Genomic DNA, 50,850 nt, shown 5'->3' with positions numbered 1-50,850 from the left:
GTGTGTGAGGTTCTGTGCCCTAAAAGAGGGGGGTGACACCTTGAACAAGGAGAGCAAACAGCAAAGGGACCAGTGCACTGACCGGACACTAGAGCAAAGAGCCATTTGGATATGTCAGAGCTACCCTTTCTAATATTTTATTCCTGTATTTATTGATGATTAAGCACCATGGAAGGAAAAGGCAATTAGATACTTAGAGTGAAGTGTGGCCTCTTGATTTTTGCCTGAGTTGTGGCACTGAAAGGCAGTCCTTAACTGGCTCTGTGATCATCAGGGGAGCAGCACAGGTCTGTTCCCTGCTCTTACCCTGGGAGACACAGGAGAGAGACACCCCTGTCCTGCAAAAAGCGATAGCTGAGAGCAGCCATGGGTAGAGAGATGCTTAGTGGTTGGATTATGGTGCTTGTGTTGCAGTTTGACCAGGGAGGCTGGGATGGAGACATTTTCCTCTTGGTGTAAGCTTTAATAGTGTTGAGATAGGAGAGCAACTCATCCTTCAACACAAACTTCTGGTTTGCTTCCCTGTTGCGTGCCCTGCCCTGCAATGCTACGCCCTGCATAGCCTCCTCCCAAACCCTAGTGCTGGTGCTGCAGAGAGGGGCTGCTCCCACCACCGCCTCCCACCCACCTTGTCCTTTTGTCCCACACAGCACAGCGGATGTCCTGTTGACCCGCAGTGCCTTTCCACAGCAGCCTTATGCCTGTGGTCGACTTAGTTGTCTGTATAAATCAGATACCTCAGCTGCTCAACTTGATCTTCACACTATGTCCTGACACAGATGGTGAACCCTGTGGCAGACAGAAAGGTCTTCTTCATTAAATACTTCACTCTTCAAGTCCTTTACTGCGGACATCTCTATCCACAAACCAGGTAAGTAGATATTGTTGGCTCATTTTATGGCTGGGAAAATTAAGTCCATGAGGTGATCAGCGGAGTTTAAATAGAAAGAGACAGATGTTAAATGACTTTCCAAGAACATTAAGGTGTTCACTGTCCCCAGAGTCCTTGGCTTAGATTCAGTAGCAGAGAACATTATTATAATAGAGTGGCAGTGGGTGGCTTTTAAAAGATTTTCATGTCTGAATTGAAAGATCCACCTTACAGAAAGCACCTGGATATGTGTGTGTCACGACAAATACAAGAACCCAGGTAGCAGAGCATCACAGCACTGAGCTGGAAAACACTTGTTCCTGTTGTTTAGCAGAGGTTCTGGGACTGGTACTAAAATACGGGCTAGACCACTTGCAATCCCTTTTTTCATCTACACAAGTTTTACTGTACATGTTAATTATCACCAACCAAAGTTACTATTTTCCCAGAAAGCTGGAAATAACATTAAGCTTTGAGCCATGAGTAGCCAATGGAAATTTGCTAGGGCAAAACAATACCACTAGATAGATAATCTTGCCAAGAGCTCAGGTACAGCTGGAATCCCTCTCTGCTGCTTGCACAGTCCCAGCTAAGCTCTGTTGAATTAGCCTCTTCCCCTGGATTGCTCATGTGATATATTTCTAACTCACCTTTGGACTCTTAAATATTTTTACACCAAATACTCCACTGTACTCTGCAAGCATTTACACAGCGCTCGTATGATTGATACTCCAGTGTACACAGAGGCGTAGGGGGACGCGTTTTTGGAAAGTGTGTGTTGAGTATACGTTTAAAGATAGAAGCAGGGCCATAAAATTAGGAGCAATTTCAGGCATGAGGGGGGCAGCAAGCCCATGGCAGTGCTTAGACTGGAGGAGGAGGGATTTGGGAGAGCGGGTTACAGACCCCAGCACCTGCACGGTCTGGCTGAGAGGTTTTGTCAAGGCAAGTCCTGCGGTGCCTCCTTCCCCCGGCTTGTAAAACAGTGCTAGCACCTGGCACCTGACTTGCTGTCCTCGAGGGCTCTGCGGTCTTTCTCAAGAAGCTACAAGTGCTATCTGAGATACCACACACAGCTAGCGAGACTTGTGTAAAACACTGCATACCTCAGTCGAAAATCCTCCAGTGGCCCATGTTGGTTGTCGTGGTTTTTTTCAAAGAGCTATGGGAGGTTTTGTGCTCTTTGCCATGCTCTGAATCAACAATCCCCAATGCCCATTAACATACGTGTTTCCACCAAATTATGCTTGCATTTGAACTAGATAAGCTGCAGCTAACATTTTCTTTCCTCTTATTCCTAGCAAATTTTGTAGCAAAGAGAAGCCCTATCAATAAACAGAAGCTTTTTCCAAATGAAAATTGAAGGTTCTTTTCCTTTCCCCTTTCTCTTGATTTCTAATGGCTATTTTAGGAATACTCAATCTTCATAAAGACACCAAAAGCAAACTCTGTCCCTGAGTAAATATAAATTCGTATTTTAACTGTGTGTGTATGTACATGCGTATGTACATATATATCTCTAAAGACATAAAAAACCCAAACACATGGTATTGCTTGGAGTTATGTAGATGGTTTGGGCTGCCTATTTTATTTATTGTACTTCTATTTTGAGAGGAAAATTGGATTTGGGGCTGTGTCTGTCTCTGAGAGTGCCTTATTTGACTTTTAATCTACATCAGACTGTAACAAAGCACATCCCATATCACAGCTTCTGTTGCTTCTGATACAAATTCTGTATTTCAAGAATATTTATGCATACAGGATTATTTAGTTGGGTGGCAGAGGTGTTGCATTCTGCATTTTTTCTTCTGAAGGGTATTACTGATTGTTGTTACTGATTAAATAGACTGTTCGCATAATTCAATCTATGGAATGGGTTGGAGTACATATGGGCTGGTGAATACTGAATGTCCCCAGTAAACTAAGGGTTAACTTTGCATCCCTTTTCCTCTGCTGGGGGAAGGCTGCCAGCGATGGAGAGAAGAAGAACTGGAGGCTCCCCCTCCAATTTTTGAGGAGGGGATGGGCCCCAGCAGGGAGGGGATCCCCAGTGGTTTGCTTGCTGCAGTGGTGGTGGCTCGCGTGGATTTTCCCTGGCTAACAAAACATTGGTTGCTCCTGGCAGACCTGGTAGTCTCTGCTACGCCATCCTGCCAGTGTTTTAACAGAGACCTGACTGGGAGGAAAAACAATAAGATCTCTTTTGCATAAGTTATTACGTCTTTATTTACCTGCATAGGACCAGCCAAATTTCAACAAGGACTTGTCTAAAAGTTCTCTATACATCTACGGTGCTGTACCTAAATTTTCCATTTGTCTCGTCTCCCTAAGCCCAGCTCCTGCAAATACATAAGCCCATCCCAGGCTTAAAAAAGAGGAGCAGCAGTGCTGAGCTCTGTCAAATTCCCTCGATGGCAGCGTTTTTTCCCTTATGCCCTAGACAGTCCTGTCAACTGCTGTGCTCCCGTGACAAGGTGGCTGTGTTTCACAGCAAATGAGATGCTTTCTCAGTGCGCAGTTGTAAAATACTTTGAAACCTTAGTGGATGAATAATGTTGTATCATAAATATAAAATGAATATTGTTTTACGGCTCCTGAAATATTAATTTGTGCATGGAGCCACTCTTGGAATGTTTTTTTTTACTAAATGTAAAGATCCTTTTGAGTCTTGGATGTCCTTGCTTTGGTTTTTATTATTAATATTCCCTCCAGGAGACACTGACTTTCCCTTCCCCTAGACATGCTGACTCCTGCCTGCCAGAGTGATTCAGCAGCTTGCCACTCACTTTTACAGAAGGAAAGTTTCCTCCTGGCTTCTTCTACCGGTGTGGTGTGACCGTGGCTGCGATCGAGGGACACATTCATGTGGCCGGTTGATTTTTCAAACCGAGTGTCGCTGTCGGGCAGCCGGGCAGCTCTGAGCTCTCTGTTGAGCTGGTGGCTCTGTCCTTTATGCGGGGAAGGAGATCCCCGTGGAGAGCACCGGGGCTGTCTGCTTTCACAGCCTTCTCTTTTCCAGGCAGAGTCACGTTAAGTAACTAAAAGTTATTTGTAATTGAGGCTGGCTGCTGACTGTCTGTCACAGTCATCCGGGTCTGTAGAGGAAAGTCTACAGAAAAATGCTGCTTGTTTGTTTAACTGCAACGAATGTCCATAAAAATTGCAAGGGATGAGGAATGATTAACACTTTCTTCTCTTTCTTTCCCATGCGAAAAATGGGGGCCAGCCATTATTTTTACTTTAAGCTGAGGAGACTCACATTACAATATTTTAATTATGTTTTGGTTTTCCTGATAAAGTGCTAAATAGCTGTCAGAGTTTAAAAGCACAAAGCAAAACATAAACCAAACCAGAGACATAGATGTATATACCTGCGTGCAAACCGACCAACTGGTATGTCTTATTTTATTAAAGCATGGTGTATGAAGCTAAATTATGTGGGTTTTATGGATCCCTAAATTACATGGTTTTATCGATCTCTTGTCACTCTTAAAAGTATATTACGAAGAAAAAGAATGCAGTCTTTGATATTGAGAAAGAAATTCAACTGCAACATATAAAAGATCTGGGAAGCTGTAATTCAATGTGTGGGGCTGGCACAAGTGTAAAACACTTAATCGTAGCTAATTAGTTTTAAAAATTCCTGGTCACATATCTTTAGGGAACGGACCGGAAAGCAGTGCTGTGGTCATTCATGGGCCAACTTTCCTGTTTGCCCTGAGGTAGACATTTTGAAGCAGACATCTTTGCACAAAACTTTCACATCCTGCAAAGCCACCTAACGAGCCTCTCTGTCCCTCACCTTCCCCCCTGAATCTGGGAAACAGGGACGTGGGGTTTGAGACACAGGTTTCCACAACAGCATAATTTCTGAAAACCTGGGTTTTTTTCCCCAACCTGGAGGCATAAGATTGCATGAGCCTCCAGCTCTGCGTGTGGCCTGCCATGCTCGGACACCGAACAATTTGGGAAGTGGAGACCTGCACCGGTGCTGTGGGAAGAGCTCGGCCGCAGGGGGCTGGGGTCTGGCTTGTCACCTTGCAGCACCCACCGTCAGAGTGGGAATAAACCTCAGCAGCGCTCGTGGCACGTGTCAAAGTGCTGCTGGTGGGGCTGGGGATGCTGTGCTTTGTCTTATCTGTGGGGAAGGAGAGGCGATGGAGGAGCAGGGTGTTTTCAGTGCTACTCCTCCGCACCGGGTGGGTGTGATTTGGCTGATGGCTGTGGTGTGCCTGTACCCTGCCACAGCTCGTTGCCTCGGTCGAGGTGTTGAGTGATTCAGAGCGATCATTTTTGTATCTTTTCAGAAACGAGACTGTTTCTCTAGGGTCCTCTTGCCATTGCTGGAATTCAGCTGCTAGCCCCAAAATGGGCATCTCCTTCAATATTGTTTGATCTTGTAACGCGAAACAAACCAGATGCTCGCATCCGATGGACCCAAACATAACCTCAGTACCGTCTTTTCTTACAATAGAGAAATCCCTTCATTTAACCTGTCTCTGAACCCGGATTTTTGTGCTTGAATAAAACAAATATGACATATGTACTCATATCCCAGGACTTGTTTCTGGTACTCAGCTACTAAAAATTCAGCCGTGGCCTTCATAAGTTGTTACTAATGTTTGAAGTTGCTTTTTTACCTTATCTGCAAGGAGCACCTGCACTGCTGTATTTACCAAGAGCAAGAGTATTTCTTTTGTTTCTACAGAGAGATTTAAAAGAAGGGACACGGGCCGGTTCATATGCTAATGGTGGTACCAGCAGAATGTTAATAGCTGAGCTAAACTGTAATGAAAAGAAAAAGAAAAGTTCTTTTGTGGGTAGTTTTGAGGCTGAGAGCTGGGTTACTGGTTTTGAGTGCTTTTTCACCCCAACAACTGGCCTGTCTGATTCCTGGATTTCATTCTAATACAACTTTCAGTAGAGGAAAGGTGTGAGTTTGGCTTGAACTGCTTTGAAAGTCCATTGAAATTCAAAAATCCTATTTTCCAACAACCTTCCCCCAGCACTTTACAGTTCATGCCTCCAAATGGGATTGTTTGCAAGAAACTGAACCGTGAAAGCATAACATTTGAAGACTTAAAAATGTTGTCATGAATGTTTCATGGGGGTCTTGCTATCATTTTGACCCTGCTCTCAGAGAGCGCTCTGACCCGCTGTGAGTGAGGACAGTGTCCTCAAGACATCTGGTTCCCTCTTCCACCTTCCACCACAGTCCTCTCCAAGGAGGCTCCCACTCAATTTATGCTCTGACACCCATTTCATTTCTCCTCCGTGCTTCAGTGTGCAGACTGTGGTGGTCTAGGACCCATCTCAGGGCCACCTGAGATATTTCTGGAGTGGGGACAGGGTCCCCCCAGAGAGGAGCAAAGCAACCTCCTGAGCACAAACCCCACTGCCCCATCCTGCTCGTGAGTCAGAGCTGCCGGGCTCAGTCCTGCCATCTGCGGAGCCACTGAAGGGCCTTTGAGTGTCCCACTTTGAATCCACACACTGAGCTATTTGTTCCCAAAGAGAGGAAGTGGTGTCACAGGCTGAGGGTTGTTATGAACCCGGGAATGTTCTGTGCTAACAAGAGCCTGAGCTGTGGCTGGCTGGCAGGGTGGAAATGTGCCTGCAAAGGGCCTGGAGACTCATCCTGGACGTGAGTGATGTGAAACCAGGTAGGGCATTGCTGGCACAGCCTGGCAGGAGGCTGCTTCTGCGGACTTGGCACACTGGCCAAGAGGAATCTGGATGGGTAATTCCCTTTATTGCATGTCTTCCCTCCCCTGGCCCCAGTGGAGAAAAGGGGCAGCGCTCCAGGGTACAGGCCATGCACGCTACCTCTGAGTTTGTTCTGCACAGAGGCTGTTGGTTTATGCTTCAAGGAGAGTGAGCAAACTGCTGCATTTGCAAAGCCGAGCACATGATAACCCATGGTGATGGTCGTGCTGCTATGTATGTCCAGGTTACCACTATGCAGTTACAAGAGGGCTGCAAATGATCCTCTGAGGCATTAATTCAATATATGTAATATTTCATGTTTTCTTCTGGCATAAGGAGCATAAGATATTTCTTCCATGAGCATTATGGGGAGGGCAAGGCCTCTTCGCAGTCAAGGAGCTGAAACAACAGCGGTCATTCATTGCCCAAAATGTAGGGGCACAGTGTGAGCAAGGGGAGTTTGCATGCCTGGGAGAGGAGAGCAGGAAGCCCACAGAAGCTGGGAACAAAGGCAGCAGAGAAAGTCTTTAGCATCACTTGAAAAGGTGCTGGGAGCCTGGCACCAAAAGAAATGCCAGAGGTGGGGATCTTTCTCAGTCAAGGCTGTGGGCAGAGGACAATCTGCTATTGTTTGAGTCTTACGGTGTCCAGGAAAATCAGATATTTTTGTGGCCCCCTAGAGCAGGGATCCATGAAATTCACAGAAGACTGCCACAGCTTCCCCTAAGAACAGAAACAACCTGCAGGGCCCTGAACTTTGGCTGGTTGCTCATGCCAGGGGTAATATCAATCTCGGAGGACAAGCACCACCAAATTCTGTTTTCTTCTTGCTCCTGCAGTGGCAATGGAGAGGGCTTTCCTTCCTTACTCCTTTGGCCAATGGCTCTTCAGAGATTGATGCATGAGTGAGGGATGCCTCGCTTGCCCGCTGTGGAAATTGGCACCTCTGCCATACCCCTTGCCATATTGTGCATGCCAGGAGAAGGGCTTCCACCCATGGGGACAAGATTGGCTAATGCTGACAGGCCCAAACCTCGTGTAGGTGCAGGAGTGCTGCATTAAAATGACGAGGGATGACAGGGCGATGAGCAGATGTTTTCTCAAGCACATACCAGTCCCCCTGTGCTGGCTTCCCCTCCATTCCCAAGGCAGAAGGCATGGGATGGCACCACAGGCTGATGGTGTGGGACAGGATCACGAGATCAAGTCCCCCCAAAGCAAATGCTAGAAACAGAGTTCTGCCACGCATCTCCCTCCATCTTCTTCAGGTGACGATGATAAAACCGCCAGGACCTTTGTTCTTCACTGCAGATACCTAGCAGCCACCCTCCTGGGGCAAAGCCAGGGTGTCTGTGAGCCAGCCCACTCCACAGATACACTGGGGTGGGAGGCAGTATCTCCCACAGCAGCAGCCACAGAACTCCTGCCGGGGGTGACGCTGTCGTGGAGGTCTCAGGAGCAGATGGTGAGCCTGGGTCCCATTCCCCAGGGGCCGAATGTCACCCACTGCCAGGGGTAGTGGTCACAGTGTATTCAAGTGGATGTTTCACTGGGGCTGACACTGTCTGAGAGTGTCAGTCTGAAACACTTGTTCTTCTGAACATGAGGTTGGCTGGGAAAAGCACAAGTGTTTTTCTGATACCTGCAGGGTGGCAGGAGGTTGGGAGAGTGGTGCAGATAGGATAAAAAGGGGAGTACTGAAGGGGAGTTGAAGAAGCAGGGAGCATTCAAGCAGCACTGCTCAAAGCATATACATACTTCTAGGAACGCTCTGCAAGTTACATCATTATTATTGTAAACTCCACCAACTGAAACCAGCTACAAGCAAATGCTGTTCACGATGTTACGCCAGAATCTGGCGTCAGCACGAGTTGGCAGGGGACATTAAAATCAAAGTGGAGTTGTATTTATATTCTGCGCATGAACTAAGCCTGTATCACTGGAGAGAATATACTTCCGCCCCACCACCTACCTTCGGGGATCTTAAGCCTCTCTCTGTCAGCTTGACTCCCACTTGGGCAGCGGTTACTTACAAAGCCGTGGCATGAGCCGTAGGTTCCTTTTGAAATACAGCCTTTCCTAGTCAGAGGCCTTTGGAGCAGAGCACTGTCTCTTTATTCTGGAATTACGGCATTTATATTAGCAAGGCTGCTAAGGAATTCATTTCAGAAAATAAGCACTCTGCAGAAATGTTTCATGGAAATTAGATTTCAAGAGGCAAAAATAGCACAGTACTCTCAGATTGCAGAAGGTGGAGATCCTTTTCTTCCCCCATTCCCCCAGTAATTAATTTCTCCTCTGGCATAATTTGAGGAAAATACTTTCTTTCATTAATGCACTGTCTACCTGTTAGGGAACATTCTTTCAATGGATTTTTTTAAGCATGCACATCTTGGATCGAGTGCTCATCGTAGATCTGACAGAACAATTTAATGCTACTGAACATTTTCTTTGTAGGACACTCACCAATGTTTCGTGCACTTAGTCCCCAAGTATGGGGTAGGGAGGTTTCATCTCAGTGAAGCCATTGGAATTGCACCCACTTCTACAAGAGCTCTACTTGGCCATTTGGTTGCACAATGGAAGCAGTGGTGACTCATAAAGTCGGATTATATCTGACTAAACAATAATGTCTGTTGAAAGACAATTCAGTGTGTTCCGGTCCTGTTTGTTTACAGTCATTTTCTTAGCAGACCTTTATCTCGGAGGCTAGTCAGTCTCTGCTGATTTAGGCCATGAGTGTTTCTCCCAACCTTTTATCTTTTATCTGACCTGTCCAGATAGTTTCTTCATGTCAAAAGTCAACTGAAGCCTTACCCGGACACAGCCTACACTGTCAGACATACATGGTCAGGCTCAGCAGAGGGGAACTGGGCAGAATCCATAGCCCATGATGTGCAGGAGGTTTAGCTGGAAGAGTGCCTTCCAAACTTAAACCTTAGGAGGTGATGGAAAACCCCTTTCTTCCTTTCCATAAGTAAGACTATGTAAGACATCCCCTCAGATCAAGATCCTCTACTGTCTGGGGTTCAGATCCATCAAGAATGAGAATGTATTTGGACCTTTCTATTCAAAATTTTTTCCCTATTCCTGGAGAAAACCACAGAGTCTGTTCCCTAGTGACAGTCACTTGCACAGGTGTCCTTTATTGTTAAAGATTGGTGCAGGGTCTCGTGGGCCTTTCTCCTCCTCAACTTGACATAATTACAGTTGAACTGAAATAGATGGCTCACCTTAACTAGAGGGTTATGTGGTGAAGCCACACTCATACATGTCCCACAACTTTGTCTTAACCTAAAATGGGAGGTCTTGTTTTAAAGGTTTTGAAGGAAATCACATTTTCCTTGTTTGTAGGTTGATTTTGTTCTCAAAACTCAGCAATTGCGTGATTCTTGGACAAACTCCAAGTTTTGTTGCATCCTCCACATGTCCAACGCATGGAGGACTGAGCCAGCAGCTTCCAGAGCTGCTATTCACAACCTTTTCTCCTCACAGAACTGCATTTGGGGCCACAGTCTTCCTTCAGTTGGCACTTCTAGGCTTAAAGACCCAGGAGGAGTCACCATTTATTGTGCAGAAACCTCTGCTCAGGAGCAAGGCTGAGTCTTCTCCATGAGTGGAAAGGAAGCAATGGATACTGCAGCCAGTCAAATGGATTCTTTGGACATCTACAGCTTTTGTGTGGGTGACTATTTTTTTTCCTTAATGTGAAAAAAAAAATAAAACCACTTGAGTCCAAATGGTCCATATGAGTCATGAAGAAACCATTCTTCCTCCCCCTGAGACAGTTATTCACCCTTTCACTACCAGAAGGCAGAATTAGGATTGTTCTGACTGCATGGGAGACATTTAGGGAAGTTCCTGATAACCTGTGTGTTCTCTTCATAGCATGCTCATACTTGGAGTATAGGAATCCTGTCCAAGTCCTGCCTTGTCATTGACTGTTGCTTTGAAGAAAGTATTCAACACCTGTGCCTCAGCTTCCCGACTATGAAATGGGAATTACAAGGGGAATCACAGCTGTCCTATGCCACTGTGTTATTCTGTGGCTGAATTGGTCAGTATTTGGAAATCACTTTCAGATAGTAAAGTGCTATCTTTTTAATAGTAAAGTTGCCCTTCTCCCCAAGAGTCCTATTCAGAACCTCTCAACCTTGACAATAAATTGAAATGGAAATCTTTTGAGTACTGTAATGAATATATTATCTTAATTTCAAAGGATTTTTTGAAGGGGTAAGATTTTGTGCAGAAGGTGATTTTCAATATTTAGCAACACAACCTTAGCTAAAGCTTTTTGCTTCCATATTTTTTTTTTTTTAAATACAATTCTCTTAGTATTTTAGATGCAAAATGAGGAAATATCCTTTGGCTCAAATCCAAAGTTTCCTGGTTTTTGAATAATCTTTCAAAAGATAAGGGTCTAATTCTCCCTTCCCTGGTGCACTTTATAGTCATTTGCACATGTAAAATGCTATTATTCTTTCTTGAAAATGTATACCAAAATGCAGATTACTCTACAAGATGAGCAAGCATCAAACCCAAGGACCCAGAGGATAAAGGTAAATGAGCATCCTACCAGGAACAAGCTGGAGAGTCACCTTAAAGCCTGTCAGCTACTTTATGGTCATTATCCACATTCATGCCCTTACTCTGTGGCAAAGGGAAGGTGAGGTAAATACCTCATACTCACCACTGGCTGAAAGCGCACGAGTGACTGTAACTTCCATTCTGATCTTATGGGTTGGCATCTTTTCTGGGGGTCCATACCCTCAGACTAACCCATTGCGAATGGGGTCCAAATATAAAACTGTAGGTCACGGTGTGCGTTCATGGTGTATGTGGCCCTGCCTTGTGCTATAAATTAAACGGTGGCCGAGCGTGGCTGGCAGTCGGTTCAGCAGGACTGCTGACTGAGCACGCTCCAGCTGCAAGCAGAACCAAGGGCACACTCAAACCAGCCCTGAGCAGCACGTCCTCCTGTCCGCTTGCTGTCTGTCTGTGGGCAGGCCTGAGGACCTGGGCCGAAGGAACGGCTTGTTGCCACCTAACCACAGCCAGACAGAATGGTTTGGGGCTGGCCTAAGCTTTTGCAGCTCCTTCCCCCCGGGTGTTGCTGTGGTTAAGGCTGTGCATTTGAGGGCCTGCTGCCAGATCCAGTCCTACCCCTTCCTCTGGGCAGGCAGCCTCCTGAGGCAGGGCTTTTGGGTGAAAGACAGCCTGGCTGGGCTTTATTTTCCTCTGAAAGCGGTCAATAAGCCCCCAGCCCTACGCTGTGTGGGGCTGTCAGAAAACATCAGCCTGACGGTCTCCTCCACGTACTGCTCTTTCAGCTTGGGGGAGGGGATGGACCTGAAGAAGCAATTTGGCATGAAAATGAGAAACAGGCCAAGCTGCTTGCAAACCTGGCCTCGGAAAAAGAGATAGGGAGAGAGAACAGAAAAGCAATTACTTCAGAAAGCCAGGTTACTCCTTACTCCAAATTAGTACGGCTGCTTGGAAAAACCCTGACAAACCTTTTTGTAGCTCAGCTGATTGATAGGTTTGCTCAAGATGCTCTGTCACCACTGAAGCAGGAATTTCCAAATCTGGAGGAGACCACATTTCCACTTACTGAAATCCTCCCTGAAGTGGAACGATCTCTGATCATATGTTTGAGAGCCTCGTCTGAACAAAGATTGATGCTAGAGATATAGAGAAAGAGATCTAGGTTTATAAAGGTATCCGGGTGCCCAAGGGGGTGTCAAAATTCCCAGGTAACATAGTTAGGTCACGGACCATCTATATTTCTTCCTGAAGTTTGTTGATGTTATTGGTAGGTACTCCACAGCTTTCGGGGTCAGGCTTGTGATCCTCACTTGAACGGTGGCTGTGGTATCTAGGAAGAATTAATATATCTATCGTAAATGCACTTGGTCTCTTCTTGATGTATGTGCAAAGAAGTATTTTTGTGATGTGGCTCATTGCCAGTGTTCCTGAGAAAGTCACATATGTAATTTTTCCTCTATAAGTTGATAAAATACTATAATTAGTTTTTGAAATATTTCTAAACCTCTTTTTTGCAGTATTTAACCCTTATTTGTAAAGAAAAAGAAAAACCAAACCTTTAATTTATTCCCCTGAAGTCCCAAACAAATAGCTTCTCTCACTCTCGCAATGACAGTGATAGGTTATCAGGCACCAAAAGCTACGTGCCTCAGGGCACTCATGCAAAAAGTTTTCTGAAGGGACTTGGTCAGTGGATTTCCTGACTTGCTTTGTGGTTTTCATTCCTGATTTTAATGCTATGTTAGAATAAATGTTTCTCATTTGATGTTAAAGTCTCTGGATGATTTCTGATCCCACTAGATTAATTCCAACTTCCTGTCCCTGGATAGCTGATTTCGATACACCAAATTATGTTCTGTCCGTTCTGGCAGCTGTCCAAGTTAGCCAGTAATCCTAAATTGCTGCTAGTCATGTCCACCTCTCAAAGAACAAATTAAAACATAACTCTCTCATATGTCAGTTAAGACCTTACATCTTTCCTTTCCCCAACCCCTTGATTGATAGGATTTTTTCCCCTTTTTTGTTGTGCTCACAAAGGCCACTGGATTTACAACTCTTAAAGTCAAAGTCCTTTACCTACAGACCAAGCACAGCAAAGAGAGCAGCAGGTTTCAGATTATCATGCCCATCCATCTCTGTCCTGGAGGGGGCCAATTTATGAAATGAGAATTGCATGTTCTCTGTGTCTGTTTCATCTTCTGCTGAAACTGAGGTCAGGGAAAAAATCACTGGCTATTTCAGGGTCTAAGGGTGCCAGAATGAAAACTTGGACTAAAAAAAAAACAAAAACAGATTTCAGCAAATTCAGGAAGCAGTTAGGCAGAGGCTCTTGGGAAGAAATCCAAAGCGAAGAAGTGCAGAGAGCTGGTGGCTATATTACAAGAAAATCAGGACCTTGTCTCTGTGCAGACAAACAATAGACTTTACAGTAAACCCTGTATAGCTGCATCAGGAGCACTTCATACTTGAAATCGAAAAATGGAGTCTTGCAAAGAGTAAAAACAAGGCAATAAGGCATCATAAACCATTCTTCTGAATGCATGAGGAGCAGGAGTGAGGCAAAGGGAGTTGTAACTCCACTACTTAATGGACACAGAACAAATAAAGCATGGCAAAGTGGTGTTTGAAATAGTCAATGCTTTTTGGATGAATCTTAGTTAAAAAAGAAATCGCCATTAAGTAGTGTTCAAGTGGCTGAAAAAATGTACTGACTGGTTTGCAATGGTCTCTTGTCAAAATGAGAAGGCATTTCAAGTTGGATTCTACAGGGGAATTTTTTCCTTGGGACTATTTCTGTTCACTGTCTTCATTATCAGGGCAGATGATGGAAAAGACTTCATGTGCAGCAGACATCAAGCTGGGAAGGAGCTATAATGAGTTTGGAGGACATAATCAGAAAATGAGTGATCTCGATGAGCTGGAGAAATTATCTGGACCCAGTGAGATGGAATGACTTTGAGACGAGTTGGAAGTAGTACACATAGAAATCAAATGCATAAAAACAGATTGCGCAGTAAGTGCTGAGACAGCAGTACTGAAGAACAGGAGCTGGGGTTTTGGTGTACCACAAACTGAGCAAGCCAATGGTATGCTGGTGTTTTGAAAAAGGTGAATCTTTGGGTAGGAGGTGTTAGCAGGCAGACAGTATGAGGACTACTTATGCCACTCCACCCAGCACTGCTGAGATCCCACCTGGCATGATGTGTCCAGATTTGGATATCATATTGGAGACAATCCGGGAAAAGCTGCAAAAAAGGAAAAAGTTTCAGAAAGCACGAGAGAAGTGGGACTTTGGTTTTGTCTAGAAAGCAGATGACTGAGGGGAATCACAAACCTTTCAATACATAGAGAACTGTTTTTACTTTCCTCTTTGTCTCCTTCAGGAAGGATGAGAAATAATTAGCTTAATATATAGCAACATACCCTTAGATTTAGGTTAACAAAAGCCTGTAGAAGAGCTGTAAGCCCTGGAAGGAAGGATATTGCAGAATCATCTTCACTGAAAGCTTTCCAGAGCAGGGGAGAGGGTCTAGATGATGGTGTCAAACTCCTCTCAAGATTCTGCTGATCTCCTTCTCAAACCAGGCTGTGGGACTGGAGAGAGTTTTTGGAAGACTATATAGTCCATTCCTCCTTCCCAAAGCACAGTTAACTACAAATTATTAGTGTGTTTCAGGAAACAAGGTAAAGGTGCTTAAAATAAACCCACAAAAATAGGAAGCAAGACTTTTCATTTCTGCTGTGCCACAGCAGAGTCCCAAGCTCTGTCTGTCCGTGGCAGAGGTGGCAGCCCTGTGCTGTGCAGGGCCCTGCAGTCTGGGTGTGGATGTTGCGGTGTTGTGTGCAATATGTTTTACAGCCGTCATATGATCTGTAGGTTGCCAATTTGTTCATATTAACCTGCTCGTGAGGACTTAAATCCGAAGAGCTGGTGGAAGAAGAATCAAACTGGGATGGAAGTGCGTGGAAGGTGAAGCTGTTTGCAGGGACAAGGTGGTGGCTTGCCCCAGCTTCCCAGCCTCCCTTCCCACAAGGTGAACATGTAGGCTCTGAAATTGGAAAGAAGTTCCCCATCTCTCAGTTGCACCTTTCTCTCTGTGTTTAAAAGAAGAATAGGCTTTACCGGTCCTGATGTACTGGGATGTATGTCACCCCAGAATGAAGTATTCACAAAGGACTGGAGCTGCAGAGCTGCTCTCACTTTTTTTTTTTTGAGCTCTAGAGGAGAGTAGGACTCCCAAGGAAACTTAAGCATGAGTTCTGAGCTTGAAAAAAATGAGCTTCTCTATCTCCCCCCACCTTGCTGGAGTTATTCCCCTAAAGTAATTATTGCTTTTGAAGCCAGTCCTACTTTTCTCCCATGCTTGAAAAGCTGCTCCCCTCAGCTCTGTGTACAGGCATCGACTGGCTCCTCTCCAAATAATACTCGGTGAAGAAACGCCTGCTCACGTACCTGCTGCAACCTATTTACATTTCGCTCTTTGGCAATAAATTAGCTCCACAGAGGAGGTCTGAGCAACAGTTGTTCTGAGCAGGGAGGGAGTCTGGATTCTGTGACAGCGTTTAAACAGCCATCCCTTATCATCATGAATATAAGAGAGCAGGGAGCTTGTTGATGCAAACTAACATCAAGTGAACTGTGGTTGCCAGCAGAGCAGCTTCCCATGTGAAAACCCTGATTCCCTTCTTCTTCATGAGGCCATGGCAAAGCCAAGTCAAGGACAGAGCCCCCTTTCTTTTTTTCCCCCAAACCAGCTGTTAATGGAATAAGTAATTCTGCAGACCTGTCTTTCACATCTCACTCACTTTATATGCAGTCTAATTAATTCTGTCGGGGAAAATAATTGGCTCAGATCAGGTCGATCCGACTGAAGTTCTAAATAACTTCGGTTGAGTGGTATTTATATTTCAGCAACTAGTCTTGGGTGAAGCACTCACATGCGCAGAATACTAAGCCTGTGCTAACTTGGCACAAAAATAGCGCTGTGGTCCATCAAGTGACATTAAGTCCCATCTATAAAAAGCCAAACAGCTGCCTCTGAAACGTGGCTATCTCGGGAGGAGGGGAGCAGACCGACCTGTGTCAGTGCCGAGCAGTGGGCAGCATGGACATACCACCTGTCGGTGGTAGAGTGGAGTGAAATGCTTCTCAGCCAGGGGGGAGTGGTAGGAATGAGCCTGTGGAGATCAGTGGGACACAGGAGCTGGTGAGGAAAGATTTTGAGGATGTACTCATGTCAGGAGGGTGCAGAGGCAAGGAGCAGGCAGTGGTGGGGTGGGACAAGGGTTTCAGACAGGGTTGGAAGATCTGGTATATGAGAGGAGACAGGGACGGGGGGGGACAGGGTATCATAGGCAAATAAAAGGCTGGTGTAGCTGTAAGCTGTGACTGTCCTCACCTGAGGGACAGACCTGATCAGAGAGGATGGGCCTGAGTGCTGGCAGGGAGATGTTCTGACAGCTGGACTGCCATGGTCAATAAGTGAATACCACCCTCTCACTATAATGTGGGGTGGTAGGTTCCCATCCGTGTTTTTTTGAGGCACGAGCATCTTAAGAAACACACAGATGGAAGGCAGGTGTTACTGTGCTGCAGGTCAGAGCTACATTAAAAGTACCTTTAGTTTTCTACATCCCTACAGTTTCTCTGTGAACATTTGGGCCAGCGTTTCTCTCCCCCTCCACCCAACAAATTTTAGATCTGCAGCCAGATCCTCACTCTCAACTCAGCCTTCATCTCCGCTTGCAACAGCATCAGCCCACTCTCTTGGATCCTAGAAAAGGAAATTCATCTTTCCATCTGGTCCTCTTCATCTCCTTGTTGAATAGGTAGCATTCGCCTGAGATAGCTCACCCCATACTGAAGAACAACATGTTTTGTGCTGCACTGAGTGCCACAAAAGGCCACCTTTGCATAAGCAAATTGTGTAAACTGGCTCTCCTACTGCAAACCTTCTCTACTAGCCTGTGTTGGCTGCTGGTCTCTCTGGGGGAAGCCTGGGTAAATGAACAAGTGTGAATAACAGTGTCACAGCCTTCTGCACTTCCTTTCTCCCCGATGCTAAAGATAACATTTCATTTGTAAATAAACTATCTCCTGGTCTATTTTTATGGTGCTTTTGAGATGTGCTGGATTAACAAGTTCACATCCTGACTTCCTCTTCAATCACAGCTCACGTCCAGCCCGGGCAGTGGTTGTATTTGCTATGTCGAATCACAGCTTGCTGACGGTGTATTTCCATCCTGCTCTGGAAGATCCACCCTTGCGGAGGAGAGTAGTTTTCATTCCAGCTGAGTTTGATTTCTCTCCCAGGATTACCAACGTGACATGCACACCGGCAGCTTCTGATCCTTGTAATGAGGACACCAGTCTGCAAGAGCTACCAGCTCGTTTGCAGGTGGTAACTCAATGGTGCAGAGCACTCAGGCAAGTGCCGCTGTCACACTCCCCTGCTCCATTCGGGACCAAAAGCTGCCTGCTGACTGACAGGTTTTGCCAACACTGTCACGATATTTGCTCTCCCTAGAGTCTTGCCTCCTTTCCCAGCCCTACAAAGGAGCACACTGATGTGAATGTTTCTTTCAACCAGATCTCGTGTTGACCCTGTGGTTAAATCCCCACAGAAGTCAATAGCCCTGAAATGAATTGGCAAATGGAAATATGGGGGTGTGGGGGTGCTTAATATCCAACCCATAAACTACCTGCTCGGCTGCCATTCTCCAGCCTTCCTTAATGTACTTGAATGAGGTCGAGCTGTGAGACAGCATGGAGAAAGGCTCCTCAGAGCAGGTAGTCATTTCATCTCGTTGCTAACCTGAAGGAGCAGAACGGATCATTGCAAAGCTACTCAAGCTACTGGACTGCGATTGTGGCAATCACAGGTAGAGTGGAGCTAGACTTAATGCAGCTAATTTGTACACCACTAGCAATAAAATCATGGCAGCTTAGAGCCCAGGGTGCCATGTAAAAATGTGCCTGGAACCATAGCACTTACTGCAGCCTAGGCCACTGCTGTTTCACCCTGATGTATATCTGAACCAACTTTGTTGAAGCTATCCTGAATGCATGTAAAGGCGCTGGTAATTAGCTTGTCTTCAGCTGGGATGGGGCCTCCAGCTCTGAGGAAACACTAAGGAATTGCAGTCTGTCCAACTGCATCCCAGCACCCAGCAGGTCTTTCCCAGCATGGTGCTGAAGCCAGCAGGTACCCTTAATAGGGTGCTCCAAGTCTTCCACCAGGTCCCAGAGCCTCCAAAACCAAAAAAGGAATCCGGCTGTGCTAAATTCACTGCTGAAGAATGAGCTGAACAAAAAACCTCTGGTGGTGACATGGGATGGATCCAAGCTGGTGGGAAGGCACAGAAATCCTGCTGCCCACCCCAGAATCCTCCTCATCCTGCCCCTCTGGACAGCTGGAGCAGAGCTTGCCTGTGATCAGCTCACCACTCCCAGGTATGGTCCTAAAGCAGCATCAGCTGGATGGAATCCTATGACCTGTGTTATGAACGAGATCAGGCACCTTCTGCCTTTAAATCTGTGAGTCCAGGAAATTAAAGAATACTCTGCCTTAGGAAATTTCCGTGAGAGTGTCACCTTTTTCTCACTTTACCTTGAAGTATTTTCCCCCATCTCTCCCTGTCCCCGCTTAAAAATTTATTCAGTTTCCTCTTTCTCCAGGCTCAATCCAATTAAACAAAATAAATGCTTTATTCATGTGAGTGTTCTGTGAACTTTACTGAGGAAAAGTGCTGAATATAGCAAAAGTAAAGAACAGTTTTTATGTGACTGGATTTTTTTCTGGGATTTTTTTTTTTCTTTCTTACTCAGTAAAGCTCTTTTTTTTTCTTAAGTAAAGAAATGGCTGAACCCCCACACTTCAATATACAGACCAGTCAAACTTCAATAAAATGACAAAACCATGAAATGCTATTTTATTGGTTACTGGATTCCCTTTCCATATTGGGAGCATTTCCATACAAGCGATTAACAAAATAAGGCCTTGATCCTCTGAATGTAAGAGGATTTTAAAATGGCAAAATTAAGCTCTTGGAATATAAGAATGGTTAGACTTAGGATTGTCTGGGCAATATTCATTTGATTCCCATTTCCATATGTATTATGATACCATCTTTCATCTTGAACCTACGTACTTGCATACTAATTTTTCCCTGGAACCTCTCCTACATTCACTGTCCAAAATAAATTGTGATCTCATGATCAGCTATTTCATGCTTTTCATCATTTCTCCTCATTATTCAGAGTGCGTCTCATGCCTTATTTACAATCCGTGATTCAAACTGTGCTGCGGAGGAAATGGATGGCAATTTCCTGATTAACTTTCCTTCCTAACCTCTTGTGGTAGCATCCAAGTGCTTCCCAAGTCTTCATGAATTTGTCTAGACAGCTTCTGTGTGAGGTCTGCAGGGCTGCTGGAGGCAGGGGTGCCAGCAAAAGACCTGGGAAATGGGAATGGTAAGAACGAACATTCGCAAGGCAGTGTGGTAAAGGAGGAGAAATGAGACACAAATTAGTCATGGTGCTGTGAACAGAAGGACAACCGGGAGCCTGAGGGAGGGCAAAAGTGTCTGTCGGTAAGCGAGGAGAAGGAGTCCTACGAGGGGCTTTGCTGGCCATGCCAGCGGCTTCGCCACGCGCTGCCACCACGAGCCCATCAATGCAGTCACCGATCATGGCGGCACCGGGTCGCCCACCTCTCCCCCTTCCTATTTTTTCTCTTCTGCTGGTGGGATGAGGAGGATAACGTTACCAGTGAGTGTTCTTCCTGCGGCCGTCAGAGGCTCGGCGGTCAGACTGCTGCTAGGCCAGGATGCGCTGGACGCAAGGAGCCGTCTGATGGGGTGGTTGGGCTGAAAGCCCCACAGGGAGGTTTCAGCTAACACGAGGTGAAAACAACCGCAGCAAGATTACTAATGAGAAGACATTGCATCAAATTCACCTCCAATGCATCACGCGCTCTGGCTCACTGGCAGTCACAACCCAGGCCAGGAGGAAAGGGCTGAGTCCATCAGAAAAAAAAATTGTCTTTTCAGGTGTGGGATCACCAGAATGGGGGGCTTCTCACCAGGACTAATTGCTGGGGTGAATATAAAGACCAGGCGTCACTCTGGTAATTTCTGTTGTGCAGCTGAAAAGGGCAAGTGGGGATTTTCCCCTTGCAGGAGAGCGAGCGCCTGGCCCCTTCAGCTCCTCTCCTGAAGTGTCCATCCCTTCCCCTCCAAACCTGACTGCGTTTCTTCTGATGTGTTCGTAGTTGTTCTGCACAAGGGCACTTCAGCTGGGAGGTGAGAGTGTGGGTACGCCAACGTGCTGAAAAAAGCAGGGATTAGCAGGGTGCTTTCTCAATGTTTACACTGCTTACACCGCTGGTGATTGTATTGCCTGCTTTGAAATCTCTGGGGGATGTAACTCCAGTTTTGCCATTCCCCAATGAGACTGTTTCTCAATTAAAAAGCAATCGCGTTTTCTTAAGAGGAAAGAAAAATGGTTCTAAGAACTAATATTAGCAGAGCCACACAGGTGGATTACAGATATAAATTGAATGTAATTGAATGTTCTGTATGGGAGGAAGATTTGGATGTGAATTTATGGATTAGGTGGTTTTCTTTGTGTAGTGGGCCAGGGATGTGTGTATATATATGTCTGTATTTTAGGTGTGGTGCAGGTATTTAACTCTTGAAGTGATAACAGAATGTGATTATTCCTGCTTTTCTGATTTTCTGGTCTTATTACTCTACTACTATTCTGGACCTGCAGCCTGCAAATATGTTAAAGATTGAACCTTAGCCAGTAAGCTGTGAAACAACTGTATTTCAGCAAAACTTAGTGTCATGCCTGGATGACTGTGTCCCAAAGCTAAGCTCCATGCCATTGAAAGAACGTGGCAGAAAATAGCGTATTGAACCATGCAAAGGTATGGATCAATGAAGTCATTAACAAAGTGACCTTATGGATAGGGGAGACAATGCAGAGGCCCTGTGCGATGATGCCCAAGAGTCGTCTTTAAGAGCAGGCTATACAGTAATGACTGGCAATGCAGAGAGCGGCAACATATTAAAGAGGCCCTTTACGGAACCGCCCCCCCCCCAATTGAATTTCCAGGAAAAAAAGAACTTTTCTCGCTCTCTTGTGCCAAGGCTTGTTTGATCTGACACACTGGCAATGTCAGGAGGCTGATTTGGGGAAGGCAGCCCTGTTGCCTTCAGTCACCATCAGTGCTGGTCTCCCTTCACCTCTCGCCCAGGTCATGGCTGCCCCCTGCCCTTGCCTCCTGCCAGGCTCGGGGCAGGTGTGGGGTCAGCCTGCCTTGGAGGGCAGGCAGAGAAAGGCAAACTGCAAGTTTCCAGAGAGGACCTGGCTCCATGAAGCTGTAAGTGAGGCTTTATCGTCAAGCCGTAAACTGGCCCCACAACATCACTTGGCTGGCTAATATCACACATAATAAGTTGAATGAGCACACAAAGATTTACCAACTTGAGCGTCTCTGTCCTTATTATGAATTCACCAAGTGGAGTGAGGTAAGAGCCCAGGCTCTGCGAGGCAAAGTAAATATAATAAAATAAAATTAAAATCTAATTTTCTCTGGATTCCTACAAGCCCCTGGGAGGACAAGAGGATCACAATGGGTATTTGTTTTCCTATAGATTTCCAATCATAATTTTGCTGCGTTGTATTACATACATATACACAAAGTCTGTTTATTTCTTTCCCATTCCATAAAAAAAGGGAAAATAAATTGGGGGAGTCCAATTACTGAAACTTAATTAAAACAATTTAAAAATTACTTAAGCAATTATCTAACAAGTGATCTTTTTGGTAACAGCTGTACACAGGCAATTTATTAGTTACTGAAGCCAACCCTGTTTTTTAATATAAACAGACTAATTAATCAGTGGTTAACTCTTGTAATGACCAGCTCTGGCATTTAATTATTGCTGCTGTCATGAAGCATAATAGCTTATTTCCCGGGGTTATTATGCAAATTGCCACCAGTGACCACTCTGTGTGAAGCTGAAAGCACTTTCCATGATTATCTCTCATTTCCACATTCTCATGACTTTTTGGAAAGCACGCTTTTCCTAGTGTGAAAAGTTTCATGCAGCCTTTCAGCTCAGTAGCAAGTTTCTGGGAACACTGGAGTAAAACAACCCAGTTCTTCCAGGTTTTAGTTGCTGGAGGGGAAAGGAGGAGGAAAAAATGTTTACTTCCCACATTAGAAACCGGGTCTACGCACACCTTTTTGAATGGGACTGTGGAAAAAAATGGCCAGGATCTGCAACAGGCAGATGTTGGAGAGATTTATTTAAGCATTTAGCTCAGTTTGGCGGTGAGGTCCTGTGCATCCAGCAAAAAGAGGCAGACCCCTGTGGAGGAGAGCTGAGACCTCTCCACAGCTCAGCAGAAGGCAGGAGTCTATGTGCAGGCAGATAAGAAAAATGCTCAATGTGAGACTAAGAGGAGAAGGCAAGAAACCTCCTGGAGTCCCCAGAGCTCACAAACAGCAGACTTGTGGTTAGAAGAACGGGAGAGGAAAAAAACACAGAGATGACCTAGTCCTCACCTTCACCTTGGCCTTTGAAAAGGCTTTGGGATGATGACTAAGATAAGAGTAGTACATTGAATAATAACACTTCAAAGGAGGATGAGCATTAAGACAGACATAAAAATCTCTGAGGTGAGCTTGCATATCCGGACCATGTATCCGTGGACGTGGCAAGTGTGCAGGAAGGTGGATGGAGGTGTGCGTACAGCCAGCCCGTACATCACCTCCCTGCCCCTCCTCCTGCTCACCCCCCAGGAATTGCCCCCCAGGACCTTGTACCTAACCAGTGTAAACTGTGCGTGCACAGGGACCCCCCGGGCCGCCCCTTCTGCTTCCCCGCCATTACCCAGCCCTGTGCACATTACAGAGTTAGAGATTTTTTAACAGCTTTAATAAACCTGAAATGTCCAGCAACAGAAGCCAAATTTGATCATCTCACCGGAGCTGACAATAAAGAGGTTCACATAAACGCAGTGGGAAGGAAAGCAGAGAGCAGAGGAGCTGTTAGAGAAGAGGCTAGCATGAAGCAATTGCAGGCAGCAGTCAGCAGGGCAGTAAAAGCTAATAAAACCTTGATGTACAAACCAGACTAATCAAAGAACAGGTCTCGCATTCGTATCTCCCGTCTCCTTGGCCTTCACATGGCAGCTGGTAGGAATAGCTTGATTGTTTTTGTAGATAAACAGATCCCAAGTAAGCTATACCTGAGCATCTCTGTCAGCCCACTGAAGTGCAACGAGCCTTCAAAATCCCTAAAATGAAGCCATGAACTTCCACGAGCTTTCAAACTGCAGGCTGTCCCCAGCCTTGTGGTAGAGAAAAGGCTCAGGGTTGGCTTTGAAGGTCTGAGTCAGCACGGGGGAAAGGAGGGAGGGAAAGGTGGCCTTTTTCCGGATCCTGTTTCTGGTCTATTAGACAACCTATGTTAACCTCATGAATACAAAGGGAGAACAGGTAGGAGTTGCTGTAGTGGACCTAGACTAGACATGAATCTCAATTTCTGCCTGCCATAACCACCCCTGCCCAGTTCTTAGGATGAAGGCACCCAGTCCTCCCTCCCCATCACACAAATTCCCCCACATCTGCAGCCCTCTCTGAGGTTAGCTCACATCTGGGGAAAAGTGAGACTGTCTTCTCAGAGGCCTCATTACATAGGTTAGTCCTGGTCATGACTAGGATTGAACTCTTTTTGAGAAATCTAGCACCCTTCCACCACTGGCAAACGCAGAACAGGTGGCTTTGAAGCTCTTTAAACCCTGACCATTATTCTTGGCAATGGAACAGTATTTTAGCGGCTCACCATCCAGAGCTGGGGTTAATCCAGCTTCCACTTAATTCAAACACCACACCCAGAAGGAAGCAGAAGAGCAGCTTTGCTGGCTGGAAACACACCGTGGAGGCAGCTGGTTTTGCCCTGGCTGCTCAGACCACAATAAAGCAATGTATGGCCTGATAGCACGGGCAGTTACTAGTCAGGCATTGCAAGCCTGCACAGGTTGTAAACAGGTTGCGCACACGCTGCACATGTTTCCTTGCTGGGGAAGAATTCGTCAGGGTCAGCGTCTGCCCTCACACTGTCACTGGAGAAAACAGGAGGGACTTTGCCGACATCAGTGACTTTCTGCAGCTGTAAAAGCAGCCTCCTTCTTGCAAGGGCAGAAACAGGCTCCAGCAGTGATGGGTCAGACCCCTGAATGTTGTGTCTCCTGAACACCAGGAAGCAGCTGAGATGTGTGGCCTGTGTGCCACCATCCCAGGGGAGCAGAGAAGGTGGTCTGCCTGCCCGCGAGGCAGGACAGCAGGAGGAGTGCTCCACTGGTGAGCTGGGCACTGCCCTCTGTGTGTGTTTCTCTGTTATCTCAAAGGTTTGATGACTCAGAAGTTTGTTTTCATGGGTGGGGAAAAGGGTAATTATTGCATTATTCCTTGTTTGCATACCATGGCGTGTCTCCAGGAGCACAGATGCTCTTACAGCTCTTGAAGCTGATGGAGCAGAGATTAGTCCGGTCCAAAACATCACATTTATATTGAGCATCAGGGGGCAGCACTCCCTCCAGGTGCCAGCAGAACCAAGTGGCTTTGTAACTGATGTTCACACCTTTCATCAGAAAGCACATGGAAGTAGGGCAGCCGTATATTTCTTCCAATTTGGCATTGAACCAGAGGCACAGAACAAGCATAATTTCCACGCCAGGCTGGAGATGTAATAGGAAAGCCATCTAACAGGTGAAAAATGAAGTGGCCCCTGATACAGGCAGCTACTCCCTCCTGCCTGTCACAGCCTTCCCCGCTGCTCCCTGACGTCTCTGTGTAATGTAAACTGTGCTCATTTTGCAAGCTCACTGCAGGCCAAATGGCTGTTAATCGCACTCAACTGTGCTTCTGTAATTGTCTGCAGGCATTCGGCTCCTATGTGGGGTATCTTCATGCTGCAGCTGGAATATAATATTGAATTATGTGTTGCAATACCCAGACTGCTTGTAATCCAGGGTGGGCTGTGAAATCTGATGCTGTAGAAGCACAGGCTTCAGCATGGCCTGTCAAAGCTTGCTGGGAGTCTGGATATCTCCCTGTGCTGTCACGACTGACCACGACCAGCTCTGTTGTGTCTGCACATATCATGGTCACACCTCTTGGCAGTGGGGTGGATGTGCCTGAGACAGTAAACACTTGGAGGGGGACCATCTTTTTGATTCACAGTGATGCAGTAGCTGGTGGGTTGAGGTCCCGGTTGCTAGCAGGACCCTTGGAGTTTGGCCAGGAGAGAGCACTCCTGCTTGCCCTTGCTGCTCTGGGTCTGACACAGCAGGTCCTGGCTGCAGGGTGAGCCCTGCAGATGGAGGCATGAGCAGCTGCGCACATTGGAGGTGGTGGGTAACAAGCACAGGTTGCCAAAGCGTAGTAGTAAAAGCTGTTCAGTAAGTGCTTTGTGTGTAACACGTTCCTAAAGAACAGGCATCTCCTTGCTTTTGCTGTGCCTTCCCTTTGCAGTCCAGTGTCAAGGCATGACTTGCTGGCTCTGCGTTCCTGGAGGAGCCCTCTTCTTTCCACAGTGGACCGCTCTCAGATGTGCCTCATCACCACCAGGGATGTCTTTCCACGGTCCTGAAATCATTCAAATGTATTTCATTAGCAAAAGAGGATCTGTTTTGACAGAGATATTTTTCTTTAACAGATGTTCCTCTTTGTGGTTATCCTATCTTTATATACCAGTCTTGGTTTTGCAATATTTAACTGCATCCCAAATGGGATGCCCCTGCTCTTGTTTTGTCTCCCAGTATGCTGTACTTCCTCCCATGGATACTGACCTGCATTAAGTGAAAACAGTCTTTTTTTTAATACCCAGTATCTTGAATATTTGCTGTTTCGATTGCGTTAGCCCCTAGAAGGACCTCACTATACTACCTACTGTATAAGCAAATGGCTAGGGAATTTGTTCATTTTCAAAACAAAATGCATCCTTAAACCTAGACCTGGATGACTGATGAGCAAAATAATGTTGTGACTATGGCTTGATTAGACCTTAGCGTTTAAAATAAATTAATCTGCTTTAGTGATGCTTAGACAGTTTTCCTGCCTACTCCTCAGTAGCCATGACATGGCGGAGCTTGATTAAAGGAACATGGATTTCAAAATCGTGTTCATACACATGTTCACTCGAACTGAATTTGAAATGTTTAAATATCCTTGTCTGCGTTGCCTTCATGCTAATCAATCACAGAGGTGAATGGGCACATTACCCATTACCTAGCCAATGAGGCAGCACAGCTCACAAATTCTAAGTAAAATATTGGGCAAGATAGCTGTCCATCACATTTGAAAACAAATTACCCTTGTTGCTAACATTTTTGTCCTGTTTCTTATCTGAATTAGTCCTGCTTCAGCTTTCAGCAATGGGATCTTATTATGCCTTTACACCACCAGATTACAGATCCAGCTGCCGTCAGAAATATCTTTCATAATGGTATTTGTAAGTCAGGATCAAGTCACCTTTTATCTTCTTTTGAATAAGCTAGAAACATTAAGCTTTGTTTGTCTTTTACTACACAGCCAGGTTATCCCATCTTGGATTATTCTTGCAGCTTCTGTCTGAACCTTTTCCTTTTTTTTTTTTTTTTTTTTTCGCTTTTATGAGGCAGACACAAAATTTCCTCAGAATTGCCAAAACCCGTAGCTGGCAATTCCCTGCCTGGGGACTGCATCCAGCCTCGCATAACTCTGAATTAGCCATTAACTCACCAAGAAGGGTGCATTGGGCACGGAGCTGGAACTTGTCGATTGCTGGAGCACAGTGATGGTGGCTCAAGTGTCTCTATTATATTCAAAGAAGCTAAAGTCCAAGTCAGTAACATATAAACACTTTGTAGTTTAAAAGTCCAGTTTCATGAAGTTGAAAACCTTTATAAGCCAAATCATACTAGAGAAAGAATTTTAAATGCAAGACATCATGGAAGTACATGCAGTTTTGTTTTCCTGCATCTCAACAAGGGTAAAGGAGAAGTAGAAAGGTTCAGAGCAGGACAAGAAGAGTGATCACAGGTATGGTGAAAATAATGTCATTCAAGGAGTGATTAAATAGACTAGACTTCGTCAGCTTGGAAAGGAGTTGATCGGGGAGGGAAGGCGACAGAATACAACTGAAAATGATGTAGAAAAGGTGAATGGCGATGACTGAGTGCAATGATGAGGAGGCATCGAATGAAAAGACAGAGTGAGCAAAAAGAGACGCTTCTTTATCCGTCCTCTAATCAAACTCGAATGTTTCCTGTCATGTGGGCTGCGGGGCTGCTAAAAGTCCATACAGATTCCAAAAGCAACTGGGCAAAGGAAGAGAAGAAAGATCCAGCAAGCCCTGTGGGATGCAAATGCTGCAGCTGCCGGCTCAGACTGCTTGGGGGGGGGGACACAGGAGCTGGGGGGGGACACAGAGGGGAGGTACAGGGAGGCGCTGGCTGTGTTTGTGCTGCTCGGTTGTTTGTGGCAAGCTGGCCACTGATGGAGGGTCACTGGATGGGCCTTTGATTGCACCCCATCCAGCTGTTCTCATGGTCTTAAAATGAGAAGTGTAATTGGGAATTTTATACAATCATTTATTACATGCCCCAAAGCCACACAGCTGCCCAAGTAAGAGAAAAAAAAAAGTTGTGTTGGTAAAAAGAACCAGGCTGGCTTGAAATAGGCAAATGTAGCTGAATACAAATGCACACACACACAGAGGAAGAAGAGATAGTAATGAATATAAATTAGAAAGGTGAAAACCAGAAAATGTATTAATGAAGTGACAGGACACAAGGAAAAACCTAAGGCAAGAGAGCAAATGGCAGTAAACCAAAGTTTTTAGTATGTCTCTTAATACAAAAAATCATAACAATGATACTAGTCTGTAAAAACATGTTTTTAATGTAGAAATGGCAAATAGTTTCAATATATCTTGTTGTTCCAAGTGTTTTTTTTTAAAGTCTGCATGAAGAATTCACCGAGGGCGAAGATGAAATCTGTTTCCTTCCAACAGTAACTTGGCAATACGTGAAGCAAGAGCTAATAAGCTGGCTGTTTTTAACCAGTAGGTCTGGCTGCAGCAAGAACTTTAAAGAGCTGGATGAGGAGATGTGTGGGCTATTGAAGTTGGTAAATCATGGGAATGCTACAAAGACTTGCTTGCCTGGAGAAAGAGAAGATACAGATATTTGAGGTGACCCACTTAATGGATGAGGGAAAGGCTGTGCATGTTGTTTACCTGGACTTTAGTAAAGCTGTTGACACCGTTTCCCACAGCATTCTCCTGGAGAAAGTGGCTGCTCGTGGCTTGGACAGGCGTACGCTTCACTGAGTGAAAACTGGCTGAATGTCCAGGCCCAAAGAGTTGCGGTGAATGGAGTTAGATCCAGTTGGTGGCCGGTCACAAGTGGTGCTCCCCAGAGCTCAGAACTGAGGCCTGTTCTCTTTAATATCTTTATCAATGACCTGGACAAGAGGACTGAGCGCACCCTCAGTCAGTTTACAGACGACACCAGGTTGTGCGGGAGTGTTGATCTGCTTGAGGGAGGAAAGGCTCTACAGAGGGATCTGGACAGGCTGGATCGATGGGCTGAGACCAATTGTATGAGATTCAACAAGTCTCAGTGCCGGGTCCTGCACTTGGGTCACAACAACCCCATGCAACACTACAGGCTTAGGGAAGAGTGGCTGGAAAGCTGCCTGGCAGAAAAGGACCTGGGGGTGCTGGTCAACAGCCGGCTGAACGTGAGCCAGCAGTGTGCCCAGGTGGCCAAGATGGCCAACAGCACCCTGGCTTGTGTCAGCAATAGTGTGGCCAGCAGGATTAGAGAAGTGATTGTCCCCCTGTACTCGGCACTGGTGAGGTGTCACCTCGAGTACTGCGTTCACTGTGGGGGCCCAGTCCTGTCCCACTTGGTGGGTTAGGGTGAGGTTAACTTTTTAATTCTCTGCTAGGTAATCAGGAGTAACAACGATTACTCTAGAGGTTCAAACAAATCACAAATTTACTTAAAACTCAGCAGAACTACAAAAGATAGAGCCTTGGTAAAAGTTATAACAATACTTAAAACTTAGAGAAACTATGAAAGATAATGGCTTAGCAAAACTTGTAAGGATATCACCCTAATGTGCCAAAAATGAAGTTAGAGACAAAGAGAGCGGCGGAGAGGAAAAGAAAGAGAGAGAGAGAGAGAAAGGAAAAGAAGAAAGATATCACTACCTTTGGATCCAGCGATGTTCTCTGCTCATTGTGGTAGTCCTCAGGTGGCGGGCACATGCTGAAAACTTATGTTTTCCCTTTTTATAAACCACCCCATGTGCTCACCCCATAGGCAGGGGTCTTTCGTCACTGAGCAGGCACAGTATGTGCTCAGGAATGTTCAGAGATGTTCTAGAAATGAGTTGATGGGTTGTGGGGGTCTTGGGGGTCTCACTGTCTCCCCTCTTCGGGGCTGACCAAGTGAGTGATGATCTTTCACAGGCACACATGTGCAGAAGACAGATGGTCTTTGTTTGCATGTTTCAGGAATAGGGGAGTGGGCTCACAAGATGTTATCCTGCCTCCACAGGTTCCGTTCTTGGTTGACACTCCCTCGTCATTAGCCCATCCCTGCCCGTGTCAAGACGGGTGTTTGCGACATTCACTTGTTATCAGAGCCTTACAGCCTCTCACTACAAGAAGGACAGCGAGGTGCTGGAGCATGTCCAAAGAAGGGCGATGAAGCTGGTGAAGGGTCTGGAGCACAAGTCTTACGAGGAGCGGCTCAGGGAACTGGGGTTGTTTAGCCTGGAGAAAAGGAGGCTGAGGGGGAGACCTTACCACTCTTTGCAACTCCCTGAAAGGAGGTTGTAGCCAGGTGGGTGTTGGTCTCTTCTCCCAAGTAACAAGCAATAGGACAAGAGGAAATGGCCTCAAGCTGCACCAGGAGAGGTTTAGATTGGATGTTAGGAAAAATTTCTTCACCGAAAGGGTTATCAAGTATTGGAACAGGCTGCCCAGGGAAGTGGTTAAGTCACCATCCCTGGAGGTATTTAAATGACATGTAGATGTGGTGCTTAGGGATACGGTTTAGTGGTGGACTTGGCAGTGCTAGGTTAATGGTTGGACTTGATTATCTTAAAAGTCTTTTCCAACCTCAACTATTCTCTGATTCTATGAAAGTATTGGTAATTATAGGCATATCAGCCTGACATTGACAGTGATCCTGAGCAAAATAATGTGATTTCATTAACAATAAGGCAAAGAAAGAACTATACTTAACAGTAATCAGTTTAGGCTTAAGGGAAACAAATTGTTCAATACCAGCATGGTATCATGTGTGTTTGGTAGCAGAGGTGTTGGGAGTAATGTATTCATATTTCTCTGAGGTATTTGTTATGCTAATGATTTTTTTTTTTTTTTGAGAATTATTCAAAATAACATATCATATTACATGGGATTCAAAGTATGTTAACAGACTGGGCCCAAACCCTACTGTTAAGTATAGGACCATCTTCAATAGGCAACTGCTGGCTTTCTTGACCTGTGCAGTTTAACCCTTGACTGTATGAATGACCTAAAAAAGCAAAACCACAAATATTCCCAAAGGCTGGGGAATGAGGTTAATGAAGAAGACATGCCACTGAGCTGAATTACTTCTTAAAACGGGAGCCTGCAAATACTGTGTGCTTCAGTACAGCCATAAGTGAAGTGATACTTGTAGGGAGAAGACGAGTAGGCTGCTCTTACAGAAACGGGGGTGCTGCCTTGGGTGTCAGCAAGCCCAGAAAGGACTTGACCGAAGCCTACATAGCTAGACCAAGAACAGAAATCTGATCCTAGAGGGCTCCTCACCCTATGGGCTTAACAAGGTCCAACAGTTTGGAGCTGAGGCTACAAAGATCCATTCTGAGATAAGATTCACTCTTTTTAACACCAGTTCCTGGCCATCTACCTACTTCCCAAGATTTCTGGCAGACCCTTTGTCACTGCGAATCTTTTGTTCGAGAGAGCATACAAAGGTCTTTTTATACAGGAGGTCAAACCAGAACAGCAATTTTCACCTTTTTTAGTAAATGGACATAAAAATTTCCAGATGCCTACTTCTCTTTTTGTGCTCTTTTACAGACCTTCTAGAAGTAGCCTGTGGACCCGTCAGGAGACCAAATTGGAGCACTGATCCCTTCTGCATACCTAACCAACAAATTTACAAGAAAGTCTCTGAAATGGGCACAGTGTTACTGTGATAGTTTCACTGGTGTTATACAGATGATTCCTCCACCTCCTTGATATTTCCCTGTGTTCCCCACATCCCTGTACTATTGCATGGGATGCTCAGCTCTGTGTCCAGGCTGATCACTCCCATCCTTTTCAGTATCCTGCGGTCCAGCTTTTAATGCTCACCATGTTCTTTGTTCCTACAGACACGATCTGGCTCCTGCATTATGAACTGCCCAGGCTGGTGTGTATAAATGAGTTGTCTCCCTCACTACTTCATACTCATTTGTTTTTAGCCCCAGATAAAAGCACTGTCATTGATGATTTTTATAATTTATTTCAAATAAAAGTATTCAACGTGGCTAGCTTGCAGACTAATAGTAAGCAGAGATCTTTATTGTCCAGCCTTATTCCTGACCATCTAGGAAAAATCTTTGACTTCGATAGGAGCTGGATTAAGATTTGACCAAGCAAGTTATGTTAGGATTAGGATTACAATTTTGTGATTAATTTGCTTTTCCTGTTTGGACTGCTAGATGACACTTCTGCCTCAGTTATTTCTATAACAGCAATAAGGGACAAAGCCAGGATTCAATAAAGTCGAAGAATGAAAGGCAGAAGAAATCTTCAGTCGTGCAGGATTGTTTCTTTCTGCAGAAGCACACAAAGTGCCTGTTTGTTGTGTGTGCATTTGCCAAGCCGAGAAGTTATAGGCAATATTGATTTGGGCTCCCAGCTCTTTGGAAGCTGGCACTGGGTGGAGGCCAAGAAGGCCGAAGTCTAAAGGCAAAGTCAGTCGGCCTCAATAGGCCGTTCTTCGAGAGAGGGGTCCCTTCTTTTCAGTGTTTGCACCTGTGTGTGTTGTGTGCGTGCCTGTACGGAGCTAACAAGAGGCGCCATTGTTCGGAGACCAGAGCAGGGAAACCGAGGGAAGGACACTCCATGCTAGTCTGTGGTTTCAAGCTCTCTTGCTGTGACGGCAGGCAGCCCATGTGAGCTCTTCCCTTGCCTAAATTTAAGGGCTGTGAAATGGGAATAACATGACGCATGATATGTCAAAGGTGGTTTGGAAGGCTCTGGGTGAAAGCTCAAAAGTAAACAAGTACTAAGTTTCATTATGAAATTTCATAAATCCTTCTCCTGAATTTTGATGGATATTAGCTTTTCATATCGCTTCATGAGTGTGTAAACTGGGAACCGACACCTTCTTTCTCCAACCATGAGACAACTTAATCCAAATTGATTTGATTTTTATTTTTTCAGGTAAGCCCTACAAGATTCCACAATAATTGCTCGGCAGTGGCTCCGTGCAGGTAAGAAGAAATACAACTTCACCAGCCCTTCTGGGCAGAGTGCTTGAACTAGGTGCGGAAGGTGAAGTCTCCATAATTACACAGTTTTCTGCCATTTGAAATGTTTCTGCCGTGTTTTCTTCCTGCTAGGGGGAGTTTGGCAACAGATCTGGCATTTCTCTATCACAAAACGTGCTGGAAAATGTGAATTTAAATTCTCTTTTCCTCTTTTATAAACAATGGAATTTATATAATAACATTTACAAAGCTTATGACTCTATCTGATTTATATGGCCTGTAAATGTGGAAAATGTGTGCCAAAAAAGAAGGGCAAAAGCACTCTCAGAAATCAATATAATACGAATGTCTCTGTACAGCCAGCCTACAAGAAAAAGGTGATGGTTGACAAATTCTTTGCTCCCTGCAGTACTCTGGGGTCTTGGCTGACCTCAAACGTGCATCAGTTAAAGCTCCACATGGACAGGAGGATTTTGCTCACATCGGCATTGTCTGACCTCTGCGTTTCTGCTGAATATCTGTGTCACCTCCTGATTGCTCTCTCTGTAAAATAATCCTCCTTAAATTATTTAGATACATATTCCGCCTTCCCCTTGGCTGGTGTTCTAATTCTGGTGAGTGAAATGACCTCAATTAGAAATTCTTGCTTAAACATATAACATCACTGAGAGGGTTGCAGTTTGTCTTGTCCCTTCTTGCTTTTCTTCAAGCCCCATTTTGTATGTTTTTGCTTGTCTGCAACTCATTAGCTCCTGTCATTACCTTCCCTTAAAACAAAACTTACTAGAAGATAATTATTCAGTTTGCAAAAAAGAATTTTAAAATGCCATAATTAAGGTTACAGTTTTCCTTTTTATATCCTTGGGGGGATACTGTGTTCTCTAATTATATAATCATACAGAACCAGGCCCCATATACACACATATGTGCATATTTTATATCAACATAATTTTTTTGTTTCATTAGAAATACTTCCAATTTACAGAAGCAAAAGTGAAATCAGTGTTTTGGCTATTCATTGGTAACTCAGAGCCTTTTATTGTTGCTCAGGTTACTATACTAATTAAGATGTACAGCATTGTGTGTCTCAGCCACTTTGTTTTAGTATCATTTCCAAATACATTTTGCACATTATTCTTATGTCAAAATCAGTAATAATGTGGCTCCAAAAGTAGTTGTTTTCTGACAGAGAGAGAGGACTTCAGCTTCACCAATTCTTGCAAAGAAAATTGAATTGTTTGTTTCTTAGAAATGATCAGGCACCTACTCTGGAATTTAATTCTGTGGCCCACTAAAAATTTTATCATGCTTTTATTTTTTAATTCATACATAGTAAACCTCTGGTGCGTTCTCCTTCATTCTATATTACACCCAAGAAAATGAGGATAGTATTGAACTCTGACCTTCACGTGAGCCAAGGCCCTCTCTGGCAGGACAGGCTTTTCAAGGTCACCCCTGGCTGTCACATCCACGTGATCTGAAGTTTATTGAGAATCCAATTCAATTTTTACCTCATCTTTCCAAAAGCGAGGGGTTTTGTGGAGAAAACCCACATCTGTCTGACATGATTTGCCTTTCAAAAAACTCTTCTGACTCATGATTAATAAATAATTCTCTCAGAATATACAGTTTACAGTCCAACTGTTTGATCCCTAATCTCCAATATTAACTGTGGATTAACTCATACTTGCCTGGCATTTTGTATCTGTATCCTGCACGAGAGGCTCTTTTGCATTCTTTCATTAATCTCAGTAATCTCCGGTTCGTGCTCATTAGTACCCACACATGTCCTCCGCAGGTTTATTGTTAATATATTTTCTTAACAAATTCAGAGGCAAGGAAAACATTTAGTTCCTCTGTCACTTTTTTTTTTCCCAAGAGCTCTTATTTATGGACCCATTATTTTTCCATAGTTTTCATTCCTCCACTATATTAATGGCATTTCCTTTTTTTAAATATTTATATGCTTTCTTTCTTCTTGGTTGCTTTTTTCCCCTTTTTGCTCTACATGTCCATCCTAATGTTACTTATGTTTCTTCCCATAAACTCCTCAGCTTGCTGTACTGTTTTTCTCTTTTCCGTACCCACAGTTACACCATCGTTTCTTTACTGGAATACTCTAAGTATGGCCAAATTCCACCCTGATAGTATTTGTTGGATTTGGCAGATGAAAATCAAACAAGCCACATCCGGCATTGGTTTAATATGTGGATAGATTGCAAAATTAATCTTATATTTACTTTGAATATTTACTGACATCAAAAGACACTTTTCTTCTTCCTCCTCCCTTTTCCCCCTCCTTTCCCCTATACATTTTTTTTCTAGTGTATATCACTGCATGCTGCGCCCCGGACAGTGTCACTGGGCAGCATCAGTGACTTCTGATTCCAGCCACCCTCTTGCTGCTCACACCAAATACACCTCCAGCACTCGTGCTGAAGGCTGCTGGATGAGCATGAAGTACTGCTGCCTTCCCCTTGAGCCACCGGAAGGAGGAAAGAGAGAGAGGATCAGACACAGAGCTGTTTGGCTCTCCAAAAGGCAAGCAACACATTTTCTGCTTCTAGAAGATGTTTATGCTACAGCTTTTTTTTTCTGCATCATCTGGCATCTCAAGGAAAATCTTGCAAATGTATAATTTAATGGGAAAAGGGAGTTGGTTGAGAAAAGTTGTGGTAAAATGAAAAGAAGTATTTGAGGAAAAAGAAGAGGTCCATTTCAAACTCAGTCAAATGAACATGACTTTGCTCTATTTTGTAAAACAATGCCTCTGTTTTTCCATCCCTTCTAGCAAGTATGCAGGAAGCGTGCTGACAGGAGAAGAGATTTATCACGGAAAAGTATAGTCTATGGCCAAAGTAAGGGTAGGCTTTCTCACTGACAACAACTTTAGGAAGATGCTTGAGATGACAGGAAAGCAGCTGCCTGCTCCCTGTTGGATATAACTATCGGAGAGGTACCTGGTGGGTTTTTTTAATCTGTGTAAAATTATTATGCAGGTAAGCATAGAGATACCAGACCTGGCAGCTGGGTACACAAGTATCCGGTACCTTGCCATCCCCATTGCTGGTGACTATGGCTTGTAATTCTGAAATCTCACTGGCAACAGCATTCTCCATCAGTTTTGACCACCTGTGTGAGAGCAGGGGAGACAAACTAGACCAGGCTAGTTACACCTGCTGCCAGTTTTGGTGTATTTAGCATTTTACCACTTTGATTAGCAACAGTGCTGTGAGGCTCTCACTGTGGACTGGAGCCCCACTGTGCTATGTGCTGTGCAAGGACAAACCAAAAAGATAGTCCTTGCCCTGAATACTTTACTTTCTCAAGATAAAAACCCATCCAGAGAGCAGAATGAGATAAAGGGACACTAGTTGTCAGAGCAATAGTGAAGCTTCAGGGTTACAGGCTAGGGATGTGGGTCTCTGCAGCAGTAGCCTTATGAAAGGATGAGGGCAGGATTGCTTTAGTCAAGTCAAAGCCAGAGAAATGGATGTTGCACCAACAGAGATGTGAGATGATGAGGAACAGGGTAAGATTCTTGCTGGGTGATTGCATCATATTCTGTAAAATAAATGATGCAGAAAGAAAAGAGAGTGGAACCAAGGGCAGAGCCTTGAAGCCCCAAAAGCTGAAGGAAGGACACAGAAGACCTCCCAGTTGAAGGGATGGGAAAGAAACACTCAAAGGAGACAAAGAGTGTGCCTGCATTGAGCGTGATGGACAGGTCAAGATAAAGGAAAAGGAGGAGAGCAGAGTCCTGCAGTATGAGTTAGAACAGATCATTAAGGACTTGTCTGTAAATTCCTTGCTGACTCCTGTCCCTAGTGATATCTAAACACTGAAAATATATAATTTCCATGTCCTTAGTTCCCATGTGTGAAACAGAAGAGGCTGTTCACAGCCAGGTAGAATAAGCAGACATCTTCAGGGAAAGCAGCATCCCTGACTGAGAGCTGTGACTGTGCAGGAAAGAGGAAAAGTAGGGATGAGAAGCAGGTTATTCCCAGCTACCCAGTGCAGGAAGGAGGGAGCCTCAGGGAGCTCTCCCAGAAGCCAAGAGCAGAGGCAGCAATTGAAAGAGGAACTGGTGGGAGTCCAGGCATGATGCTGAGGTCACCAAAAGCACGTGGAAGAAGAAACATGAAGAAAGCAATTGAGATGCCAATAATATCATTGGCAAGGGAGCTGCTGAAATCCACTAAGAGATCAAAAACATCAGGACGAGGAGGGAGAGGAAGTGGCAAAAGAAAAAATAAAGAGCAGGATCATGCTGACACCTCCTTGTGCACATGTGGACAGCAACCCCCGGTTCCTCTGCTGTGTTCAGCAGTGTCCCTTCACTGTCTTCTCCAAGGAGGCTGGGCAGAGCAGATTTGGAAAAAGGTGTTGGCCGGGGCCAGAAGCTATGGGGCTGGCGTCCAGCCAAAGGCTTTGTTCTGCTGTGACCTTCTCCCTCTGCTAATCACCTACCTCTGCCCCAAAGCAGACACCTGAAACAGGCCATTTTCTAGCCATTGTGCTTTTTAAAGCTCATCCTATGTTTTCCACTGGTGACTAGTGACACAGGCCTGGTGGCATTTATATCCAGTTTTGTTTCTTTGTTTCCTCACGCTTGGATTTACATCACTGCTTTGTGTTGTGTGAGATGGGGAGATCCTTTACATAATATATGGCAGATGATGTTTATTAAAAAGAGAGAGAGAAAACAGAGAAACGAATGATTTGGTACAGCAACTCAATAAGCCAAAACATATTTTACAAAAAAAAACATCGGCAGTCGTGTAGTATAATATCACACACCAAGCAAAATTCGTGGCTATGCATAAGTTAGTGCACTACCTTGACAAATAAAAAGATTAATGAAATCTTCCCTCTCTGCTCACAGAAAAAAATGGTTCTCACAGACTCCCTTAAATCTCTTGTCATTGCCAAACTCCTATTTTCCTTCTCCATGAACTCAAAAGCCAGGGATGAAAAGGCATAGAGAAATTTTGCCAACTTCCAGCTTCATATTTTCTGGCATTGACATTTAATTATCTCTGCAGGCATGTGGCAGGCAAGTCTGTTGCCGTATGTTTTTATACACAGAGGATGAAATTTCGTGTGGTGATTAGAAGGTGGTACCTGAGGTGGGGTGAGGAGGTTCATTGGCTTTTAAACTGATTGTGTATTAGCAAAAATGTGTAGGGCACTTCACATATGAAATAAGAAAATTTAGCTTACAGTGAGAGCTAAATATGTCAAGCCCCAGCCCTGCACTGATTTACCTATGCACTCAACTTAACCTGCCTGTGCTGCTGGAAGGGACTGGGAAACCACTGGGCTTGATCCAGTAAGCCCCACATGGGTGTTTAAAGCCAGTTGAGATGCTCTCAGATAATGTGCCCAGGCTGCAGCTGGTGGCCCGCAGGGCGCCCGGGGTCCCCCGGCACTGATCCATTTGCCGCAGCTTGCCCTTGCCTTGGGAACTGGAGGGCACCCTGGGCAGCACCAGAAAGGACCCGGTCCCTGGGTGGCTTTGGGAGTCTTGCTGGGTGGCACAGAGCTCCTGGTGGGGGCAGAGGTTTTAGATGCCCACATGTGCTCAAGGTGCCTGGGGCAGCTGATGGTTGGGACAGCCAGCGGGGCACTGAGCTGGGCAAGAGGGTCAGGCTTCCCTCTGGCACTGCTTTCCCTTTCGGGCTGCTTCGTTAACACAGGGAACAATGATGGAGAGAGCTGAAAAATGAACTTGACACTCATTGCTTTCCCTTAGACAGGACCCAGCTGCAGCCCAGACAGCTGCTTTGTCTGCCTTCTTGCTGGTTATATTTTCCTAAGATGCTTATTATTTTAGGTATCCTGAGTTGTTTATACCCTGTCCTCCTTCACAGCTTCCCTTTTAGCAGCTCTGTGGACTGACAATTGGATTTCCTTTGCTTTTTTCCCTATGCGAGAATAAAAATTGGAGTATTGAACAGTTCAGTTTCATATTTACAAGAGAGGTGCATGCTGGCAGAATGAGTAGCTACACACCTTATACAGTCCTCCTGTACACACCCACCCCTTCTCTTCTCAGGCCTGGCCCATGGTCTCTGCTCTGTCATGTCTTTCTCTATGCAGGTGAAAAGGTACTTCTTCTGAGGTTTGGTGCATTTACCCAGATCTAGCTGATGAATGAGCCTGTGGCTACCACAAAGCAACATCTATAGTTAGTATGAATGTCACACAGAGACAAATAAGTGTGCTTTGGCAAACCAAACCCCAAAAGTGATTATTTTTTTAATTTTTGGTTGTTTGAATTTAAAAAAATTATTCTGCTTTATTTGAATGCCCTTCTACTCGTAGTCGTCTTTTCTTCTTTCTGTTTTCTTTCTTTCTTTCTTTCTTTCTTTCTTTCTTTCTTTCTTTCTTTCTTTCTTTCTTTCTTTCTTTCTTTCTTTCTTTCTTTCTTTCTTTCTTTCTTTCTTTCTTTCTTTCTCTCTTTCTCTCTTTCTCTCTTTCTCTCTTTCTCTCTTTCTCTCTTTCTCTCTTTCTCTCTTTCTTTCCCCCTTTGGAGGAAAAAAGTGTGAAAGAAAAGATGTAAAAATGTAAAATGATGTATTTTTCCTTCATGGAACAAATCAGAGCCGAACATTTTAAACCAATTCCCCTAACTCACATGGCTCTCTGCAATAAGGAAATAGTGTAAAAATGCTTAACAGGCTCTTGCCTAGACAAATATAAAGCAGTGAGCCCAAACTTTCCAGCTGGGTGGGTCATGCTGTTATTCTGGTGTCAGGGTGGGCTGGATGCCAGAACCATTTCTCTTCTATCTGACCGGATCTCCTGTCCATGCATCATATGGTCTATTGCTGTAAATCCCAACCCCTTGGCAATGTATATGCACAAGCACCGGTTGGTTGCAGTTCGTGCTGCTTGGGGCTGGTGCACAGTCCCCAACCCCAGCAGTTTATAAAAGCAGATTAGGTGAACATCTGTCAGGAGGGCTGTAGGTATAGCATCTGATGAGGCTTGATGGCTCACAGGGTCCCTTCAACTGTGTGGTTGTGCATGCTATCCACGATGTTCTTGCCATTCCTGGGGAATCCCCAGGAGGTGGCTGGCCATCACCAGGGCAATTAATGCTGCCTGGTCCCCACCACCCTCTTTCTGAGAAGTGCTGGGACAACTCCTCCTTGGTCATTCCCAAGAGAACAGGTACCATGAGCAGGCTGTGGACTGGGTGAATATTCCTAGTGACCTGTATTTGGTCTACATATGAGCTGTGAGTTTGGTACTCTGGGTGCGGATGCCTCAGGACCTCTCCAGGTGACACACTGAGGTGCATGTAAGAGCAATGCAGAACAGTAAGAGTAGGAAAGAGCCACCACAGTGAGACATTTGGATGAAGACAGACTTTGCTGACAGGCATTGGGGTTTTCTTGCCATTACCCTAAGGAGTTAGCTGAATAAGTAGGTAGTGAGGAAGCTGCTCAAGAGGCAGGAGGAGACTGGACAGATGGCACCAAACTGGAGTGGGCAGCGGCATCCAAGTGTGCTTCTGAAAAAGCAGCAAGGGAAAACACTGAGGAGGAATGGGGCAGAGGTGTAGGGAAAGGCAGAGCAAATGGGAATCAAAGGAAGATTTGGAATGTGATATAGGAAAGAGAGAGAGAAAGAGAGAGAGAGAAAGAGAGAGAAAGAAAGAAAGAAAGAAAGAAAAGAAAAAGAAAGAAAGAAAGAAAGAGAGAGAGAGAAAGGTGGTGCATAAGGTTCAGACCTGGAGAGGAGAAGGAAAGGTTAAAATGTTGGGAAAGAAGGTTAGCCATTATACTGGCTTATATGTGTGGTGGCTTGGGGAAGGATTATGGTTACTCCGTGGGGATGAGTGAGGTGACAGTAATAGCCCAGCAAGTGTGTGGCCCAGTATGAAATTGCAAGCTGTGTCCCTGACTTTTAATCACTCTGAGAAACATCTGGTTAGGATTAGTGTGTCCATGGCCAGAGCAGCTCCCTTAGCCACCCCCCCTCAGGGCAGGCGAGCCAGTGTGCTGGCAGTGGCCAGCACGCAGTGAGAGGCAGGGATAGTGACTGAAATGAGTAACTTGAAGCAGGGTCCTCTCTCAGGACCTCAGGACCTCCAGGCAGCACTTTGGAGGACCTCCCTGCTCTGCATGGACCACAGGGGCAGGCCAGGGAGATTTTCCTCCTGCCTTCAGCATTGCAGCATCCTCCACCAGCAACACAGTCCCAGGCAGCGGGGAGGGCAGGCAGGCAGGGTGCCCCACACTACCCTACCCCATCCTGCCTGCATCAGTCACTGATGCCCTTGCCCTATCAGCACAAGTGGCCGAAAGTCTTGGTCCCCTCACAGTTTTATTCACCCATATGGTTTACAGAGAAAGGGCAGCACAAGTGTCATCAGCAGGTCGGTTGACCCTGACTTGGTCCGAGCAGTACTTTGAATTTGCAGGGTGCTCAGTGAGTGCATACTGTGGTAGCCGGTAAATGGTTTCCATATGCTATTCATGTTCGTATTGTTCTTCTGACAGGTGATACCTTTTTTCCATTGAAATGGTATCCCCTCGTTGGCAGGCTGTGGGTCAGCGAGGGGGAGATGTGGTCTGTTCCAGTTAATTCTGTAATTGCCATCTAACTGCTGACAGAAAGCATTTGGGAAGCTTCTTAAGCAGCCTAATGATTTTACATTGTGTACACCTAGAGGAGCACTCAGCCTTTCCAGCTCTGTTGGTGCGTTAACATGTCATGTAATGAAACTATTCAGCTGAGATTAGAGGAAAGCTGTAGGAGCAGGCAGTGGGGAATCGGTTAGAGTCACAACTGCGTCTTCCTGACACTTGTATTGCCAGGGTCACAGAAACAGGCGGAGCGGAGCATGAAATGAGTACATTGCTGATAATTTATTAAACAAAACAAATTGATATCAAGCCATCTAACAGAGAGAGTATGATTCCCCTCCAAAAGCCAGCTATTGGAACACCACCCTCACATTCCCATATAGCACTTTTTGTCCCAAGATCCTGAAGCACGTCCTGGTCTGAGCATTCTCAGTTTGCAGATGGGAATCAGGAGCTCAAGGGTGGCAAGATTCAGTTCTCCTCTGCCTGTCCACAACCTGAGGGCAAAGCTGGGCCTTCAGCACAATTTTTGTGTGCTAATTCAGTGTTGTCCCTCCTAGGCCAAATGGGCAACAAGTCATCTATTTTAAAGCACCTCCTATTCAATGATGTCCTTTCATTTTGGACAAGGATTAGCATTTCTGTACAGCATTCCTCAAAAATGCCTGTAGCTCAATAAATTGCAGTTGGAATTAGATGGCAATTTCTTTTCCACGACAGAAGCTCCCCCAAGCCTTGTTATTAATAGTTTTCAAATGTTGAAGTCAACAAAATTGCAATTGTTTTTCCCCTAATCTTCCAGCCAAGGGAGGGAGTATTTATACAGATATTGCTCAGAGTACTTGAGAAAATGTTCGTTTGTGGCTTCAAGTAAAGGGCACCAAATTTCCAGCAGAGTACCCCCACCCCCCCACCCCCCTGATTATTTCTCGGTCCTGTGCTTAGGGATCTTGGCCACAGTAGAGGAGGACAGCCTTCTGCGACCCTCTCAAGAGCTCGGCAGCTTGTGCTCCCGTGAGTAGCTCCCAGTAGATTCAAGGGACTATGTTTGTAAGCACCACTAAAAATTCACACAGGTTTCAGAATTTGCCCCGGAATGTCTGGTAGTGAAAACTCATCAGAGACCGGAGTGCTTTCTCAGTGCTCTAAACAGAAGAAATTATCTTTCTTTTGTTCTTTCATTCCTTCATTTCCTTCCTTTCTTCCTGCCTTCCCATGCTCCCTGGCTTGCTTTCTCTTCCTTCTCTTCTTTCTCTCTTCTCCAACACAGAAAATCGAAAAACTGTCATTCTGGAATTCCTTTGTCCCTGCAGAAGGCACTGAATAGTGATTCCAAAATAGCCCAGCCTTTTCTTTTAATCCATAATTCATCATCCTAAATTGTTGTTCACTCACTGCAACCCTGAACAAAATGTCACAGACGCCACATAAAGAAATCAAGCAAATGAAAAAGGGACAAAAGGAAAAGCAGCAAACCCCAAGGGTATTTGCAAAGAGAAATAATTTAATCTAAAAGGCTCCTCAGCTCTCATATAGGAAGCCTGACTTGTGTCATGTGTGTCACCATGTATGAAGGGAACACAGGATCAGTCTTACCCTGAGATGTGCTGTAGAGCGACTTACTGGGTGGAGTAAAACAAGGACAGGACTGCGAAAGACACTAGAAAATTAGTTTTCCGACACCTGTACCTTCACAAGCAGGACTGCGGTGAGCAGCCAGTCCTGGTTCTGCCAAGACTTTCTCCAGCCCATAGCGATTTGCTCCAGCTGATGCCAAGACCTGGCACTGACTCTACCCTGATCCCCAAGAAATACGGTAGCAGCTATGGAAATGCTGGGAGAGCAGGACAGCAAAGCGGGCTAGGATCCAAGGGTGGTGGTGGTGATGTCTTCAGGCCCCTGAGACTTGTACCCAGAGCAAAACTCATCAAGCCTTCCCCAACACATGGAGAGTCTCGCAGTGCTACGCATGCCAACCTGAATGTCACATTAATATGGGATTTCTTGAAAACGCCTCCATCTGGAAGGAATCCAGAGAGTTTTGTGGCTTGCAACCTGTGACCTGTCTTCAGCTCTAAGCACATCAAGCTCTGGTAATGGTGACCTGGAATCTGCTCCCTTCTGTACCCTGTGAAGTGCCACCAGCCTCAGGACTAGGAGCAGACGGTTTGGATGGGGTTGTGAGAAGAGACAGGTAGAAAGGCAGTCAGGCAAGAAAGGATCCTGAGGGATGGAATAATTACAGTAATATGTACAAGTCTGATTGTTCGCTTCCACTCCCATTGATGTCAGCTGGGAGTTTTACTATGAACTTCAGGGGAAACAGGATCAGGTTCACTTTTGGGAAAAGCAGATCAAAACCACGGACAAAACGCTTGTACATGTGATTGTACTGTGATCGAATCTCGTTTTTTTCTGAGTTGCCCATGGAAGGATGTTGGAGAAATCAGATTAAAAGAGAAGATTTTAAGGTCCCTCTGACAAGAGAAATGGAATGGAGAAAGCCATGGGGTTACTAAATGCAGTTATTATCCATTCATCCCGCTTATCCCTTCAGGCTTGTGGCATTCACATTAGAGTTGTCCTTTGTATACATTGGTTTAAGTTAACCTTGATGCTCCAAATAATGCCAGAAAAAAAAAAAAGATAAACATATTCAAAGCCTTTTAAAAGCTTGCTCAGCTGTGAGAAAGAGGGGTTAAGTCCTTGATCCAGCAAGGTGTTTAAACATATGCCCTTATTTTAAGCATGTGAGTGGTCCCATTGATTTATACTTAAGAATTCTGCTGAAGAGGGGTCTTTGGCCTCTGGCTTGGCAGCGCAGTTACACACGTGCTTTGCTTTTGGCATGTGTAGTCCTGTGACTTTCCTGAGGAAACTCACATGGTTGGCCGGGTCAGGGCTGAGGGAGTCTTCAGGAGGTGGACGGCATCACAGGATGGCCAGGGTTAGAGGGAAGAAAGTCCCAGATCCATGTCTCTGGCTCAGTCACCACCTCTCTCTCGACTGTTTAACTCTATTCAACTGCTCATAGCTTTGGGATAAGCTGTAGTGGTGAGAGAGTTTCTCGGGGGAAAAAAACCAAACTTTCACTCAACATTTTGGCACTTACAGTTCTGGCCTTCGCCAGACATGGAAAAGAAAAGATGTAGCCAAAAAGTTCAGAGTCTTGAAGAAAAAGATACTATAAAAGTTTGGTTTTAATCAGGGAGAGGAGTTTCGGGAAGCAGGGAGGAAACAACAATTTGGGTCTAATTCTGCTCCTTCTGGCAAAATACAACCCCTCCACCCCCTATGTGAGATCATTAGTGTGGCTTTTCTCCAAGCTGATAACAGAATTGCTTGGCTTGTACCCCTTGCTCACATGTTCAGATAAAACCGTTGCCAGTTTTGGGTCTAAAAGGGATTTCTCCCTCAGGTCAGCTGCGCCGACATGGCTTCACCGTCCTCCACAGGGGAGGCATGGTCTGCTCCCCCAGACCCCTTGGGAGCAGCCCTCTTCCCAGGGCCTTCAGTGGGAATAGCTTTCGGACTTTTACTGCAAGACTCGAGCTTCTAGTGGGACATTGGGTGGGGTGGACCATCCCTCTGCCCTACGTCCTGCCACACGTTGCCTGTGATGCCAGGACCTTGGCTCAACAGCCCCAAGATGGTCCCTTCCCAACCCATGTCTCTAAAATCCAGCTAGTGTGTGCGTCGTGGGGAGGGAGACCCATTACAAGCAGTAGCTGCTGGTGTGTTGGCAAGTAAATATTATCCCAGTAAGGGGATAAGGTAGATACATACACAGTGTATGGTTTGTCGATTCATTTTGACAACTGTGATATCTTCTGACTCGCTGTCAATGCACAGTCTGAGCCCCACTTTCAAAACAGAACGAAGCCTCTGTGCAGGGCATGCCACTAAAGCTTTGGTGGGAGCGGAGCTGCGCAGGCAGCTTGAGAAAACCGCACAGAGAAACATCTGAGCACGCTGGGACGCGGGAATGCTGGGGAAAGGATGATGGAGTTGTCTGGGATTCCAGCTCCTTGGGCCTGGCCCAAGACTTTACACTTTGTTTATACAATAGTAATCCCGAGCACTTCACGTGATAGATCCCCGGTGATACATTTCAAGGGAATTACACTGATTTACATTGCTTGAGGCCTTGGCCTATATTTTCCAAAGGATTTTCCAAAATTTGCTGATGAAAAATACCAGAGTGGTCTAATCAGCAGAGGGTCAGGTTACGGCGGTCCGCAGGCTGGGTAGCGTGGGGAGCCCCTCTCCCCAGCCTCCCCCGGGGAAGCCCTGGTGCAATCTCTTCCAGCCTGCTGGGGGTTGCGGGATGGGGTCTGTAGGCACCAGGACACCTATGCTGGCTCTCACCAACTCTGGAAGTATGTCTGTAATGCACTCAGCTCCCACTTTCAAAAGCTGTGGGGCACCCCTCTGCGGGCATAAGATTTAAACCTGAGGTTTGCTATCCAGGTGGGAAGAATTTACTCCTGCTGCATTTATGGATCAATGGAGAAAGGGAGTAGGAGGAGAGAAGGGCTGATGAGAATGTAGTATGCAATCTAAACCAGATTGTTTGTCGGGATTTTGAAGTCTATGTAAACCGTATTATTAATACCTAAACAAGGCTTGCCTTTTTTTTTTTTTTTCTTCCTCTCCTGTCTTCCTGTTACAGGATTGCAAAACTCATTTCAAACAGACTTATTTCTTTCCTGTTACTAATAGCAGCAGAAGTGATTTATAGGCACACTGGGGGAAGGAATGTATCTGAAAAGAAAAACCATCCATCCTTTCTTCCACCTGTACCCAAACTTACTCTCTTTTCTTCATCTTTCCCTCAGGGCTCAGACACACGATGGAGTTACTGTGGTTTCTGGAGCTGCCATGGTAACTTGATAGCTTGTCCAGGCCCGAGAAGAACCCAGCTTTGTGTTGTTCAAATCAAAAGGTTCCCCTTTTTGTTTCAGTAGCTGGGAAAGGCTGAGACAGTGATTTAAGAACATTGCCTGCCTATAGGCCATGAGGTTTGGTCTGAAATTCAGTGCTCCAGTAGGAATTTGTGTTGCAGGTTTTCACCTGGAATTCATTTGAATGATTACATCATGTAAGCTCTGGCAAAATGGATTTTATAATGGAAACACTGGCTTCGCTGTAGTGGGAGTAATGAGAGGGAGATACTTCTGGATGTGATTATTTAAGCTTGTTTGGGCTACTTTGGTTTTGGAAATCTGAAAGTCTTCCTGGGGGGCCACAACCCAGCCTCAGGCTGAAGCGTGGTGGTAAGTCCATGGGTAGCTCCTCTCCCCATGATACAGCTGCTGGAGAGGGAGGCACAGATCGTGGCCGAACAAGCCCTGCACAGTTGGTAGCCCTGCCCAAACCCTTTTCTGTGCAAGCAGTTTATCAACCAGTATAGAAGAGCTCACCACTTGCACCGTGCCCATGCTGTGGAGAAGGGTCAGACTTAACTGAAAGGAGTTTCAGAGGTGAAACGAGTGGCTGGGGAAGGGCTTTGTCAGGCTGGAATACAAGAAGTTAACAGCAAGCACTGCACCTGATTTTGGTGGGAGGATTTTCTGTGTGAGGTTGGCAAGGGTATGTTAATGAGTATCATTAGAATTAGGTAACAACGCACTTCCACGTAGGGTTGCCTAACTCTCTTGCTGTGCTTTCAAGCTGAACATATGTTTTCAATTATTAACATGATTAATGGGAATGAGGTGACTTGAATCTCAATGAGCTCTATCTTGCCATCGTATGCAAAACCCACAATATGGCAATGTTTATGCAGTGTGGAAGTGCATGATTTCCTACACGAGGAGGACTTCTTAGGTGGTCCAGGTGTCTAACCCTTAGCAAGTTTAGAGATCTGCAATTAGAACCACTTGCTGTATTAAGTCCCTTGGCTCCTGCCCCGGCGTCTCCAGGAGCGTGGCGTATGAAAACTGCTGTGAGGGAGCCAATTCTTGCTGTGCTGTTCCAGCTTGGCAAGGGTTTTGGTCAGGAGACCGAGAAGGGCTGGGAGACCTGAAACCACCTTCTTCCCATCGTCATCTGGAATAACCTCCAGGCTGCATAAATCTCCAGTTCAGCTAAGACTCTCCCACTGTTTTGTGTGGGCTGTGAACCTCCCTTTTTCCATTTGTGGTGGACAAATTTTGCTAAGGTGTGCATCATTTTCACCCTGCCCTATGTCTTTGGGAAGGGAATAAGATTGAGGATTTGGAGCAAGGAAAACAGACTTGGAAATTCTTTTATTGTTTAATACAGCTGCCAGACCCAGAAATCATTATACTTGGGCCCTTTTTCCCCCATCAGTTAAGTTTTGGTCTAATTCCTTCTGACACATATGTCACTCACACGAAATCTGAAATCACTCACTGGAAGTGAGTCATTCAGCCCCTTAACAAACAGGAAAATGTTGAGTACTAGCAAAATTGTACAGGATGAGTGTATTTGCTGAAGGTCCAATCCAGAAATGGATGGAGGAACACCATCCTTCAGATCAACAGAAACAAAGTTGTGCCATGAGCACTGGAACTCATGGAGCCAGCCTTCCCATCAGCTCGGGTCTGGTGGTTAGTGAAAGTTCCCATTTACATTTTCCTAGGGCTACTAGACTTTTACATTTGCTGTCTCTTGCAGATTCTGTGGGTTAAAATGAAGTTAAGTTTGTATTGTAGCCTTTACCTCAGTCATGATGCAGATTTGGGCTCTGTGCTCTGCCTGGATGCCTATTTCCATGGATTCTGTAATAAATTAGCTATCTCCAGGTAAGGCTGGAGCTGCTAAAAAGGTTTGGGATTGCAAGGAAAGCAAGCAGGCAGAAGGAGGATGATTTCATAAATCATTATTTCCATGGGAAATGTAACTAAAATTGCTATACAGTGCAAGCGCAGATGGTTTTTACAGTACCAGCAGTGCATGCACATGTGTGTATGCAGATAGACATACAGTATCAGTTCACATCAAGAAACTGTGTGACTAAATCTCCTTTTTAGTTTTGAAATATTATATATATATGTACATATGCGTATATACACATACATATAAATGACATCTTCCTGTCTGACTCTACGCATGTATATGGGTGCGTTTTTCTTTCTAAGCATTCCGTATATATTTAGACAGAGTATATAGCATTGTCAAATAGGCTGGTATATTTATCTTACTGGACCTCAGACATATTCTTTTCAGATTTACCAAATCAAACAAATAGATTGCATATCAGGACTCCTGAATTCAGCCACTGAAAAGAAGGATGTATGTGTGTGTGTGTTAGTGTATGTGAGTGTGTGTGTGTAATAGGTGATGTACAGCTGTACAAAGGTTGCACTCAGGTGAGAGGCAGCCACATAATATAAGAGCAGTAAGGTCATCCCAAATAAGCACCTGGTGCCACAATGACTGCCACAACCCGAGCGTCTGCAAGCTAGTGGATTGTTCCAAGTCGCCTGTTCATTCTCCATCTCTCTGCGAGTAATTTTACTGTTAGCAAACAGAAAAATTCATGTCACAGGTATAATCTGTGAATGGTTATGGGTGTTATTTCCATGTGTGACTGTAGCCGGGATCTGTACAAATAAAAACTTGCCTAGTAATACCCTATTACACTCTAATATACTTATATTAGGTATAATAACTTAAAATAAACTTATTAAACTGTAAAATACTTATAATTGGATCTGCACTCAACTGCTGTTTTGCTTCGGTGAGCTGCAGCAAAGGAGCTGGAGCTTTACCAGTTACCTAATGGCACGTTAGTAGAAAGCACAGAATGGGCTCAACATCATCGCTGCTACGAGTGCACAATCACACAGAACTTGCCATCAAACAGTAACAATTTTTGGTAATTGCCAAGCACAGCGAGAGGCAGCAATCCTCTATATTCCATTACCCATTCTCCCAGACATCCACTTTTGCTGAGGAAAGGATTTTAGAAACAGAACTTATATTTAAGGTCAATTGAAGTCTGAAGAGATTCCAATTTTTGTCAAGTTGCCATTATTCAGCGCAATGCACTACTGCGAGCATTTGGAAAAGGCAAGGCGGGGGCAGCTGCTCTTGTGCTGGGAGCACGGGCAGGCGTCTGAAAGCAGAGCAGCTGCGTTTCGGCTGGGGCAAGGCAGGCCCAAACTGGGGACCTTAAGCTAAAGCAAACTGCTGTTGGTGAGACAGCGTGTGCCAGACCGTGAGCCGCTTTCCGCACGGCACTCCCTTGGCATCGGCTGGGCTAAAGAGGTTATTTATGGCAGGTCATGGGATTTCAAATGGAAAAGAGAAAGTGCTTTAGCAAAGGGTGCTGAGGTGTCTCAGGCTGAAGGGCACGCGCTTATGGCTGGCAGGGCAGGTCCCAAGAGAGATCTTCCCCTCCTGCGTCCCCAGCTGCCTCCACTCAGGAGAAAGCCATGCGTGTGCTACAGCCGGGCCTGACGAAGAGGGCTGACTCCCTCATGCTTCTCTTGTTTCTCTGTATGTAGCGTGAAGTAAATAAACTCCGGCAGCCTGGGTTTTAATAACAAATGCTCATCATTCCTGGCAGACGGGGACAGTTAAAGGTGAGCAGGAGGAGACTGCTGTGGGTCGTGCAGCAGTGTCAGCTGCTGCCTGAACAGGTTGCAGGCTTTGTCCTCCTATTCCAGCACCCGTTTTTTGCTGGCAAACTTTCAAAAGCCTCGGCGCCTTTATGCCAAATCTTTGTTTTTCGTTCTCAGCATCAGATTAATTTGGCAGTTGGTCTTTTCTTTGACCTTGCCAGAACCTCACTTCTTGAAATATCTAAAGAGGATGGAGAAAGGAAGATTTCCAAAGATAGGTCTGAGGATTCATCAGCCACACCAGGGCCTCATATGGCAGTGGTGGGGGGACCGTTGCGACCCCAAACCATCCCTGATTGGGACCCAGGGCGGGCACCCCCTGAGATGAGGGCCGCGAGGTGCGGCGGCAAGGAGGGAGCGGAGGCTTGCTTTCACCCTCCCCTCCTTCTCTGACCCTTGGTGCAGGCTGGCAGCCCCTGCCGAGCAGCCGGGGGAGAGCTGGGGGAGCACGGCAGCTGCTGCACCCGGGCCTGCCTTCCCCACGCTTCAGTCACAGCTTTAATTCATTCACTTCCAGAGTGAATTAAGATAAACTGAATTAGGGTCTCTCTGTTTCTGAACGAGAGTGTTTAATCCGCTGCTGATTGTGTCAGCACCTAATCCACTTCCAAAATTAAATCAATTTAATTCTCCTGAATGTCCCTGTATCAACAAGCCCTGAATGAACCTCTCTTCCATGCCTAAGGTGGTGGGAGAGATACCAAGTTTAAGGAAGTTTTGGGCACCTGATGACCCTGAGGCGGACGTGAGGCATTGCAGTAACCTACTTCCCGAAAACCCCATGAAGACTTCCCTGTGAAAACCCCCGTGCCCATGTCAGCGGGGGCGTTCAGTGGCTTCGGCAGAGGAGCGAGAGCCAGAAGCCCGCGGGTGCTGGTGCTGGCTCGTGTTCAGCTCCGTCACTTCGCACGCCCGGAGCATGTTCCTCCAGCTGAAGGAAACAGCATGAACAAACCCACATTCTT

The 50,850-nt window shown here is 45.4% G+C and overlaps 1 long non-coding RNA gene across 1 annotated transcript; it reads left to right on the top strand.

Moving 5' to 3' along the window:
- The first annotated feature begins 576 nt into the window (after nucleotides 1-576).
- On the top strand, nucleotides 577-38,939 carry LOC142601292 (uncharacterized). The gene is made up of 4 exons (XR_012834893.1): nucleotides 577-871; nucleotides 31,585-31,622; nucleotides 32,642-32,691; nucleotides 35,014-38,939. It is a non-coding gene; the product is annotated as an uncharacterized LOC142601292 (long non-coding RNA).
- Nucleotides 38,940-50,850: the final 11,911 nt, after the last annotated feature.

The sequence above is a fragment of the Balearica regulorum genome, chromosome 3, assembly GCF_011004875.1.
Source record: "Balearica regulorum gibbericeps isolate bBalReg1 chromosome 3, bBalReg1.pri, whole genome shotgun sequence".
Taxonomy (NCBI): Eukaryota; Metazoa; Chordata; class Aves; order Gruiformes; family Gruidae; genus Balearica; species Balearica regulorum.
This window is presented reverse-complemented; position numbering and strand designations above follow the sequence as displayed.